This window comes from Talpa occidentalis, unplaced genomic scaffold, assembly GCF_014898055.3.
Source record: "Talpa occidentalis isolate TD23 unplaced genomic scaffold, MPIMG_talOcc4v2.1 talOcc4.12, whole genome shotgun sequence".
Classification (NCBI taxonomy): Eukaryota; Metazoa; Chordata; class Mammalia; order Eulipotyphla; family Talpidae; genus Talpa; species Talpa occidentalis.
This window is the reverse complement of record NW_023601212.1, coordinates 66348577-66420665: the sequence shown is the minus strand read 5'-3', so window position 1 is coordinate 66420665 and position 72089 is coordinate 66348577. Positions and strand designations below refer to the sequence as shown.

Genomic DNA, 72089 nt, shown 5'->3' with positions numbered 1-72089 from the left:
CCACTTTATTTCAACACCGCAAAGATTGCACTTAATCCATGACATTATCAAAATGTTAATGTTTTTTCCTAATATATTTAAATAATATGTCATGTTTGAGCCATTATTTGTCTGCATTGAGCCCTAAGATGTTTAGGTTAAAACTTTTTTTATTTTTAAGATTTATTTATTTATTTATACAAGAATGGAGGCACAGGCCAGATGCACGGAGAGTGAGAGGACTCACCAGAGACAGAGCGGGGAACAGAACAGGCAGACTGACAAAATACACTGCTGAGAGGAGCAGCCGGTGCGACAGGAGAGGTCTGCCACGCCATGTGGGACCCTCCCTGGCTGGCCGGGATGGAATCCGCACTGCAGAGGCCACAGACAGCTTCACAGCGCTGTGCTCAACAGCCTGCGCCACCAGGGGAGGCCCTAAGTTAAAACTTTTAAGGAACTCATCTATCAAGCAGGAAGCAGACATTTTATGGACAAATTAATTATTTTTAAGAATGACCTTTCTATATAATGAAGAGGTTCAATTCAATGAGCCACTTCCTTGATCCATAGATAGCTATGAAATGTGAAGTAGCCTGAGATGCTTGAGATTAATAGTCTGGATATTCATCTAACTTAATCTTGAGGAAAAAAAAATTACTTAGGATAAATACTACATTTATATTCCTAATGATCATTAGTCAGATTCTCATGATGTCAATCATAGTTCTCTATCAGTTACAGCAACTAGCCAACTCTCTATGTATAGTGGGTCATTTTTTATCTCAAATATTTTTTCCTTATTTTTACATACGCACATCTGTTTTCTGTTTTTAAACATGTGTCAGCATTTTCTGCCTTAAGCTAAATATACAAGAATTGGGAGGTTGTGACAAAGGCTGGTCAGCTTGATCATTTCAGTTGAATTGGGGCAGCCATGCCATGATCTGATTCATTACACAGCTGAATAGGAAATTTAGGTAATGAAAGAAAACATGGGCCAAAGACTTGAGTAGCCTGTGCCACCCCTACCTGCCTGAGGAGGATACTGTAAACCAGCAAGACTACAGTCTGAAACATAAGTTGAAGGAACAACTTTATCACAGGAAAAAAAATACAATCCTGGCTATTGCAGGCAGCAAGGTAGATGCTTGCAGAGAGAAACATGATGTAGCCATACAGGAAAAGATTGTAGGGCAATGGTAGAGAGGTTCCTGGCAATGTCCAGGCCAAGTTGTCATAGAGGTGTTCATTCATTCAACATGCATTTACTGAGGACCTATTGTGGGCTAGACATTGTTTTTAGTACCTAAGTACAGGGTATGAACTACAACAACAAAAATCCCTACCATCATTAAACAGACATTTAGTGCCTATTCTACTCTGAGAAGAAAATAAACAGATTAACACAATACAATATCAGGCACGCACCTGTTAGGTTATAACAGCAACTATAGTTGTGAAGATACTCTACTTCTGTATATAGCAAGAGCAAGGAAAGGAAGACCTGCTATTTCCAAGTGTTTTAAGGCAGCAATTTTAACCCTAAAGGGAAGAAAATTTCCCATTTAGTGTTTATTTAATTTTACTATTTATTTATTGTCAGCACACAATATTACAGAATCCTAATAAGTATAAATGATCTTAAAGAGGCAAGGGCAAAGACTTGGATAAAAGGTAACAGAACCAAATAAGCTTATTCATCATACAAAACACATTCCTTCGGACTTACTGTAGCCTTATGCATACCATTGGACTAAAAATAGGCCCAATGTTTATTCCTGGAACATTGTTTGCTTTACTATTGTTAAGTTCTCCAAGCAAAATAGTTCTTCCCAGGAGATTGCCTTTGGGGATCACAAAAGCTGAGGTTCCCCAGGAGTTATTCCTATGTAGCAACCTTCCTTCCCAGTTCCTCCTGGGATATGATACAGGCCCTGTCTTTCCTTAAGATATGAAATTCAGAAGGCCAACTCTCATCCCCATGCCTCTGTCCTCTTGCCTTTATCAAACAGAAAAATAATAATTACCACTCGTATTCTGGTTTGTGCAGTTCTAATTACCTAGACATATGTTAAAACACTGAACACATTTTAAAGCACTATGCATATGCATGGGATTATTATCATTGTCAGGGCCCCCTCAGAGGCAAATCTCTTCAGTACTACCTGTTATGATTTAATATTAAGAGAGAGAGAAGATGCTGGAAAGATCTCTCTAGATCATTGGCCTCTTTCTCTGGTCATTTGCCACTCTGGATGACACCTCTCACCCATCCACCCTGCTGTCTGAGCCAGAAAATGTTTCTGGACTTGATCTTGCCTTTTTGAAACAAATGTCAATAACTTGTAAAAGTCTGTGTAAAGTACAGAGCTGCCATCTTATAACCAATAATGAGAAAAATGGTTGTAAATTCTATGGAATTTCTTGTGATGTATGAGTCTCTATTGCTTTATTCCATAGGACTTCTGATGACCAGATACTGTTATAACTGTTAAGTGACATAAGAAAACCTGTCTATAAATAATTGAATAACCAGACAACTGTTTTAGAAGTATCTATTCCAACTAGTCCATGTATTTTGGACTGCTTTTTATATAGATGCAATATGTCATTGCTGAAAGTCATGAGTTTTATAGGCCTTTTGTTCCTTGCAGAGAAAATTAATGGCAAAAGTAATTCAGTGCCAAGATAAATGTCCCTGAACCAATTGTCAACCTGAAACTGAGACTGCTTTTAAAGTCATATAAGAAAGCTATGGGTTTGTGCCACCTGAATTGATAGCCATGGATAGCCAGGCTTGTGTAGATCTGTAGTCACAAAACCAGGTTACACTAAAGTTCCCATGTGATGTCTTAGAGTTAAGTCAACCACTCAGAAACAAACTGATATTAGCTCCTACTGATGTTATTAGCATTAGCATTATAACTCTTTTACTTTATCTGAATGACAAAGTTCACAACGATCCTATGAGGTAAGCAGGGAAATCATGGTTATATTAACATGAAGTACAAAGTGGGTCTCCAGATGGCTCATCCCCACCTTTGGGAGTCTTCTGACTCCCAAACCAAAGCTATCTTCAGTTTTACCGCTAATATGCACATCTGAGAGCTCAATGCTTTTTTAATTCAGAAATGCAAAGGCCTTTGTATACATGAATTCACTCTCAATGGTGAATGAGCAGAATTAGGTGGGACTATCATGTCCTTTATTTTACAAAGGAATGAATTCAGGATGAGGCAATAATTAGATGTCAAGTCCAGGCTTATACTGTATCATTCATCCACCTATTTATTAACTTAATAGTTGTTAATGACTTCTGATGAGCTAGGTATCTGAAGATACTGGGAATTCAGCAATGAAGAAAAGAAAAGAAAATCCCTTCCTTAATGGAGCTCAGATGTTAATGGTAGGAAACTGATAACAAGGCAAGAAGAGGGTAAAGACAGGATGGCTGTGCATGTGTTGAAATTTTAGTTATAATCCTGAAAACAGCCTCCCTGAAAGATAATATTTGAAAAATCTGAAGGAGGTTGGAGGCACAGGTGGGTTGGGAAGCCATGTGGATATCTACAAGAGCACTGCAGGAGAAGGAAGTGCAATCCAATGCTGGTAGGTAAAAGCATGCCTGACTTTATGAAGGACATCAAAGAAGATAGCATAGCTAGGGCAGAATGAACATGGCGTGGCAGAGAATGAGGTCAGAGGATAGCAGTCACTGGGGAGGGAAGGTAATAAATAAGTCTTGGGAGATTTGAAGGGTAGTATCCATCTTTGCCTTTATTCAGTAAGAGGGGAAGTCACTAGGATATTTTCAACCAAGAAGTGACCGTTCCCTGACCTAGCTTTCAACATGACATGATCATGCTGGTGGTTGTGTTAACAGATTTCAAAAGTGATACTTAAACATATGTCGAAATGGAAACCATTTAAGAGGCTAAATCAGTCCTTCAAGGTGGCTGGGAGCCATGGAGGGAATGGGAAATACCAGTTAAAGCTCGGTACAATCACTCCTTCTATCTCATCACACTCACATCACTTACCTAAATGTCCAGTCTTTATAATGATGTTTTTTTAAACCTGAAGTAGATGAGAAAAGCAAAACAACTTCTGGCCTTGCACGGCAGCTACGCAGTTAGCCAGCAGTTTATTCAGTTGTGTCACTCGGCAGAATTAAACCCAGATGACGATAAAACCCTATTGCTTGAAACCCTATAATCTACTGGATGTGACAGCAATCATCTCAAAAGACTCACAGCTCACACAACTCAGCTCCGTTTGTAACCGTATTTCTATTGTTGATTAAAAGAGGGGAATTATGCAATTTTGCTGTTCTTTGTACATATGATTGATCAAGTCACAGAACATTCTGTGGTCAGCAGATCAAGCATATTGAGTAGGGTGAAGGTACTTCTCCGAAACTGCAACAGAGTGGTGAGAGAGTCTTGCTGCTCAGAGATCTCGGTTCCTGTCATAAAATCCCTCTATGGAGCTTAGAAATACTGGGACGAGTTGGGTACTTTCCCCCCCTCAAAGGGGGGACCAAAACAAACCTGGATGACCAAAACAAACCCCAGCTGTCTCTCAAATGCATCTTCACAAATGCATCTTAATAATGAGCAAATTCTTTCTGATGTTTAAAGATAAGCAGTACTTAGTGATGGTGAGACTATAGAAATGAAATTCTTATGAATTAGAGGGGAGAATGTAAATTGGTATATTCTGGAAAGCTGGCATTATCTACTAGAAATTATATACTGTATGTTCTAGCAATAAGAATGAGTCCATATATGCAACAAAGGACATGTTCATGAAACAGGATACTAATAGTCCCTAACTGAAAACAACCCAAATGCTCATTAACAAGGTCACGTAAAAATAAGTTGTGGTAGAGTCATACAACTGCACGATTGCAGTAACAGGTGTCAAGATTTTTTGGTGTCAGGAACTCTTTTTCCTTATGTTGACAGATATGTTTTATAAAATAAATGTGAAATGAATGGAATGAATTTTGATGTTTTTGAGTAATAGCAGCAGGTTCTGTCAATTTGTACATTTCCCATTTCTGAATTTCCTGGATTGATGTTAAACTTCATACTTGCTGCTCCCTGATGTGCCTTCTGTTTAGGTCAATCATAACTGGTAATTGAACAGTGCTGAAGATGTAGTTGTTTGGATAAACATGTAACAAATAATCAGATAATGAAAGACACTGTTACATAATGGGTAAAGTGTTTTGTGTATTAATGGAAAAAAGTGACAGAAGCCATGGAGATTGGTGGTAAATTTTCTGGGGAAGCTGTGTCGTGATTTTGAATCATAAAGAAGCAGGTGTCTTTCTGTGTGTGTGTTTACTATGGATCTGCTGTTAGAAATACAAAGTAAAGGAAGAATTATTCAACTCTCTAGCCTGGAGCAGTGTTTCTGAGATGGGGGCCTGTGGACCACCTGCATCAGAATCACCTAGATACTTGTTAAAGTGGGAATTCAGGATCCCTTTACATTCTGAAAAAATATTGCAGAACCCAAGGAGTTTGTGTTTATGTGGGTTTCTCTATTAATATGTACCATATAGGAAATTAAGGCTGAGAAATGTTTAAAAACAAGAATACATGAGTACACTCACATATCAAGTTGCTTCTAGAAAACCCCAATGTACACTCATCAGAGAATGATCTTGAAAGCAAATGACATCTTAGACCTTGCAGCTTCCTGAAAGGTCCCAGGCACACCAGAAGTCCCAAATTCATACTTTGAAAACCTCTGCTTTCACAGCAATGCAACTGAGCAAGCTACAACATGCAAAATAGGGATCAATTCCCCAGATGTAGTGAAGAAGTCTGACACAAAAGAGTACGAAGCTCTTGATAGTTTAAAAAATGGGCAAAACTATGGGGGGCCTCCCAGGTAGTCGAAGGGTTAAGACTCAGCACTATCACTGCTATGGCCTGAGTTCGGTCCCCGAATCGGTACCCCTGATCGGCACAGCAGACCTCTTTTGTCTTCCTATTTGCTCTCCTTAGCAGTGTATTTCAATAGATCCACCTGTTCTGCTCCCCCCTCTGTCTCTGGTGAATCCTCTTATCCCTGCACCTCTGCCTATACCCCAGTTCTTCTATACATAAATAAATAAATAAATCTCTAAAATTGTAAGAAAATAAATGGGCAAAACTAAACTATGCTGTTACAAACAAGAAAAGGAGACTGTGACTGGAAGGCACTCAAGGGGGGGCTTCTAGGTGCCCTTAAAGCTGTTTCTTGTTCTGAAAGATGGGCCTAAGAGGAGTTCAATTTGGGAAAAATTATAGATCTCTATACCTACAATGCTTATATATATATATTTGTTTTGCAAAACAAATAAAAATTTTACAAAACAAATAAAACAAATAAAAATTTTACCAAAATTTGTGAGCTGCTGATCTATTTACCTTAACTTGGAGCCATAAATTCATCCAGATAAAGTCTTTGAGTTTGAGAGTTCTAGGCTCCCAGCCACAAATAAGTTCAGCTTTAGACTCTGGCCTTCAGTTAATGACCTGAGTTTAGGGGATTATAAACAATAGTTATGGGTGTGGATGCATCTCCATAATCTACTGGGTCCCCAGCTGTTTCTCAGATGCATCTTCACAATGAACACATTTATCCCTTCCATAGGGCAGAGATAATTATTAGGATGTTCTAGAGAATGCCTGGGGCATGTTTTACCATAATCCCATTTCTAAATCTCTGGTTTCTCCATCTCCTCTCTCACTAATTTTACCTTTGGTAGATAAATGTTCTTAACATTTTTCAATGCCACAATTCCCTTGGGAACTTTGGTGAGCCTATCAACACAGTGTAATTTTTTTAAGTGCGCAAAATAAAAATGTGTAAGGTTATAGGAGGTTTTCCATTGAAACAGAATTAATTTTAGATATCTTAAATATGAATTTTCATGAATTTTTATACACCCATACTATCACAAATATGGATTTCAATTTATCTGTAATGATTTATTTCCTATTAATACATTTGTTTTTGTTCTGGCCTAGAAACGTTAGTAGCACTCTCTCTTTCCCGGCCCCTGGATTTCTGTACTATCCCTGTGGACCCTTCTACCCTGACTACACAGTTTTAATTAGTCTTTTTATAAGTACGCCCTCTTCCAATTATCCTAATTTGAGTGCCATCTGTTTTCCTACTGACACATCAGTACTGAGTGCTAATTGCAGGCCTAAGTGCTTTATATAGGTTAACTCATTTAATCCTCATTTAATCCAAAAACGGAGCTTCATTTATTAACTATATTTTATAGGTGAAGTGTCTGATGTCAGAGTGTTTAAATAATTTGCTTAAAGTCGCACAGCTAGAAAGCAACAGGGGTTTGGAATAATCCCCACTTGCCTTGCCCCAGAGACTTGTTCCTATTTGCTACACAATGTATCCTTTCAAATAAATGACTGTAAACACAACTGATGGAATACAATACAGCATGTAGAATGAAGGATGGAGATAAATCTGAATCAACATGGACATAGTCAAAAGGCTAAAATAGAGGCAAAAATAAATTTTGAGAAGTCATTCTATTTTATGTATATTTTAAAATAAATACATAAAACTACATTTGGGTGATGTGAGACTATAGGTACAGACATAGATGTATATTTATATGTAGTAAAGTAAATAAAATTTAAATTTTAATTTTAAATTAAAATTAAAGTAAAAATAAAATTAAAAAGATATATGTATAGGTGGCGAGATATAAAAAATAATTTGGAAGTAAAGGAAATGCATCATAAGGATATACATGGAAATGGAGAGGAATGTGTCTAAAGGAAGGAACAAGGGGGATTTCAGCTTTTCCTGTGCTAAGTTATTTGTTTAAAACAAAACACTGAAGAATCTAAACAAAATAAGATGAAATGTAACAACTTTTGATTGTAGGTCATAAGTTTATGACTGTCATATTACCATTACCACTAAAACATTTTTCAAAGCCCATTTAAGAAGAAACAATAAAATAGTAAAGGAATACAAATGTAAATAGAATCTAGGAGATGAAGGCATGGAGACTGGATGTGGGGGAAATTTTTTTAAAGAACTTTGCCCATAAAAGGGAGGAAAGAGAGGGCCTCCCCTATTGGCACAGTGGTTGAGCGCTGGGCTGCGAGGCTGCCCGCAGCCTCTGCAGCACCGGTTCATTCCCCTACCGCCAGCGAGGGTCCCACCAAAAAAAAAAAAAAAAAAAAAAGGGAGGAAAGAGATGGAAGCAGCAATGGGCAGGGTGGAGACCAAAGACCAGAGGAGGTCAGAGAGGGTGAGAGACCAGAGTCTGGTGTTTGATAAAGGAGAGAGAGTCAGTAGAAGGGAAAGCTTGATAGTGAAGAAGACAGAGCAATAATGATATGAAGAAGACCTTGATATTCCAAGGAGCAAGACCTGACAGCAGTAAGGAGAAAAGTATTTGGTGATGAAAATATGAAGTCAGTTTCTGAAGGCTGAAAAATCTTCCTTCCCATGAAATATGGTGCAGACCTTAAAGGAAGCCTTGAAATGTTACTCGGTTATTTCAGTGAGAAAGAAGATGGATGACTAGGGCGACCTCCAAGAACACGGAGGAGAACTGGGAGAGACCAGCTGAAGCTGCTGATGGCAAAGTTAAACTGAAACTTGTAGCCTTGCGTGAAACCTATGGATTCTCTTCAAGAATGGCTGGGTGCTGGGCCTCCCCAGGTGTCGTAGGCGGTTGAGCGCAGCGTTGCGAAGCTGTCTGCAGCCTCTGCAGCACGGGTTCGATGCCGGCCGGCGAGGGTCCCAACATGGCGCAGCAGACCTCTCCTGTCTTGCCCGCTGCTCCCCTCAGCAGTGTATTTCGTCAGTCTGCCTGTTCTGTTCCCCTCTGTCTCTGGTGAATCTTCTCACCCTCCCCTGAATTTGGCCTGTACCCAGGTTCTTGTATAAATAAATAAATAATTCTTTAAAAAAAAAAGAATGTCTGGGTTCTCAGTGAGGCTAGAGGTTTAGGGTTTGACCCCTGGCCACACTGAAGGGAGCAGAGGTCAAGCATGTGGAGAGTGGAGAGTGTTTGCAGAATGCTCATACGTTAGTTTCCTGGAGTCTGAGTAAGAAAGTAAACTGGGGTGGGATTTGAAGGCTAGAGATCAGATGGGTTGAAAAGATTACTTCCATGAGGTTAATGGATCAATTAATCTTGAGGACCAGAGATCATATGGGGCAACCCCCGATATAAAACAGGTTGCCTGGCCGTGGGTCCTCACCCACACGCTTAAAAGGGACTTATGAATACTCCACTACAGGCACACACAAAAGGTTAATAAAAGGTTTATTTACAAGGGAAAGGGAATTAAGGAAATGTACAACTCAGGGAGAAAATAGGGAAATGAAGTCTTTAATGTGTCCTACCTGATCCGCGGACTTGGAAACCCAAAGGCACTCTCAGAGCTAGCCTAACGCTGCGAGCTGGCGGAGAGCCAAAATGGGGGACCCGTCCAAAGCCCCCGTGTCTGGTTTTATACCAAACCTGGCTGCTTAACCCCACCCTCAGGTCCCAGCCACCTTCCCTGTGGTAGTGATGGGATTTGGAGTTCCCAGTGTCTTTTGGCTTTGGTCTGGAGTTGGGGGTGGAGTCCACAAAGCCTGTATGGGATTAGCTTTAGGACATCCTTTTCCCCCTAACAGTATCAGAATATGGAAGATTTGGAGTTGAGATTTTAGAGGTGGTAATTTCTTATTGTGACAAAATCCTGAGTGAAGTGTTGGTGGAGGGAAACAAAAATAATCAGAAACGAGATTTTTGAACAGGTTGGTTCTCCTCTGCCATATTGACTCATAATGAATGACATCAAGAATGAAGAGACAGTGAATGTGTGAGATACTGCAATCAAAGTCCTTGGAGAAAAAGGAGAAACCAAGAGGAAGAAGTTGGATGTTTTATATAGATAAGAGCTTTAATTATTTCTTTGTTTTTTGCATCAAATGAAGTTTGGATGTAGGATCTCCAGGCTGAAGGCAACAGCCTCCTTTTTCGTTTCCCCCATGCCACCTTAGCGTGTAGCTTTGCCCTCCTAGCTGCTGCCTGGTGGTTGCAAGATGTAATGCTCACCTGGTGCTACATATACCTTCAAACTGACAGCACAGTTAGGGGTTGGTGGGGGAGAGCTACAAAAGGAGCTGATACCCACTCCTTTTCAAGTGCATTCCTGCAAATTCTATGCAACAATTTCTTCTACTACTACATTCATTAAAGCCATGTGATCTGGTCAACCGTAACTGCAAGGGAAATTTGATTTTAATTTTACTTTTTAAAAGTGGGGCATATTCCTGCTCTGTACAATATCAGTTTTCTGTATTGGAAAGAAAGAATGAACTATGCAGAGGCAATGAGTAGTAGCTGCCATGTGTTATATCCAGGGGATTTAGTCTGAAAGGACGTTGTTTTGAAGAAGGCAAAAAGGCTTCTTACTCTTAAAGGGACTTGAGGGAAACTCAGTTCCCTCCTGATCCTGGAAGTCATAGGATAGGATGAAAAAAACCAGCAAAACAAAAATCACAATAATCTTCTAAACTGAGAAGCAGTTCAATTTCAGTATAATCCAGGAAAGAGTGGGAATAAGAATCTCAAGACAAAGAAAGTGAGTTAATTAATAAAGGCAGCTACACAGAAGGTCATGGCCACTGTGGATGTGAGAGAAAAGGGGTTGGGTCCTAACAGTATGAGATCAAGTATGAACTGATGAACCTGGAGATTTCTTCTAGGAATGCCTTAGGTGCAAAGGGCTGCGTGGCCTGATGTTGATTCCTAACAGCATCTCAGAGGAGGGTGTGCTTTGGGGGGAGTGGGAACTGCAGTCTAAATGCTCACTTAGTGGCATGGTAGTTCCCAGAACAACTTTCTCCCCCAGTTATCTGCACAGTTACCTGGGAATCATGTGGGAGCCATCTCCTCCAGCTTTACAATGGAGGTGGTTTCACATGAGGACACAAGACTGAGATGGGAGGTGAACACCAGCAATGCAAAGAGGAGTTTTTTATTTCAATTCTCATTAACATGACATCCCTGGGCAATGCATTTTTGGAGGTATTTCTATTTATTTAATTAACTCATTAATATTTTCAGTAACAGAGATTTGCTGATATAAGCACTGCATCTTCTATGTATGGAGATACAAAGACAAAGCATGTTGCTTATTAGCCAGAAACTTAGAGTACATACTATGGACAATGGACACAAGTCATTGTAATCCACCAAATTACAGGACCCCTACATGTTAGAAATGGAGTTTTTGGGGTATAGCCCTCCTTCGGATGGGGGAAGCCAAACTTAAATAAAGAAAACACTTGTGAAGAAGGAGATAAAGGATAGAGAGACTAATCCTCCATCCAAAGATCCTGCTTATTTCATGATTAAGTGAATTAAATCCAAGACATTTTGGCTCAGAAACATCACTTAGAAAGGCATTGTTTTTAAAATGTCCTCCAGTGTTATGTTGGATTATATTTGTAGTGAGAACATGGACTTACAGAATGTTCTTCCAGCAGAAATTATTTGTCAGGGGAGGATGCTGTTCTCCAGGGAAAGGGACAGCCTTTTAAACAGCCACTACTGACCTTGAGGGTAAATACAACATTAGGGTAATTATACCAGAAAGCAGCTCATACTGAACTCTGCTGGCTGGCTGTTCTCAATCCAGAGAAAGTAGGACTCCTTGTTGTCAGTATCTTCTAGAAGCAAAAACAAAACAAAACATGGAGTTTAAACTATCTCCATCCTATTTTGGATTTAACATGTCATGAGAGGCCCCTGGTATTTCCGTGCCAATCATCTTGTTCTGCAGCTGAGTAGTGTTTAGGTTAGTGAGGTCACCCCAAAAAGAGAACTCCATCTATCAAAACATTTAATAATTTAACAAAATATGTGTTTCCAGTTGCAATTATTTTGTAATTCACGTAGAGAGATGAGAATCTTTCTAAAACTACATTGCCTTCACATCCTCTTCAACTGAGAAGATTAGGGCTTCAAGAATCTGCCTGTTCTTCTGCCCATTTCACCATGAATTTTATTAGAACTATCATTCATGGACACCTAAGATTCCACCCCAGTGACCATAAGCCCCCAATAGAAGGCTGCTTTATGGGCTAGTGAATGGGGGAGTCCCTGTGGCTGGAATTTCAGAGCCATCAAAGCTTCAGGGCAGAGGCCCAGATTGCTGCTTGCCAAATGGAAAAGCCTAGCAGAAAAGCAGGACCCACCTCTACAGGCACTTTCCGGACCCAGGGGCCCCAGCGAGAAGAGGAAATCCAGCAAGCTAATCATGGAACTTGCTGGAGGTGGCCAGGAGCACATAGCTCTAAAGCAGGGCAAGAAGGTAATTGCCCCAAGAGATGTGATGTTGGGGAGCTCTCGCTACTCACTAACCAGGGGCTCAAGGTGTTCAAACTGTGGCAGATGTAGTGAATAGTGAATCTTTAGTGAGCACTTACCTAAGGCACTATTTTAAAAACCTTTTAGGCATTGTCCTCTAAAGTTTTGCTCTATACAAAACATTTAACTGCCAAAATTTGAAATAACTTATCCAGTGTCACAATTAGTAAGAGGTAAAGTTATAGTTTGAACAGAGACACATTCTCTTCCAGCTGGTGCTCTTAGTCATTATGTTGTACTGCCGCCAAGGAAGCCATGAATCCTTTAAAGTAAAACCTCTTAAAAACACTTCAGACAAGAAAACAAGACATTTATCCATAAACTAAAACCATAATATCTATTCAACTGGACCAAATAGAAATCTCAGAAATTAAATGTATAGCCATTAATATTTTAAGAAAGAAAACATCTTAAGAATAGTGGAATTGTCACAACTGAATTCAGAATTAGTAAACTAGAAGATAACACTGAAAAAATTCTTCAGGATGCTATTCAGAAACTTAAAGAGGTGAAAGATTTAAAAATGAAGTTAAGAAATGGAGGTTAGAACATGATGTTAACATTTCTACTGGAAGTTCAAGAAAGAATGGAGATAATTGAGAAATGAGACAACGTACAAAGAACCATGACTGAGAATTTCTAAAATTGAAGAAAGGTGTGAGCTCTCATATCAAAAAGTCTTCCATGTTAAGGAGGAAAATTCCAAAGGCTTCCACAAAGATTGCTCACAAGTCAGCAACCACATTGACAGGGGCATTTCCATCAGCAATGACAATGTCAGGAAATTGTAAAGCATAAATACCTGCAAAATGTTCAGTGAGAAGGATTTGGAACCAAAATGCTACAACCAGCCTAAGTCACTCTACCTCCACAGATCCTTGCAGGAAGATCTCCTAAAACAAGAAGAAAAATGAACTGAGATAGAAAAGGTAGGAGATGCAAAGCAACTGCAGCAAAAAGATCAGTATGACATGAAGATAAATTCTCATAAACAATGACAATAAAAATAGGAAAGAAAATAACTGCAGGGCCTCCCTGGTGGCGTAGGCCATTGAGTGCCGCACCATGAGGCTGTCCTTAGCCTTGCCAGCTGGCTGGAGAGAATCCCATATGGCGTGGCAGACTTCTTCTGTCTTGCCTGCTGCTCTCCTCAGCAGTGTATTTCATCAGTCTGCCTGTTCTGTTTCCCACTCTGTCTCTGGTAAGTCCTCTCACCCTCCCTTGCATCTGGTCTGTGCCCCGGATATTGCATAAATAAAAATATAATAACTGCATTGTGTTTTTTCTTTTTAAGGTGGAAAATAACTTGAGAGAAGGAGGTACTGTATGGAAGGTAAGCCTTTTATTTTCTTTGGGAGAGGGAAAGAGATGCTAAGTAATGGTTAGACTGTCAAAATTAATTTAATATATACATTAGCCATCTATGGCGGCCATTAAAATAATAGAAATTTTAACTAAAATGAGTAAAGCATAACAGAAAGGAGTAAATAAACTCAGTGTCTTAAACAGAGAGTTAAAAAAGAAGGTGTTTACACAAAGTGAGATTATAAAAATGCACCCAAATATAGTATTGATATCAGCAAATGAAAAAAGTTATATTTACTGATTATTAAGGAACATACACTATTGTATTTGAAACAGAGGGGTTTTGTTGTTGTAAAAGGACACAAATGAGGGGCCTCCCTCGTGGTGCAAGGGATTAAGACACAGCATATGAAGCTATTCGCAGCCACTACAGCATGAGTTCGAGCCCTCCCCAGGGAGCTAACCACATGGCACAGCAGACCTCTCCTGACTCACCCGCTGCTCCCCTCAGCAGTGTATTTCAGTCAATCCTCCTGTTCTATTCCGTACACTGTCTCTGGTGAATCCTTTCACCCCCCCATACCTCTGGCCTGTACCCCAGTTTTTGTATGCATAAATAAATCTTTTTTTTTTCATAAATAAATCTTTTTTAAAAAAAGAAAATAAATAAATAAAAAGACACAAATGATAAACAGATAATTGCTAACCAAAACAAAGGTGAAGTAGCAAAGCTAATATCCGACCATATATAATAAAGTTATGAGCAAAATACATTAAAAGAGATAACAGATAATATAGACAGATTTTTAAAAAGCACTCAATTCAAAGTTTTAATAATCATAAAGTAGCAGGCATTGAGCAATATAGCTTCATAATATATAAAGCAAAAACTATCTCAGTTACTGGAAGAAATTGAAAAGACATCAATGTTATCTTGGAGAGTATTAAAATATCCCCATCAGGAACTGATAGATACATAGACATAATAATTAAGTTTGGAGAGGATATGAATAAAATCAATAATTACAGTAGATATAGATGTGTAGATGCAGGCCTCTATCCAACTGAAAGAAAATATGTATTTTTTCAAGCATATAAGAAATACTTACCAAAAATTGACAACTAAAATATTTCAACAAAATTTAAAATCTACAGGCCAGATTATATTGGCCACAATGCAATCAAATTATAAGTCCACCATAAAAAGTTTTACTTTAAAAATTACACTTTTAGAATATAAAAGGCAAAATACCCCCCATTTCTTAAGAATCATGGGTTAAAAGAATAGTATAATAAAATTACAAAATGTTTAGACTAAATAATATATCAACAGATCTGTCATGTAACTAAAATGATACTTAGATGACAATTTATGGCTTCAAATGAAAGAAAAACAATATAAATTAACCACATTTTTAAATTACAAACTAATTTGAAAAATACACAGGGTAGAATAAACTTTAAGAAAATAGAAGGCAGGAAATAAAAAAAAAATAAGTAGCAATATACTGCAACAATTTATAGAGTATTGGGGCTGTCTGGTTTTTAAAGGTTTGATTAACTTCCTCTGTGAAACAATCTGGGCTTTGTGGTTAATAAATATTACCATTTTTTCCTATTGAAGATTTCTAACTTTAGTGAGGTCCATTTTAATAACCTATATTGCAACTGAAAAATATCCAATTTTCCTACACTTTTTAATTTACTTGTACAAATAATATGTAAGTCAGTTAAAAAAAATTCTTTTCTTTCATTGGTCCTTTCTTCCTTATCAATTCTTAATTTATTTGTGTTCTCTCTTTTTCCTTTTCCTTTCTTTTTGAAATTGTTTTTGAAGTTGATACCGGAATTGTCAGGCCTAGTCTCCCAGCCAGGAACGGATTCCAGGCTGCAGGGCAACGCTGAGCGCCCCCAGCCGCTAGACCCCCCACGGGTTGGTGTCTCACGAAGCCCGCAGCAGGAACTTCGCAGCAGCCGCTCAGGCAAGCAAGCGAGAAGCGCAGGTTTGTTTAGAAGAAAAAAAGTTTATTGAAGAGAAAAAGAGGAGAAATAAAGTGAGACTCCCAGGCCAGGGAACCAGGCCTGGGAGGGGCAAGGAAGCCAAAGTGGAATTGTGTCTCAGGGAATATATACCTTTTTTTCCCTCATTATTCTAAAGCTCCACTAGTCTCTTTGTGATTGGTTAGTTCTCGGCTGTCTCACTTAATTTGCTACTGAGTAGGGAATCTTCACATTCCTTATCTAACAGCTTTCTCTTTCCCCATTTGTTGCATCTTTAAATTTATGGCCCAGTCCTCTGGATGGGCATCCCTGCATTGAAGTTAAACAGCTGCCCTTCTAATGTGACCATAAATTAAACCACTCTCCATTTCTCCAATCTCCGCCTCCCTTTACCACCTGAAGGAAACCAGGACCAGCGTTAACAATGTTGTCCTTGGTCCTGAGATGTTTGTTTTTCCTAGTGGAATGGGTTACTTTCCCTGGGTTGTCCTTATCTCTGAAGCCTCCCTAAATTCTTCAGAGGTCCCCTCCTGCACTGTCCCTAAAACTGCCTAATAACCCTAGCTTGTCCTGTCTCAAAGTTACATTATTTTACATCCTCACTAGTATTTTTTTTTTTAATTGAGTATCTTTTTTTTTTTTTTAAAGATTTATTTATTTATTTATACAGGTTACAGTCAGAAGCGCGGGAGGGTGAGAGAATTCACCAGAGCAAGAGCAGGGAGCAGAACAGGCAGAAGGACCAAAGTACACTGCTGAGGGGAGCAGCGGGCGCAGGAGAGGTCTGCGCACCATGTGGGACCCTCGCCAGTGACCGGGGATCGAATTGGTGCTGCAGAGGCTGCGGGCAGCTTCACAGCCCAGCACTCAACCGCTGCGCCACCAGGGGAGGCCCCTCACTAGTATTTTGACAATATAGGATTTCCCCCCTCAGGTGTCATCACTGTGGTTGTCCTATCACTAAAGCACTAGTCCACCACAGTCCTCCACTGCTTGTCTACTCCCCCCCTACACACAAATACACCTTGTTTGCACCCCTTGTTCGCACCTCCCCCACCTGAAAGCTGAAATATCATTGGTCTGTTTTGAAGGGTTAGTTTTAAAAGTTTGTCTTTGACCCTTTGTTTGGTTTCTCTACATTCTACATATAAATGACACCATCTAGTATTTATATTTCTCCTTCTGGCTTATTTCATTTAGTATCCCTTCCAGCTCCATCCATGTTGCTGCAAATGAGTTTATTTATTTATTTATTTTTGATTACTGAGTAGTATTAAATTGTGTGCATACATATATACACAACACATTTTCTTGATCCACTCATCTATTTTGGGGCACTTAGTTTATTTCCATATCTTGGCTATTTTAATAGTGCTGCTATAAACAACGGAGTGTAGGGTTTTCTGTTAGGAATGTATAGCATATTGCTATGGCTTTTTGATAATGATATGTAGTAAAAAATACAGCTTACCTCATAATCCTGCCCCCCACACACATATTGATATAAGGTAACAATTTCAGAAAACAATATTTAACTTTCTCCTTGCAAAGCATTTGGATATTTATTCTATTTTATTTACTTATTTTAAAATGTTAGGTCATAATACACTAAATTGACTTTACAAGTCAATAACAAGCTCTCCTCAACAATTTGAAATAAAATTTTTGAACAACAGGGAACTTTATAAGACTCATTTTAATTTCAATTGTAGAGTTTTTCTTATAGATTATGCCATGTTTCCTATTATTAATTTAGACTCCTGCCTAGCATTTAGATATTTACACTTATATATTAATTTATCAGTCTGGACAAAATGAGACTTAACTCATGTAAATTTTAGTGGAATGACCCTTGAGTGATAGGAGGTAGGAAAAGTTTGTTGGAGAAGGAAGACAATTCTAGGCAACGACCAGTGGGGGGAATGGGTTGGGGGAAGGCCTTCAGCCCAGATACTCACGTAGGCACCCCTGGCCTTCTCTAAATCTGCTCCCCCCCTCCACTGTGAAGCCGAATTGGGCTATCTAATCTCCAGAACCCTAGTACTCTTAACAGCCTCTGAAGGTGACAGAGTTGAAGTAGCCCAAGGCTAGAGCTCTTTTATAACAAAGCCCCCATCCTGTGGTTGCCTGGAGATTTCAAGTTAACACATAAATGACCTGGGCACAGCCTAGGGCCTAACCCTGCCCTGTCAGAACAAGCAACCTAGTGTCCTGTTAAGAGCAGTTGAAATCTAACACAGCAGCGCCTGCAGCAGAAAAAGGATTCCAGCCACCACACTACTCCAGAGCTGCTCTCAGTCTGCAATTTCCTCTACAGCTCTGGATTGGTCCCCAGGCCCACAGGGGGTGGGAAAGAGCCTTTATATATCCCACCGAGGGACGGCAGTCCTGAACAATTGTGAAGTTTTCAGACTTTCTCTGTGCTGGCTAAGAAACTGCTCAGAGCTAAGGAGCTAAGTTACTGCCAAAATGTGCAAAGGACTTGCAGCTTTGCCTCACTCATGCCTGGAAAGGTGAGAATCAAGTTATTTTGGTTTAAGATTAGAAATTTGGAGAATCTTTATTGGGGGGGATACCCAGAGGCAATAGAGGGCCAGTGTCTTTTGTGGCTAAACTGGGTGAAACAGGTGCTTGATTGTAAACTGGGGATCTTCTCCTCTCTGTTGACAGCATAGAGGATTTCAAAGTTCTGAGAAGGAAATTGACAATGGGGGTATTTGATATGTCTTTTAATATCCAAAACATTATTTCCTCGGAGGAGATGCCTAGCCCCGAGGTGCTTGCTCAGAGTCAAAAAGTGCAAGACTAAGAGCAAGGATTCCAACATCAACCTGCCTGGGTTTGAATTCTGGCCCCACCACTTACTATCTGCATGGCATTGGGCAAATTACTAATCTCTCTGTGAATCTCACTTTCCTTATCTTTAAAATGGTGATAGAGTATTATGGGTGGAATTTACTACTGTATTTGAAATGCTCTGAACGCAGTCTGGCATGTGTTAGATCCATATAAATGTTAACCATTATAAAGGTCCACGTATTGGGAAAGGAAGGTTGGTTTGCAAAGAGGCAGAAGGAATTTCTCATTGTTCTTTGTATCCTGATCCCATTAGATGGAAGTGAGTAGACTGGGGGGTGGGGCTGAGGAGAAGAAAGCCCTAGGGACACAGAGGTTATTTATTACTTAACCTTTTTTAGATAAAGGGAGTAACACCTTTGATGCTCCCTGGTTGCCCCTGACTGCCTAATATTCTGAGGGAATCCTAAGTATCTAGGCTAAGTAAATAGAAGAACAAATATCTGACTCATTAGAAAATGTAACCCAACAATCCGACCTGATACAGAGAAAAGAGACGTCTCCTCTTCCTATTTCTTAAGAACGGATTTGATTAAATTCGATGTGTTCTTCATTATTTAAAGGAGATAAAGTAACCCTGTCCAACCTTTCTCTACCCTTCAAGGCACTATAAATGTTTGTGTTGTTCAGTGGACCACCTACAACTTCTCCAGTCTCTTAGAAGCACAACACTTTTTGATTGCTTTTACCATAGAAATAAACTTGAGATGAGTTTTAAAGAGGTAACATCACAACAAGGAATGCGTCTCCATATAGTACTCTTTAGTGACTGAAAATAAAACCTGTTCTTACTGCTGTCAACAGCACAGAGTACTTGTAAAAGATGCATGTAATAGCTGTTAGATTGTGACCTGGGAGTGGGGGCAATATTGACCATGGGACCAAATTCAAGGAAGACACTATTTACTGCTAATGCCTATTCCATTCTTTATAGAAGTCCCAAGAAAAGAGGTGAACACAGGAAGATGAAAGGCAACCAATGTTTCTTGAATATGAGATGATGCACAATTATCTCCTTTTCTATTTTCACATCTCTGAGAATTGCAATTTGACTTTCATGACTTTAATGGATACTGTTAGCCCACTTACTGTTTGAAATTATATAATGTTAATGTAGTGGATAAATCTTATTTATTGGTGAACAGTTGAATCCAGAAGGTTTGAAACATCAGCCAGTCAGGCAGGTTGTAGTCTGAGGACCCTGCCTGTCACAGTAGTGTGAATAAGCAATAAATGTTTATTGACGGTTTGGCCTGGTACTCATTTTGCCCTTTATGTTCACGTAAATATGCATATTATTTACTGAAAAGCATGGATGGAACATTTCTTTTTTTGATTCCTATTGCTGTTATGTGGATTCATCTTAGCATTAACATTGAATCATGTCTTACAGTTTTTAATGAACTATAAACTCCAGGATATTATTATTGTTCTTGTAAAATATTGTAGAGTGACCAAATAGCAAACCTGTTTGCATTCCTTGCCTAAACCTTCTCATTTACTGACAGAGGTAGAATCTTGCAATTACTGTGGCCCATTCTTGTGTGAGTGTGTGCCCTATTCTTTCATTTTTCATGCAAATAGAGTCACTTCCAATTATAATGTTACCTGGGAGGAATGTTATAGAGAAATGGGGCTGTGGCCCTGTTAGCACAGGCTGTTGGAAAAGATCTATGATTATCTATTTGAAGTGGGGAAAATGGTACCTGAATAAATGCCTCCATACTTGACACCCCTGCCTCCACTCTCTGACTCTCTCTCACCTGCTTCATCCCCACTTCTTCATTTTTCTACCCAAGTTATAAAAGGATCATGGGTATGCCTCAATACTTAAGATACTAACCTTAAAGATACTAACCTTCATATAAAATAAATTAGGAAATCATATGCATTACAAAACAAATCTATTTTTTTTAAGTAGGTTTATTTTTATAGAGCAGCGTTAGGTTCATCTCAGCAAAAATGAACAGAAAGTAGAGTATAAGCATCCCAGTGCAATCAGCCACCCCCACTGCCAATATCTCCCACCAGAGTGGTACAAAAACAAATCTGTTCTCAGTGGTAAGCTCTGCTGCAGAGTTCATCCACAACTTCTCTATTGCATTGGAAATAGAATTCACTTACAAAAATCTAATTAACTATTTGTCATTTATCATAGTGGAAAAAGAACTGGTTAAAGAGCAAGGAGAAGGCTTAGATTTATCATTATCTAATTTGTGTCTCTGAGCGAGTTATTTCACTTTCCTGGAATTTTCTTAGTAAATGAATGACTAGTGAGAATTGCAATTAAAGGGAATTTTATCCTAATTTACTTCTCTCTAAAACTTTGAGAGCAGAAAGAGTTGGTTAATACAAAATCACCAAGAACCCATCCCTTCTCTGAAAGCATGACCAAGGCAGGAACAACCTACTCAGTGATTTTAATGCCGATTTACGGGCAAAATTTACTTCACGTAAGAGTAGCTCTAACCCTAGAAAATAGACCTTTCGCAATGTTTAGGGAAGCATTAAGCCAGAGTCAACTTTGAGGTATTTGTTATTCTTCATGTGTTTAGATTTTTAAGACTATTGCTCTTTAAAATTAAAAATTGGCCTTGCATATTTTTATATGTTTAAAGAGACCAATAATCCAAACATCTGAGTCACAAATGCCCAGCATCTCAAATTTCTACCCTTTGACTGGGCTATGTGAGTGAGCTCAGAAACTCAATAGAAAGAGAGTTGAGTCAATTGATGGTCTTATTTTTATCCATTTGCAACTTTGAATTTTAGAATTCTTTTGAAAATTCATTTTATTTTTAGAGTCTCCTAAATTTCTCTGAATAAGTTTAATTCTTAAAGTAAACACTGCTCCCTGGAAAAAAATATTCTGAAATGAGAAGTGTTGATTAAAAAAAAAAAAAAAAAAACCTGCTACCAAAATATAAAGCAACTAGTATGATTATTATAGTATTTATAGCCCATCAGTTTTGACTAGTTCTGATATCAACTTCACAGTTTCTACTAAACTTAAAAGGGAAGCAAAGGGGTACTGATGACTTAGTGTAAGGGCAGGAATGACACAGTGCAGGTTTTCTAGGCTCCCAGGCAAAACGGGTAAAGGAGTCAGAATCCTCAGTGGTTTTGCAGGTTTTTATTGGGATAACCAGGTACACAGCAGGCAGAAGTACTCTGGGGGTTTGGGGAGCTCGGAGGCTGGCAGGCCTCTCAGCCCCCAGCAGGTCTTCACTCTATGGGCTCTCCAGCCTTCTCTCGGCTTTTGCTTCTTTTGCTTCTCTCTTGGCTTCTGCTTCTCTTGCTTCTCTCTTGGCTTCTGCTTCTTCTTTCTTGGCTTCTCTTTCGGCTTTTACTGGCATCCCCGTGATGCTGCCTTTAAAAGCACCATCTCAGCCCAGGTGAATCCCATCTACCTCTGCCCACACCCTATTCCAGGTGCCCACCATCAGGCATGCATTCAGGACCGCAAGGATCCATCATCTATCCTGATGGCGGGAGGGCAGAAAAGCCTGACATTTTTACTTACCCTACACTTAGCTTCAGACAAATAATTTTCTGAGATACTAATAAAGTGTTACCAACTCCTTACCTCTGTAGGGGTAAGTCTGATTTCTGTTTAAGATCGGAAGGGTTGCTAATATTTAATCTACAGTTCACAGAGGAGCTTCAGGACATCTTAAATGTGTGTTGGGAATTTTAGGAACTATAGAAAGCAAATGGGAAAGATGAGTTTTTGGTTGTTTATTATTATTTTACCAAGTGTGCCATCTTACCCCATCTTCTCTGATTTATGTGAGTGTAAGTTTGGACAGTGGAGAAGAAAGGTACCAAATAAGCAGACTCATCAGTCAACTAATCTTCTCTTAAGGTTAAGTCACCGGGAAGAACCAAACATGGTGGGTGAAGGCTTCTGGGTTTGAAGGATTAAGTAAATGCAGCTTTTACCAAAGACCTGAGCACATCCTTCACAATTACAGAAAAAAGATAAGCACTGAGTGTGTTTAAGAGTGTGGCAATTACCTTGAACAAATGGTAGACAAATGCCAGAATGAATATGAGAGCATCAAAGAAACCCAGATAGTCCAAAGCCTCTAGGAGGATGTATGCTCATGCTCTGTGGAAAGAAGTGGAATTTGAAACTTGCTACAGCTGTTAGAGTTTTAAGATATAATCTAAAATATTTTAGTGATATTCTGTAATGTTAAGAACATGAATGAACTGTCTAACAAAATCTGAATGAGAGTTACTAAAAAAACTTTGTTTAAATTCTTATTGATGAAACAACTTTGATTATTTCTCTGGACATCTTTCAAACCTGTATGTTTGTCTTAGGCATAAGGATGAAATACCAGGAAATTCAAGTCAGTTAGGGAGGTAATTGCTGAATCCACTAGGAAGGAATAAATTCATGGAGAACTAAGATGCACAAAAGTTGGGGGAGTGAGTGGGATTCACTCACTTTGGTAGTCAGCGAAAACTGCAAGAAGTGATGGGGGTGGGGGGCAATGTCTAAACGTTTAAGAACTAAGCCCAAAAGAACAGAGGAGTTAGCCAGGCCTAGAAAGGAAGAGCGAAGGAAGATATTCCAGGCCCAGGGGACAGGCTTACCTGTACAAAGACACAGAGGGGAGAAGGCCCTGTCAGAGAGGTGAATTGGTAGCATCTCTGTGCAAGCTGAGTCAGCTGCTGACACAAGATGTGTCCCTGAAGGGGATGCTGGCTCCAACCACAGATAAACTGGGCAGCACCACCTGCCAATCATTTGGAACTTGCCAAATGCCCATCCACTCAGGGCTCTAAAGATCCAAGAGATTCGCCCAGGAGAAACAGATTTTTCCCCTTTTGCTTATAGTATTAAATTATTTAAAAGACAGTGAGTATTTGCATATAGTAGTCACTTAAAAACTGTTGTCAGAACAATGTGCAGATAAATTTACAGCAAGTGGAGACAGGCCTGGTCCTTTCACTGCTTGCAAAATGATTGGGAAGGATAGTAGTGGTATTTTAGGCAATAAAGTGAGAAAGTGGATATTGCTGAATAAAGAGGGAGAGAGCAGGAGTGGGATTAGAGAGGAAAAAAGGTAGAGGAGCACCCACGGCATTTCTTTCATTCTCATCAGGAAAACCCTGTTAAAGAGTTGGTCTTTTATTGTTGTTGTTTATAATGATGATGGGCCTTTAGCTATTGTCGAACTTCAAGAAATTGTATCACTTGGACAATATCTCATATAGTTACTGTCACAACTTCTTTAAAGAATTACATTTTGTATTCTAACTAGTTACCTCTTTCTATTTTTTCTTGCATTTCATCTAGGCTACATTAAATCACCAGCTATTAATCAAAACACTGTTAGATTCCATAATCTTAAATTTGGAAGGATCCCTGAAAGGTTATCTGTTTCTCTTCAGCAAGGACTACACGCCATTATGAGACAGATGCTATCTAGGGAGGGAGTTTATGTCTCTGGGGCCAGTGTTAATGGTTGTGTATATCTTGCTGGCCTTAAAGCAAAGGAACTAAACTTTAATTAGTTCAGTCAGGATTGATCATTAGTAACAGGAACCAGAATATGGCTGGAGGCCAGGAGATAACAGGTTCCTATCTCTTTCTTCCTTTAAGTTCCAATCAGTTCGGAGATAGCACTGGGCCTGAACTGTTTTTCAAAGGCTGAGTCACCGCAGGATAAAAACATTGACAGCCTGATTCTTTTTGATTGCCTGAAAAAGTAACTCCTAAGATTACATTTTTTTTAGAAATATTAAAGAAAACCCAGAGTAACGAAAAATGTGGTATCAGAATCTGCCTTTCCCACTCCCTACACCTCAGTATCAGCCAGCAAGAGTTAATGGGGTCAGTGGAGGGATCCTGGAGGTCAGAAACTCACATCTATTACCTCAAGGCTGTTTGAACCTGGGGAATCAGGAAACCTCCCCAAACTTCATTTCCTCATCTGTAAATGAGGATATGCATCTTGTTGGGAGAAGTGCTTTAAGAAATAGTGAACTAGGGCCTCCTTCCATCCCGGCCAGGGAGCTAACCCATTTATGGCACAGCAGACCTCTCCTGTCTCACTGCAGCTCCCCTCAGCAGTGTATTTCAGTTAATCTTCCTGCTCTGCTCCCCACTCTGTCTCCCGCACCTCTGGCCTACACCCCAGTTCTTCTAATAAAAAATAAAATTTAAAAAAAAAGAAAAAGTGAACTAATGAATATATGGTGACTAATTTTTAGTAGGTGGACCCCTATTAAGTCATTAATTTCCTTGCATCCTTCTTTTCCTCTTTCTTGGTAGTGAGAGGAAATATCATTAAGTTTGTCAATTATGTAGCAAGAAAATAAAACATTCCTTCTCATCCTTCATTACACCTTCTCTTCTTTTAAAATAAAGATGAATCTGTAAAACAGTACAGTGTTTTTACCATTTCATCCATAATTCTTTCAGCAGGGATCTCTATTTTTAAAACTACAAACATTAAGAGACATTAAGACCATGGTCATACTTACATGTTAACTATTCTTTAATGTCAGTGAATATACAAATACCCTTAATAGTCTTTCTGTATTTGGATTGTTTAAATTAGGATCCAAATTCCAGCCTCATATTTTTTTAAATATCATTAAATTGTGTTTTTATTATTAGAGTGATACACTCCAGCTGTTGATCTAGTGTTCTTCCTACAATTAATTGGTCCTTAATTAGGGAAGCCACTTCTTGAAAATGTACATGAGGGCCCCTAGAGACTGAGAGACCAATGCTTCATCTGGTGGGGGAACACCAGCCATCTTGGAGCTGTTTGATCAAGGGGTGTGGTGAGGGCTTATGATTTAGGGCACCTGAGGGATCTGTCTCCCATTGCACTATTACCCACTTTCCAATCAATCAAAGCCTCTCACCCAACCTTCCACTGGCTTCTCTACACCACATCCTGTTTGCTAAGCCCTTACTGTGTACAGGAGCCAGAAGAGGCTGGAACACAGAAAACTTTGAGATCCTTCTTCTGCTCTTTAATTCACAGTAATAAAGACCCTACATTCTTCTCCCCAAGGAACCACTGAGCTAGTTTGCATGGATAACCCTACCTTCATGATTGAAAGGGTATGCCCAAACAACCCCAGGATGCATTTACCACACAGCATGCCCCCTACCCCCAGGTACATACTGGGATGTGTTGAGAGTTTCTTCAATCTTTCCTCATCCATAGGCACCTGACTTTTATTTTGCTTTTTCTTGCAATTTGTAGAACGCAGAATTTCTGCAAGTAAAAAAAGGCTAGTTAACATGGTGAAAAAGGAATTGAACAGAGAATCCATGGGTCCTGCATTGTAACCTTGGCTTCTACTAACAAGCAGAGACAAGTCATGAGTCTGTTGCCCATTTTTGTAAAAATGTTGCCTCATATTTGTAAAAGGTGACCAGTCAATCATAGGATGCTCTGCTCTCCTTGTTCCTCCATCACTGTATTATTCTTATTTTGAACTCTACATCTTTTAGGGAAAGATTTGATTTTTATTCTAATTTTGCATGTAGTCTCAAGTCCCACAAGAAGACCAGGGAATTAATTTCTGTAAGTCATTAATTTCTGTCAGTAAGTCAAAAGAAGCAATCGATTAAAAATGTGTGATTTTATTCCAGCCACTTTTGATCATCACAGTGAACTAAATTAAGAATCCCACATTGTCTTAACAAATGTATGACAAATTCAGAATATACTCCCAATTTATGAAATATATATATATTTAAGGTATTATACACAAATAAATACACACACACACATAATGGAAAGTGACTCTTTATTTTAATGAATTATTCCATGAAGAGAAAAGATGATCTCAGTTTCTTGCAAAATGTGAAGGTGAATTAAGTTAAAAGATCTGAATTTTAGGTCTATGATTCTTACACCTTGCTTATGGTTAATTTTATTCTCTTGTCTCAAAAGTGTGGTTCCTAGAGGGCAGGAGGGAAAAGCAAAGCTAGGACACTGACATGCCTGATGGCTTTGGGGGGCAGGGGCCATGAGTAACTCACTCAGTGTGTCACATTTTCCTGCAGGGGTGGAGTGGTGACCCATCATGTCCTTCCATGGGCTGCTTGGAGGGACACTCACCTTTGCCTTAACAGTGACAGCTTTTCGTCCTGGAAGCTGGAATAAGGGTGAAGCAGGGATTCTAGGGCTTTTCATAATCACCCAGTTTTGACTCACAGCTGAGTAGAGACTGCAGCACTCGCAGTTCTTAAAGAGACAGAACCACGACTTCTGGCTCCATGAACCCATGTCAGGGATAAATATCTACCATGACTAGAATGAGGGTGTGGGCCTGCTCTAGACCAGCCATTAGAAAATGGGTCTTTGCTGGAAAATTTGCAGATAGTTCAGCCTAACCCTAGGATGCATGTGTCCTGTGCACAGCTAATGCCCAGGTGCCCTAAGGCTCATTCCCCCGACCATGGTGTCCCCAGAAAACTGAGACAGGTGCTTATTTGCAGGCCATTCTATCCATTTGTCATATCCATTTATCATGAGGTAAAATAATTTGGTCTGACATATTATGCAAAAAGGAAACATTTCAGTGTCAAGAGGATTCAGTCTAATAGTTTGTATGCTTTGATCTGCAGATACTTATAATCACATTGGCTTGTTAATAGCAAAAGAGGCGAAGGCCATTATTCTGTCTTCTATATGCTCTACTTTCTCCTTCTCAAGCACTTCCTCAACACTTCTCAAAAACAACACCTAACCCATCTGGACGGAATCTCAGCCAGATCCTTACAACTCTACATTGTAGAAAGATGAGAGACCTGTCATATTAGAATCAGAGAAAGAGATGGAGTTTGAAGTAAAATACTTGAAAAATGGAAAGTGCTTTCTTCCCTAAGTGTCTATTATTAGTGGTGAAGTGTCTGGAGCTGTTTTGGTCAAGATACAACTTTTTGACATTTTTTTCCTGTGCAGAACATTTGTTTTCGTGATGAAGCATTTGTCTATGGGGACTCTGGAAGTTTAGAAAGAATCAAGATGTTCCATTAAAGAAGTAGTTTGCTGTATTTTGGCAACTTATTTCAAGTGACAGTTTATAAGCAGAAGCTTATAAACAGGGATCAAATGACCTGTGTACTTTGGGACAAGGTTAACGATGAAGGTCACACTGAAGGCTTTCTCAGAAGAGCCCTTTATCTGTGGTCTGGAGCTAATGCTTTCAGGATGACAAGCTTCCAGAGTCTTTGACTTTGTTTCTGAATCCCCTAAGTCCAACACATAGATGTCACTTCAACACATACATGTGTGCATTTTTAATTGTCCTCTAACTTTTATCATCCAGAGCCACTAAGAATAACCTAAACTTTATCTCCCTTCCTGGTCCAGACAGGCTGCTGATGTTTACTTATTCTGAAAGGTAGTGGATTGTAGCAGAGGGAAAGGCATCTGTAACTTTCACTTGCCATGAATGCCATTTATTAAATGGATGTTGGCTGACAAGAATAGCAAAGATAACTTGCAACAGCAACACTAGAGTTGAGGTCTAGTCCAATTTTGATCACACACAGGCACATAATAAAAAAATCTTACGACTTGAATGGATAGGTACTCCTTCCTCCAGTGGGACTTGAATGGATAGGTATTGCTCCTTGAGATGGAATGTGATGATTTTTCTTTTCTTTAACTTGACCAGCTGTAGGGTCAGGAATGGCCACGGAGCAGGTTTTCTATGATCCCATGCAGACAGGGTAAAGGAGACGAGAGTCCTGGAGACCTCGGCGGGTTTTCAGGGTTTTATTGGGATCTACCGGGTACGTGGCAGGTAGGGGTGCAGGGGGCCGGGAGGCTGGCAGGCCCCCCAGCAAGTCTTCACTCTTTCTGGGCTCTCCGGCGTTCTCTCTGCTTCTCTGCTCTCGGCTTCTCTGTTTCTGCTGGCATCCCCACTTAAAAGCTCAGTCTTAGCCCAGGTGAATCCCATCTACATAGGCCCACACCCTACTCCAGGTGCCCGCCATCAGGCATGCATTCAGGACCGCAGGGTTCCGTCATCTATCCTAATGGTGGGAGGGCAGAAAAAGCCTGATACTTTTTACCTTACCCGACACCAGCTTAAAATGCCAGACTGAGAGTAGGACCAGAGTCACAGACCTTCTCTCATGGATGAGAAAACAGATTCAGACAGTATGGTCACTTCTTCAAAATCACATAGATACTTAGTGTTGGTGCCAGTTCAAGGTCTCTTCATTTTATTTTACATATCACCTTCATTTTATTTTCCCTGCTGAACTTTATGAATTTTGTAAGCCTTCACTTGAAAAATATATATTCATCCATAACACCATCTTTCAAAAGGTTTTGATTACCAAACAGTTGACTTTATGAAGAAATTTCTTTTTTCCTGTTTCTGTTTACCAGAATTAGAAAATCTAAACAGGATGAGAGATGAGATATTGCATAGTAATTAAGAACTCAAGAGGGGAAAGCGGAGATCTGGTGTGACTGCTGTCATCATTTACTAGCTGATTTTGAGCAAATTACCTTTTATCTCTGTGACTCAGTTTTCTCACCTGCAAGATGGGATAGCATTTATACTTTCCTCACAGGATTTTTATGTGGGCTAAGTAAGCTTATGCCTTGTCTGTGTTGTGAGCAATATTTAGCTAGCTTGGAAATGTGTGCTTCATCTTAGTCTGTGATTTTTCTTAGTTATCTTTATTTTGAGAGACCCTTGCAGCCAATTCTCAGAGGGGGACTAGAAGAAGGAACTGGAAATTGTCCCAAACTACTTCATCTCCCCATAAAGCTGAACAGGGCTTGCAGTAGTGGGACTCAGACAGAAACACCCATGGCAAGGAATGTTAGTGAGTAAATGAGACACTGAGGGTAGGAGAGAAGTGGGGGTTCAAAAAGCCCTGCTGCACCTGGGTGCCGCCAGAAAACTAGTACTATTATGAGAACTTGGTTGATTAGAGAGAGAATTCATTTTAGGAGTAGGTTCTAACTTTATCATCTGAACTCTGACTTTCTCTCTAGAAATTCTTAGGTGATATCAAGTCACAATTCTTATCCTGAATTTCTGGAAAGTTTTAGAGTTAATAAATTAATTTTATTTAAAAAAGATACTGTGAATCCAATATGCAAGAACCCAGAGTGTAGTTAGTTGATAGCTTAAGCCATAAAAATGAAATCAATATAAATGTAAAAACAAAGCCCGTAGGACACTGTATCTAGTTTGAACTTTGGGGGTTAGAAGAAAAGGAGCAAGTTTAGAAAAAAACAGAAGGAGCAAGGGAGAAAAATTAGATAACTAAATGTTGAAAAACAGATAATTCAATAAAGGATTAAGATCTGTGAAATCAAAATAAAATGGGAAGAACAAGGATAGGAGACCACTCTGACTGCTTCAGATCTATTTTCTAGAGTTAATCTAGTCTGAAAAATAAAAGCAAGAGAGGGTATATTCATTTCCAGTTGCTGCTATAAAAATCACCATAAGCTTAATGGCTTAAAACAACCCAAGTTTGAGCTCACGAAGTTCTGGAAGTATATACATATTCTACATGGCTGAGTTCTAGTGTGCTGATTTCAACTCCAGGGCTTATTCTACACCTTGTAGCAGTATCTCAATAAAATTCTGTAAGCAGAACTTCTTTATAAAAATGGAAGCTATTGTTGTTGGGCACCAACTCTGCACTGCCTAGTACAGTGCCTGACAAGCAGTGGTTGGCTCTAATAGAATCTGATCTGTAAGTGAATATAGAAATGAATGTATGAATCAATAAACAGTTCTTTGAAAATAAAAATCTTGAAAGTAATAAGGTGTGTTGCAATATTGTGGGGGAGGCAAGGAGAAAGATCTAATTAAAATCTAATTCTGTGCTTCAGATAAGAGCCAGTCCTCTCATTCTTCACAGTTATGTCGTTATTTTTGCTCAACTAACACTTAATAATTTGGCAACGATAGACTTCTTTTTTACAAGTTTTTTTTGGGGCGGGGTTAAAATTTTGTTCTTTCATATGTGCACATGTTCCACCCACCCTCCTGGCAAGGATAAATGTTGACCAAGTGTTCTGATTATCTGTGATAACACATTTGTGTCTGTTCCATCAATTCATGTAAGAAGGCACATTAAGTTCTGCAAATCATAGGTCTAGTAAGCAATGTAATACCATGTTGATGTTGATGAAAGGTCTCAGTAAATTTAATGTTACACCTCTTCCCTTCCCTTTATAGCACCTTGATTGACCTCTTTTGTAATATGTAAAACAAATTAAATAAAGCAGGTCCATGCATAACTGGAAGCTTTCTGACCACAAGGTCGCTCTCAGTCAGTGGAAGCAGGATGACATGGAGATGCTCCTAGGCATGTGTCCAGAGCTGCTCCCATGGGAATGCCTGCTGACCCCTCCACCTTTGGGACTCAAAATAAACCATGAATTTCTGTCTTCCTCAACTTGAGAACCATTTTCCCACTCTTCATTATTTGGCTTCCAAAAAATGAATTACCAGAAGTCCAGAAAGCCTGCCAACAATATCTTAAGCAAGACAGAGAATTGAAGGTCAAAGGGAAATAAACCGCATCTATCCTGTCTTGTCCCTCTGCTGTCTCCCTCATTACTCCCAACAATCTACTCTGAGTGATGATTATCTCAGAAAGGCCATAAAAGCATGGGAAATATCCAATTTCCATGGGAATCCTTGGGCAAGGAGTAGCCAGTGCCTGGGAAAAACAATACCCTTTTTTTTTTTTTAAGTTTCATTTTAATTTTATTTTTTTAAATAGATTTTTTTTTTTAGATTCTTTTTTATTTATACAGTAGCTGGGGTACAGGCCAGAGGTGCGGGAGGGTGAGAGAATTCACCAGAGACAGAGCGGGGAACAGAACAGGCAGATGGACCAAAGGCACTGCTGAGGGAAGCAGCGGGCACGACAGGAGAGGTCTGCTGCGCCATGTGGGAATCTCCCAGGGCGGCCAGGAATTGAACCCTGCGCTGCAGAGGCTGCAGACAGCTTCACAGTGCTGTGTTCAACCCACTGCGGCACCAGCGAGGCCCTTAAGTTTCATTTTTAAATAGCAGCACAAAGTGGTGATACTCCAGTGTTCTCTGGGCTGGACTAGCCAGTTGCAGAAGCCCCCCTGTTCCCTATCTTTGTCATTATCCGAGAGTAGTTCAGCAGTGTGTTTTCTCTAAGCTCTCAGAGTTAGCTGCTCTATTCCTAAGTGGAGACCACTGAAAGGAGTGGATCTTGCAGTTTTTGACAAGAATATTCCAGCACATACTCCATGTTCTGTAACAGCAAAACTCAACGTACTAAGCATCACCCAGTAAATGAGTGACTGAGCTGAAGAGAAGGTTTGGTCAAGGACAAATATTACCCTGCTGCACCTTTTCTTCCCTAAGTTCCCCCTGGTTGATACATACTCTGTTGAGAGGCATCTTTTTTCTTTTGCTGTGAATCAGCTAGATTTTCTTTCATTGCCACAGAATTTTCTACAATAATGATTAACCCTGCCATTCATGGAGTACATGGTAAATGCACTAGATTTTTAGTGCTTCTTATATAGTAACTCATGGTATCATTATAAGAACTCGATGAGGTAGGTTTTATTATTATCTCCATTTTACAGATGAGAAAACTGAGGCGAGCTAACGTTTAGAAGCTTGCCCAGAGTCCTATGTGACTTTAAGGCAACTCTGGGCAATCTGTCTTTGACATCCGTGCCCTTAACTGCTATACTATTCTCTCTGGCCTTTTAGGAAAAAGAACTTAATTTTGGCATTGATTAGATTTTTCTGGGTAAGAGCTCCATGTTCCACTTTACTTCACTCCAGGAATGACCTTTTTCACTTGTCTCTTAGTTGTTTCACAAACTCCTCAGGCTCAATAACCTCAAGGCAGGATTTTCGCCACAGCTGGACATTTTCTCTGCTAAGTGCAGGGAAGAGATTTAGCACAATTCGACATGGAACTTGTGATGGTAATAATGGAATCAAGATCTGGAAAGTGTCTTATTAGATCTTTGACAGAGCCAGGAACCACGTGACTTAGTCATCTGAAAACAGCTGTGTGTTCGTCTTTTCTTGATGACTCTTAAGCAATGGAAACCTCCACATTTATAGTTCACTATTGCCATGGTTTCCTCTCCATATGGTTAGTAAGTTGTCTGGAATGTTTCCTGCTTTAATTTAAGCAAATTTTTTTTGGTGAGTATGTAGGTGCTTTTTCCATACTGATAGGGGACTGTTTTTTGAATAATTTCTAAATTGTGCATATTATTGAATGTATATTATGAATGTAGTATGAAGTTTATAGTGTACGTGCATTTTATTATATCCTATACCATTATGTATATGGTTCTTGTCTGAAGCTTCACAATGCCTGGGCTGGGCCTATCCAGGACCCTAGCTTGGGCCTGGGTATCATGTCGGGTGAGGTTGGCAGCACTGATGCCAAGGATCAAGTCTCATTTGGAACCAGATATCTGTTCCCCTCTGTGGAACTTGCCACCTCCCTGGAGTCCTATAAAAGATGAGTGGTGTGGGAGGGGACATTTGATTAAGAAACTTGAATCATGGTCCTTTCATCTCCTGTCAACAATGGTCTCTATTTTCCTATTTCTTCCTTTACCACTTACCAAAAGCAGTCCTTCTCTTTGGGGACAAACCAGCGTATCCCCCAGTGAGTTGAGGTCTTTAAAACAAAGACCAGAAATAGGACACTACCCTCAACCGACATCTACTTTGGGGTTTATGACCTTCCCACACCAGTTTACTCTCTCGGCTGTGATCCTACTAAATACAGTCAGCTATTTAATACAGTCAGAAATAAGTACCTTCTAGCTCCCTAGTCTTTTACTGTGAGAGAATCTGGTGGTAAGTTATTCTGGGGGCAGCTGAGTTAAGCGCTTAACCACAGAATGGAAATACTTGTTGATAAAAGAACTTACTGGATTGAGCAGTTAGGAGATGTTAGGAGTTGGAAGGCTATATTAATTGAATGTTCCTTCCATGGGCACATTTCACACAACTGACAATGTCAATTCCATTTTTTCATCTTAAAGTTTGACATGGTTTGTTATATAATAAATCGCACATAGGCGTGAAAGCCTAAAGCACTATCAAGGAATGAGTCAACAGTGTTTGAAAGCAGAGCTGTCATTTCTGGAGTGACAGCAGAATATATTAATAATTATGATACCTTATATTCTTTGGCATTGTCTTCATCTTTCTAGCATTTGGACCACTGAGAAATATTTCATATGAGCTAACCATAGAATCATTTCCCCCAATATATAATATATTAACATATAAATCCAAAAAGGAATAAATATACATTAAGATGAGATCACACTGAATAGAGACTACTACTTCATTTTCTGCAGAACATAAGCCATGAGTGTGGATTTTCTTTAAATTCAAATTGAAGTAGATTGGTTCAGGAAAAGGGTAGATGACAAACATACACGTTTCTCTACCAAAATGACCTGAGAGTCCATCCTGACTTGTAAAGGCTCTGGAGAGTTGAGAATTCCAGTTCCAGAATCGACTATGTTTTCCATTCACACTGCACTGTGCTCTACTAATGGTTTTCCAGACCACTTATCTACCCTGTCTCGCAGAGCCACCTGTGAGTAGCCAACCCCATTGTCTCAAGTTGTAAATGAGCAGTCAACAGGAAGGCTTTTCAATCTTGAGGAATGGGTGACCCCAGGGCGCCCAGCACAGTGGTCTCAGACCAGACCCCCTTCTCTCGCTCTCAGCCTCAGCCTCTGCTTGGGTCCTGTCCAGATCTGGGTGCAGGAACTCACAGGACCTCCTTTCTGCCTTAGAGTGTCAGATCCAGCTGACTCAGTACTTTTCAATCCTGGAGGACAGGGTACTAACAAGGGTTTTGGAAGCTTTTATTTATTTTCCCTGGGTGTGTATAACACCTTAAATCGCATGCCCTTTTACCCGCGGAAACAGGCTCGCTGGTGTTGCTTCAGCAGCAGTGGCTCGTGGGCGGGTGGTTACTTTTTCATTGACAACCACGTCTTCCCACGGCCAGCAGGGGGCACCTGCAACACAGGTTTAAGTCAGATTGTATTTAAAATGGATTGTCTGTGACATGGGACATGTTGGAATACCTCTTCTGAAAGTGTGCACTCTCCTGCCCAACCCAACTTTCCTCCATCTTCTCATTTTCTTGACTGTTCACGACCGATGTCTGGAATCTAAAATGAAACCAGTCTGTGGTTGCCAAAATCATCCAGCTGCAGGGTGGTCAGAGCCTTAGGGCTACTTGATTCTGACCCGTCCTGTCAATTATGGTCTTCTGATGGCCTCTGGCCAGTCTGCTAGTGACTGCAGTTACCGGCTCTGTCTCCTCTTGTCAGAGTGTGTCCTATCTGCAGTGAGCAGCTGAGTGAGACCCACTGGACTATTTTCAATCTCTGTGCCAGACAGAAATTGAATACTGTTACCTTAGAGTCCTTGTCATTTGATGGCTATATCTCTCTCCAGTTAATAAAGTTAGACACCGTAGTTCTTGATATTTGTTCTGTGCCACCCCCTAATATTTCGTTCATCTCACCCCAAAATCAGTTTTCCTGTAACCTACCAATTCATTCATTCATACAGAAAATATTTATTGAGTGTTCATTAAGTGCCAGGCCTGGGGGTAAGTGCCAAGACTGCAACTGAGAACAAAATCAATATTGACCCTACTATTGGCTGGGGATCTGCTATTCTAATGAGAGAGATTACTGAAATATATGAGGATATAAATGCAGATTGATAAGGGTTGTGAAAGAAAAGAGCGATCTGAGAGTACAGCAGAAGCAGCCACTGGAGCATGTGTCCCCTGCAACTCTTTTTACAAGACAGTGAAAGTTTTAAAAGCTGGAGAGGTGACAGATGCTGAAGTTGAAATCACTTTATACATTTTACTCTTTTTAGAGGTATTACAAGTATTGCAAGTATTACTTCACTTCTTTTTCTTAAGAGTTCCAGGAATACTATTTTCAAGCTGTGACATTAGTACCTGGTGGGGCTCATGAGTAGGGCTACAGTCTTGTAGTGGAATGTCCCTCCCACTTATCAATGACTAGGAAAATATCCAGCATACAGTTGTCCCCAGTGAGTCTGAGGGAAGGGACATCTGAATAACACAGAACACCTAGCATGGGACTTTATAGAGTAGGTTATTGATGAATTTTATTGGGTTGTAATTGTATTTTAAAAAATTTAAATTTTATGCTTAAGGAATAAAGAAGTAAAAAGATTTAAAAAAAAATAAAAAAAAATTTAAATTTGCTTGTTTTTAATAATTAGTTGTATTGGTTCCTACACTTGAGCACCTTAAGTCAGAAGCTTTCACTCAATTCACCCATCAGCAGGAAGGACCTAGGGGACCGAGGGCCTTTGAAAATTTGACTGCCCATTCAGCATGCCCACGCAGGCACCGAGAGAAAATGGCACAATTCTGCAATTATTCAAACCCTTTCAACTTGAAATCATTAGTGTGAGTCATCTAGAGAAAGCATTCTCTCCTCTGAGCCTTTAATTAGAATCTCACCCAGGCATTTCCAATTGATTTTATTTCAAAACAAGTTTTTCTTTGTAAGACAAAAGGATAACAAGGAATGAGAAGAGCTAAAAATTGTTTCTTGTTAACAAGAATTAATGCAACGTAGCCAGGAAAATAACTTGTGTTCGGTCAAATAGAACCTGAGACTGAGTTGAAATTCTAAGCTTTCTTCTCTGGAGAGGGTTGTTTTTGACATTAAATTAATGTCAGACACATTGAAATTTATTTATAAAGGGGAAAATAAAATGATAGGTTGAGCTTTTGTTTTGTTTGATTTTCCATTTGGTTTGTTTCATTCCCATGTTTGTACGGCTGTGGTGGGGAAGGAGAGCAAAGGGAGACAAAATAGAATTCCTGGAACTCTTGAGGAGAAAAGCAAGTGAAGTAACACTTGTAATACTTGCAATACTTCTAAAAAGAGTAAAATGTATAAAGTGATTTGAACTTCAGCATCTGTCACCTTTCCAGCTTTTAAACTTTTACTGTCTTATAAGAAGAGATGCAGTAATATTCATTCTCCATATTGTCTCAAATTCCTTATTAAAATAAATGGACTTCCCAACTTATGTACTCTTGACTTTTTAAACGCCCAGTATTGGAATTTATATTAAACCAGGAGTTGAAGCCATTGAAAGAAGCATTTTTGAAAACCTGCCTTTCTTTTCTCCCTTATATCCCCAGGGCAAAGATGAAGAATAGAGTAAACTATATCCTGGTATATTTGCCTACTCAAAGTTAAACGAAACCTGATTTTTCTATAGACAGAGTTATAAATGGCAGCTGATTTCTAGATCACCCCATATAAAAAAATAATCATTTAAACAGTGATGTAGATAAAATGGTCTACAGTTCTGATTCATTCTGGTTTTATAAAACTTTTGTGGGATATCTTGAGAATGTATAGACTGTATGTTAATGGGAAAACATCCTGAAAGAGCTAGCAAAAGGCCATTTTGAAGCATATTGAGTCTGTAAAATAAGAGATCACCACTTTCATAGAGATCGTCTTTGAAGGCACCATCCATTAATGTTACCCTTTCCTGTTTTCATGCCAAGTTTGCTGTAGGCTGGGTGTGAGTGGAGCTTTCTCCCTCTTCTGCTCATCAGGAGGGGAAGTGGGGTAAGCTGGCTTCATTTAACATAGCTTCCCATCCTCCCTAATCACTCACTTCAGCAATACAGATCCACTTTTGCATCCTTTATACAACACACACATCCCCCTCTTTCTGCCTAGCAAACTGGCCTTTCCTTATCCACCTGGCTAACTGCGCCCCACCTTTGTCTCCTCTGTGAGATCTCCTGACTGATGGACTTGGTGCCACTCACCGCCAGGCGTTCTGAGAACAGCCTCCCTTGCTCCTTGAACAACAGCTTACAGTTGTTTCACAAGTTCGAGATGTCACTAGGCTAAAGTCACCTTGATGGCAAGGACCAAACCCTGTGTGTGTTCCCTGTGCACTGCTGACATGATCAAGGAGTGTATCAGGATGAAGAAATGAAGTTGAAAAACATTCAACTCTCTCATACCAATCACCCCTTCCTGCCCAGCTTGTTCTTTCACTGGGCAATGAAATGCAAATTTCAATCTTCCTTTTACAAAAGCAATAGCTCAATTAAAGCAAAAGAGAGAAAGAAAAAAGAAACAGAAGTTGATAGGGGATTAAAGAAAGGCCAAACAAAAACCTAAAGAATCAGTCAAACAACAACAACAAAACAAGCATATGAGAAACAGTTATTAGTTAATCTTCGTCTAAATATTGGTTAGAGAATGACTGGGTCAAGGTGGAAACTGAAAACAGTTGCTGCATGCATTGCCTCTGTGGGCAGGAAGTGAGGGTGATGTGAATTCAGGAGGAGAGGCATTAGGCAGAAAGTTCTTCCCCAGTAGTGAGGTGCCCAGGACTAGAGAAAGGCATCTGGTGCTTCTGGATGTAGTACTACACACTTGCCAGCAGAGGGCAATCACAGATATAGCTGATCTCACCCTCCCACGGAGAATGTTTTCTTCCTATTTCAGATAAATATGAAATTGGCATTTCTTGTCTCCGGAGGTAGGATATGGGAGGTAGTGGGTGTAGCCATTCTTAGTAACTTGTGGGAAATTTTTTGGATGTTGTAATTTGGTTCTGGAAGCTAGGGAACATGGGTTGAGTTTGGAAAGGAAAGATGATTTTGCAGTAAGAAGTAACATTGAAGAACCAGTATCATCTGCCAAGCACTGTTAAGTGATTCACATGCATTAACATATTTAATCATCACAAAAAAAATCTAAAGGGATGTACTGTTTTATCAGTCCCAGTTTCTATGCAAAAAAGGTAAACATTAGCTAATCCAAATAATTTGCAGAACCTGGAATGAAAGCGACACTTACTCTTACTCTGTGTCTTATATAAGCTCCCCCAGCAGAACACTCCTGGTTCCCGTCATAATGCTGTGTTGGGCTGAGCTCCATCTGCTGTGGTATGGGGCCTGACTAGCTTCAACCAGAGAGAAGGTCCCCGGGGAAAGAATGGAAGCAGAAAGAAATGCAAATGAAAAGACACTGTAGAGGAGACAATTATTAAATCATAGTTTTAAAATCATATGTACTGTACTAAAGGGAACTATGATATGATATGGTGCTTATGGGTTTTCCTGTAAGTTATACAATAGACTAACTCCACCCCATCCATAACTGCCAAGCCTATGCATTTTGTTTACTTACATTGTCTCACTGTTGTCTCCATGTGACTGGAGGAGAAAAGTGTGTTTATAGCAGCAAAGTCTTATCGGGCCACAGCATGAACCCCATCACAGCTTTCTGAGACTTTACTTATGATCACCATGGCCTAGGAGGTGAGTGAGAGCAGATTTGTGAGAAACAAAATCAAAATATTTTTAGTTCACTTTAGAAAATATTTTTGAATGTTGACTATGTTGCCAAGATTGTGCTAAGCAGAGTGAAAAAACACAATTCCTACCTTCAAAGAGTTCTCTTAGACAGCTTAGAAAACAGGCAAATCAATGAGCATATGATATATATCTGCGATAGGATAAACCCTATCTTAAAAGCCTTGTAAGTGTCAAGAAGATGGGAAAGAATAGTGTAGGGGCAGGAAGACACAGAGCAGGTTTTCTATGACCTGAGCAGATGGGGTAAAGGAGGAGAGCGTCCTAGAGAGTCCTCAGTGGATTTTGCAGGCTTTTATTGGGATTTACCAAGTACACGGCAGGCAGGGGTACTGGGGGGCAGGAGGCTGGCAGGCCTCCCCGCCCCCAGCAAGTCTTCACTCTTTCTGGGCTCTCGTGTTCTCTCTTCTTCTCTGCTTTTCTCTTCTTCTCTGCTTTCTCTCTTCTTCTCTGCTTCTCTTGCTTCTCTCTTATTTCTGCTTTTCTGATTCTCTGCTCTACTCGTTCTTCTGGAGTCCCTGACACACCACCCTTATAAACCCCGTCTCTCAGCCCAGGTGTACCCACTTGCGCATGCCCACCATCAGGCATGCATTCAGGACCGCAAGGATCCATCATCAATCCTAATGGCACGAGGGCAGAAAAGCCTGATACTTTACTTACCCTACAAATATCTTTTAGGATTTCTCAAAAATACAGTGGCTCATCTTATGAATTAATGTTTAAGGCTCACTAAATTCAGACTTATGAGAAGATAATGGGTAACCTAGAAGGTTTGTTTTGAAACTGGGCATGAAAACAGTTGCACCCTCTGATGTCTGAGAAGGACCAGCATTCTGACCACACCTACTTTGATGGAGACCTGAGTCATCAATCAGAATGATTTTTTTTTTTTTTTTTTTTTTTTTTTTTTTTTTTTTTAGTAGAGGCATGTTTTTCTTTATTTGTTTGCTTGTTTGTTTGTTTTTGTTTATACATGCACTGGGTACAGTCAGAAGCGCGGGAGGGCGAGAGAATTCACCAGAGCCAGAGCGGGGAGCAGAGCAGGCAGAAGGACCGAAGTACACTGCTGAGGGGAGCAGCGGGCGGCAGGAGAGGTCTGCGCACCATGTGGGACCCTCCTCCGGTGGCCGGGGAGCAGCCGGGGATCGAACCGGCGCTGCAGAGGCCGCGGGCAGCTTCGCAACCCAGCGCTCTACCACTGCGCCACCGGGGAGGCCCAATCAGAATGATTTAAATTTACAACTGCATCTAAGTTTAAGCTGTCATTTTACAGATAAGGACACTGAGGTCTGGCAGTAAAAAAGGATTGTTTTTTTTTAGTGTTAGACACCTTGTTCATGGCAGAGCTGGGGCAGAGCTTCAGAAGAGTGACAGACAAGGCAGAGAATGGCTTGTCCAGTGAGTCTAGAGTCAGCTCCCACTCAAGTCCATCTCCACAACATACCGGCTCACTTATCTTGAGTAACTTATTTAAACTCTGTCATTCTGTTTCCTCATCTGTGAAATTAGAATAATACTCTCACATCTGCCATATGCAAAATGAGAGAACGCATACAAAACATTAATTAAGAACCAAATGAGATAATGCATATTAGCCTGGGACATAAGAAGAACTTGATAAACGTTAATTATTAAAGCTCATGTGTCTCCAGTTTCTACAGTAGTATCCTTTCTGCCACAACAGTAAAATGTGGTTTTATTTTTTGTTTCTCTGACACAAATAGCCTCTTTTTTTTTTTTAGATCTGTGCACTCATGTGGTATTTTGTACCCCTTTATGTCTCTGTTTTCAGGGCCAAGGAGATAAAAATCAAGTTGGGAATCCTCCTCCAGAAGCCAGACGCGGCCACTGACCTTGTCATTCCATATAATGAGAAGCCGGAGAAGCCAGCCAAGACCCAGAAGTGAGTCATGAATATGGATTCCACTCATTTTCCTTCAGAGGATGCTATTTTTCAAGTGAATAGCACTATACCTCATCTGTAGAACCCCCCCCTTCAATTACTTATTGAGAATCACAAGAAACTTCAGAGAGTTGGTTTGTAAATAAGCATTTTTTAAAAACACCCCTCTGCTAGAAGATTATATTATATCCTGGCAGGATAGCAAAAAAATAAAGATAAGTCCTTGTCTTAGGACCTTGCTGGACCATACCTTATAAAATAGCACCAGGCACCTCCTGAGTTACATACCACACAGACCTGGAGTAGAAAATAATACCTATTCACTTGCTGCCTTTGGATCAGGTAACCATTCCTGATCTGCTGAAGAATGATCACTGGGTCCTCACCTGTTAAGGAATAGTTGAAGGCTGCTTACTCAGCAGGGAGAGGCAAATGGGAGCACTCTCCTCAAGAAAATGGTAAGATGGCGGAGACAATTTAAACCTAATTATTTCTTCTCCAGGAAATTGTCCCTTTGAGGTCCAACAGAGGAACAGAGGTTGTTCCTTGATGGAGGACTGAATACTTGAGCAGTGGTTTCTTCTTAGTGCATATAAAGCATCCTTTCACCTCCACCAATCCAAAAATGAATATTCTTGACTGAACTACAGTCCTCCAGCTCCCTCCCCACCTCACGCTCCACTACCCCACCCCAGGCCACTGAGGCTTTGTGGGAAACCATTGTCCTAAAGATTCAAGGTATAAGGCAATGAGCCCAGCTCTAACTTTGCATGGCACTGTGAGTGGCATTCTCACTGAGTACCCTTGTTCCACTGCTTCGAGGCCATCACAGAAAGTACGTACACAGGTGTTGAACAGACACTTCTTCCTCTTAGGCAGAGATGCCCCTGAAAATCAAGAAAGGAACATGAGGAGCAGAAAAGCCAAATGTTCAAACTCCTCCACTCTCTTCCCTAAATGCTTGGAAGAGAGTACAGAAGGGTAATAAAAATAGAGAATCCCTTTTAACCTCCATTTCTTTTTAAGTCTAACATTTGCATAAGTTGACTGATCTCCTCTTGGTCCATATGATCTTCAATTTAATATAGCTGGACAGGTTGAGAGATAAATGCAGATTATTATTTTTTACAAAAATATTTTTTCCATTAACCTAAGTGGATATTTTCATTCTCCTGCTGTTACTGCTTCAAAGGGACCTTAAACCGGAAGCAAGGCATAATTGCGGTTTCTGCATTCAGAGAGGGAAGCTATTTCAGGGTGGAGCTGTGGCATCAACTCTGGGGGAGAATAAGAACCATATTTCATAGCAACAACAGATCAAAATGTCTGTTTTGAAGTCAGCAATGTGGTGCTTATTGATCTGTTGAAGTTAATTTTTAAAAATAAATACAGGATTGCCTTTTGGCTTTGAGTCTCTGTTTTCATACCCCACACAGACACTTGAACTATTTGGTTTAACAGGACTTCAGAGACTAGTTTAGGAATAAAACCTGGGACTGACATTTACTGGGTTATTTTCTCTCTTGTCTTCCATCCCCTTTCTTCTTCCGGAAGTTTGAATTGTTTTGGAAAAAAAATTTGCCTTGTCCCTAGAGAATATCTTTGTCTCTACTACATTTTAAACCGTGACCACTACAGAGCTTTCCCACCCTCTTCCAAACCCCTAAACCTCAGGCCACCCGCCTCAGGTTTGGCAAATTCCCATGCCTTTTAACAAACAGGAAAAGATTGTATTCTTTATGAGCTCCAGTGTCCTCTCTTCTCCCCACTTAAAATGTCTCTGTATTTTTTATCCCATTTTCTTCACTTAGTCTTCTCCAGACTAAAGGTATTTTTAAACACTTTCATCTTTAAAAAACAATCCCCTTTAAAAATGCATTTTCTATTTTTAAAATAAATTGTTATTTTTCTCATTAGGGAAAAAAAAAAAAAGAAACATTGGGGGGAAAAAAAAGGAAAAGAAAAATATTTCTGACCTAAAGTCAGCTCCTGATACCATTCTAAAATGCTTTTTAAGATTTATTTATTTATGCATACAAGAACTGGGGTACAGGCTAGAGATGTGGGGGTGAGAGGATTCACCAGAGACGGAGTGGGGAACAGAACAGGCAGATGTACCGAATACACTGCTGAGGGGAGCAGCAGGCAAGATAGGAGAGTTCTGCTGCTCCAAGTGGGCAGCTCCCTGGCAGGCCCGGGATCAAACTCAAAGTGCTGCAGAGAGCTTCACAGAGCTGTGTTTAACCGCTTGTGCCACCAGGGAGGCCCGGTACCATTCTAATATTCTTTAAAAAAAATGATATCAGTTTCAAGTATATGACATAATGATTTGATTTTTGTATACATTTGGAGATGGTCACCACAGTAAGATTAGATATCATTTGTCATCACTAAGTCACAAGATTTTTTTTCTTGTGTGTGAGAACATTTAAAAGAGACTGCCGTTGACTTCCAAATCTGCACTGGGGTGTTATTGACCCTGTACATGATATCCCTGGACTTACTTTTCTCATAACTGGAAGTTTGTACCTTTTGAGCCGATTTACCCATTTATCCCCCTCCCCTCTGGCAACCACCACTGTTTTTGTATTTATGAGGCCTTGAGGGCATTATGCTGAGTGAAAGAAGTCAGACTAAGAAGACAAACAGGGAGGATATCTCTCATATGTGGAGTCTAAACAAAACAAGAAAGCAAAGCCAACCCCAGTTAATACTCTTAGCGGCTCTTTTACACTTCAGGACCCCCTTCCACTAGGAATAAACAAGTACTCAGTGCCCAGTCCTTTACTCCTTCATTCTCTAGCATTGGAAAGTCATGCTTCCAGAATCTTCTTTAACTCCTTGTCAGAATGAAACCTCACTACCCCACAGAAGCTGTCACCACAGGTTTCACCTTGACTGGTCAGCATCATTTGCCCAGTAGCTGGCCTCCTTTAAACTCTCCTCCTTAACTTCTAAGTACACCTTCTCCTCTCGCCCCCACCTACCTCAAATGCTCCAACTGTGCTCACCCACAAGCCTACCCAAGGGCTCTGCTCTGGGTCCTCCTAATAAAACACACACAGATTAGTAAATTACAAAAAATTAAGGCTGTGTGATAACCTGCTGTCATGGCTTATAATAAGTTGCCAAATGCTTAGGCATTGGTCTGGATGTTCTAAGTTTATTTTCTAGATGTTCCTTTTCTCTCTGCCTATGTCAACCACATTAACTACGCTTTGTCGTTGTTTTTACCACTTTATCATTCTAGAGTGACCTCCATATGGTACCTAGCCTGAGCACAGGAGAGGACAGTCCCCAAGTCTTAACATACACTCTTACCTGGTGAACTGAGAGTGAGCAGTGTTGCCAGGATTGAAATGTGTGCACAATGTTTGAAAACAGATAGATATTAAAGCCTGTCACATAGTTTTATCTGCATGCCCATCATGGTGCCCAGATTTCTTGGCCATGGGGTAAGGACTCTGTAGATGACCATGGAGACTGCTCGTGGGCAGGTAGGCAGCACTTTGGGGAAGGAAGGAGGAATAAAGCAGGCACTTAAAGATGGCAATAAATAACCTTTCCTAGTCGAAAGCAGCAGTATGAAAGAGCATTAGCTGGAGTGTTTAAATGTGTGGGTATTATGCAGATTAAAAAAGAAAGGAAAAGGAAAACACTGGCATTTAGAGGTTAAAATACTTTTCCATAGTAATAGTTCATGGGGCTGAAATCATTGAAATTAAGTTTTATTTGTGGTTTTCATCAAACCTACTAATTCTGGGCAAATGGAACCATCAATTGCACATTGACTTGACATAAATATTGCAGGGTGGGCTAATGATGAAGGGGATGTGCCACAGGACAGGTTGCGATGGGAAATGTCCTCCAGGATCCATAAACTGCACCTTTATGCAGTGAGTGTATCACTGCAGGAAAGAGACTTGATGAGCAAATGGGAGAGACAACTGCCAAGTGAGATGGTCACTTCCGGAACCATCTACACTGGCATTATAAAACACACAGTCATCCCTATAAATGTGTTTTGCCTTTCATCTGAACTAGCTTTCTCCACCTCACCCCACACCCACACAGAGACCCCAAGCCTACCTCCCGCCCTCCATAGTCAGCTCTGACCCACCTGGCAAAAAAGGATATGCATTGGTCATCTGGAGCTACGTGGCTCTTGTTTCCAAAAAACTCAGACTTAATGAGGACTGGCCAATTCCGAGAATCAGGACAGGATGAACCTAGGCTCCCTTTTAAGCTGGTAATCAGAGCACTGGGCTTCATGCTGAGGGGGATGAGTCCTGTTTGACTGTGACCTTGAATCAATTGGGACTAATTTAACCCTGAGCAGGCTCTGCACATGTCCTTTTCAGGAATTTAATTGTGGCTGAGAGGAGCTCTGATGTTGACCATTAGCTGGGTTTTAACGGGGTCATTCCAGGGAAGTTGTGTCTGCTCACTTAACTAAGTTGGGAGCACCTGCTTTTGGCTTTTCCTTTTCCTGGGCCCCTCTCTGTTAACCAGAAGCAAAAGGGGAGGGAAGGTGGATGTGCTTTAGGAGAATATTAACAAAATCAGAAAGATATTCTGTGAGTGAATCAGGCCTTCTCTTGCTCTGAGCCTGTTTTACTTGTCCAATAATTTAATGTCCTGTTGTTTCTGTCAACAACCAATATGGACTTGGAGAGTACCTATTATATGCAAAATAATGAATCCACACAGTGAAGGAATTAAGAAGTGTAAATATAGGTACAAAATAATACACATAGGAGAATCAGGACAGGATGAACCCAAGCTCCCTTTTAAGCTGGTAATCAATATGAAGTAATATAGAAGAAACAAAAGGAGTAATTGATTTCTAGAAAAACATCCTTTTCCAGTTAGATTATGATATAAATACAGGGACATACTTGTAATCCATTCTTCATGTCATCTCCTTCCTGTGCATCTTTCTACTAAGCAGAAGATGGGGAAGGACAGGAATACACTCATTAAAAATAAATTTTCATGGAATCAGTGTTGAGTTTTTCATCTTTGACAGCTATGTTTCTAGCCAAGAAAAAAGAAATCCCCTAAAATGACTTCATCAGTTTCAGTACTTTCATTTTTTGCTCTTTAAAGAATAAAAACACAGAATTTAGTGAGAAATCATTGGGACTTAAACTCTACACATGTTCCAAAATGAAGAATAGAGAATTGAGGGAATTATTCATAGTACTTAAGCCAAAAATGTGGCTACCATCTTGGACTCCTTACATCCAAACGGTGAGGCTGAATCTGAACCCAGGACAGCAAAGTGAAAAAGTATAATTAACAGTTATCTTAACAACTTCTGCTGATAATCTATTTATACAAGTGGAATCTCAAGATGTTATTTTTTAAAAATCAGAAGCAAAAGTTTCCCTGGATTGTCTGAACGGTAAACAAGTTAAGAGGGAAGGAAATTCTAATTCAGGAAATACACCTCAGTTGAGCTTATTATTAAAATAAATGCCTTGTTAGTCTGTCTTGACTAGACAGTGAATTGCTCACATCATTAGCGCGAGTCAAGGCAGACTCTCCCACCCCCGGCCCTCCTCCATTTTCCTGACAGAGCCCACTGACCTGATGGGATCCTGCTGTGAGAGAAAAATTGACGGTTGAAAGGAAATGAGTGCAGGATTCCTGTACATAAAAAACATTAAGATAAAAACAGCCTAAGGGGAAGTTATAAGTTGGCTGTTGCCTCCTCCCTTTGAATGGGCATCTAGAGAATTTGCTTATGACATCTCATTCATGATAGATGAACCACTTTTCTTCTCAGAAAGTTAATCTTTTTAAAAAACATTATCTTATCCTAATTGGGTCAGAAAAATTTACTCAGATCTTCTTAAATGTAGACTTACTATGATCTCATTCCCAGCATGAGTGACATAACACATCCTTCTTCCACCAGCCTTAATGAGATGACAGTGGCAGGTGTATGTGGCATCAAATGCCCCTTTGCTGCTGGTTAAAGTGTAGTTCTGATGAGGCAGAGAACATGAGTTCAGTACCTAAAACTGGACAATCAGATTTCATTCAGTTACATTTGGAAAAAAAGATCACAATGGAGACACTATCATGAGGTGCACAAAAATATCCAGATGTAACTTCATAACAGAAGTTACTGCTTCCAAGAAGCAGTGGGTCTAAGCAAGTTGTTCACTAAGAGATGACAGCGCGTAGCATAGAGATGCAAGAAACCAAATCCCCTTGTCCTGAGCATGTGTCATGTCATCGGTTGTATCATTTCTAAGTACACCAAGTTCAGGTCATTGTTGGTGTGTGTGGCTGACTCCATCTTATGGCTGTCCCCTTTCCCGTTCTTCATTCTTGGTTTAGACCCTCGCCGGAGGAGGCTCTGCAGTGGCGCGATTCTCTGGACAAACTCCTGCAAAACAACTGTAAGTTTGCCCTATCTTTTATAAAGGTCAGGGGTGACACAGGGACAAAAAACACATTTGTGTTGCCCTTCTTCCCCAATGTTGACATTTCTTCACTTTTTCAGAGGGTTCTCAGCAAGGGAAGGGGCTGAGAATATGGTTTTCTGACTAGCTGTGGAGGATGTGAATACAGTGAAGGCGCTGGGGACTCACAGAGCAGGCTATAGTGCCATCTGTCCTGCTCACCCGTGTCACTCAGCCAGGGGTCACCTGTGTGCTCCAGATACCTTCCCCAGTAAAACAGAGGTCCTTACTGTCTTTTCCATTTTGGCCTCATAATGTCTTACAAGGTTTGGATAGAACAGGATAAAAATCATGTATTTGTGTGCCCATAAACAGACCTATCAATCACACTAATCTTTGAAGACTGTGTGTTCCTATTGTTTTAAGCTTTAAGGGGACAGAAAGCCATTGGGATAAGAAAAGATGAGGATAGAAGTTAAGCCAGAGGCAGTTAATGTCAACACCTTAGTTTATGTTGAGGGAGGAACTAAAGCCTTTCAGCTTACAAACAGATGAGCACCATGGCCTGAGATTCTACTTTTTTTAATTTTCAGATGGGAAAATATGTGTACATGTATGTGTGATTGTATAAATGTAGATGTGCTATTCATATTTAATTTAGTATATATATTTTAATTATATATGCATATGTAGTATGTATTTCTATATATTTGTGTGTGTATGTGAGTGTGTGTGAGTGTGTATGTGTGTTTAATCTTAAAGTGCCACATAATTAATCTCTTAAAGAATTAATATTTTAAACACCTGGGCAATGCATTTTCCAAGCAATAAGTGGAAAAATATTTGATAAGAATTTTAGTCAGAATTCCTTCCTTGAAAGGGATTTCTACCCATTCTAACTAACTCAATGGATAAAGAGGATTTCTGGTACAGACACAGAGATGGCACAAAGAGAAAGGAGAACTGTGTCCCATGGGAGTAACACCATTCTAATAAGACCATCTCGAATAGCACTTTGGGAGGGGCGGAGCAACATGGCGGTGAGGAGACGCTGCGAGTAAGATCTCCCATTAAAAAAGTTAATAGGGAGGAAAAGCGGCAGGTCCCAGTGAGAACTGAGACAGGGAAGATAAACAGACGACTCCAGCAAACTGCCCGAAGAAGAAAGTTGCCATAAAAGAGGACGAGAAGGGAGGGAAGCGCAGAACCCTGCTCCCCTCCCCCGCCCACAGAGGCGGCACTCTCCGACCGGCAGAGACGAGGGAAACAACAAACCAAAACACCCAACAAGAAAAACGGATGCAGCAAGTGGGACTGTGAGTGGAAAGGAACTATTTCAGCCACCACACCCCGTGAACGGGAGCTGAGGCGAACCCTGCAGGATCCGCCACGGAGGTGAGCTCCAGGCGCCAGTAAAGAGAGCCCCGCCCACCAGGAGGAGCCCAGCACCAGCACACAGCCCCGGCCGCCCGGTAAGCTTGCGCGAAAGCGGCGCTCGGATTGCAGCTGCCCAGGGCCCTGCGCCTGCGACCTAGGCTTGCGGGGAGACGGCGGAGGCCCTCCCTGAGTGAGCAGGAACAAGGTGCCCAGGCAGGGGAGCGGGATTCAAAAGGCGCCATTCCCGCGCCACTGATCTGGGCTATAGCCCGCGTCCTGGAACTGAGGGCTTTGGAACTGAGACCCGGGCGGAGGCCCTCCCTGAGTGAGCAGGAACAAGGCGCCCAGGCAGGGGAACGGGATTCAAAAGGCGCCATTCCCGCGCCACTGATCTGGGCTACAGCCCGCGTCCTGGAACTGAGGGCTTTGGAACTGAGACCCGGCGGAGGCCCTCCCTGAGTGAGCAGGAACAAGGCGCCCAGGCAGGGGAGCGGGATTCAAAAGGCGCCATTCCCGCGCCACTGATCTGGGCTACAGCCCGCGTCCTGGAACTGAGGGCTTTGGAACTGAGACCCGGGGCACGAAATTAGGGGCGTGGGTTCCCCACGACGGTGGGGCACAAGGCAGACACAGCACCCCAAAGCCGTTGAGGTGTACCCTACCATCCCCGCTCTGCTCCCTGTCCCAGGGGGTGGAAAATCAGCTCCCCAAGGGCTCTAGGAGAGATCTCTGGTGCCACCTAGCGACTTGACCCCAGCACAGGCTACTGAAGGAGCTAGTGGCCAGCTGGGGAGTTAGCCCACACCGGGCCCCTTCTGAACAAGTAGTCTGAGCCCACAGGGAGAGCGAGCACCCACAGCCGGGGCAGACCAGGCGCGCAGAATAGTGTGCCTGAGACCAGAAGCGCAGGGAGTGTGTCCCACATCACCATTTTAGAACAGGGACATTTCTTCAGTAAAGACTACCTGCAGAAGGCTTCCTCAGGAGCCAGAGGTGAGCGGGGGAAGTTCGCCCACGCCAGACCCCCTCTGGCCTGCAGTCCAAGCCCAGAGGGGAGCAGGAACCCACCGCCGGGCAGACCAGGCGCACAGGGGAGTGTGTCCCCACATCGGCATTTTAGAACAGGGACCTTTCTCCAGTAAAGGCTGCTTGAAACTGACAGATGACTCCTGGAAGAACCAGAGGGGAACAGAGAAGCCCACCCAAGATGCCGGCAAGTCCCAACAACATAGTGTCCCAACGCATACGGCAAATTAGAAAACAGACAGTAGGGAGGAGAAGAACCACACGCAACCTAGCACCTCTCCAGAGAAAAAGCACACCACAAAAAGAAAGCCAGCCCCCAGATTGCAACGACAATAACTTGGAAGAATTTCTGAGCCTTCCAGAAAGAGAATTTAAAATTGCCGTGATTAAAAAACTGACAGAAGTCATAAAGGAAAACAATGATAAGGGAAAAATAATCAACGATCAGAAGAATGCAATTGAGTCCCTAGAGAGGGAAAACAATGGTCAGAAGAAAGAAATTGAGTCCCTAAAGAGGGAAGTAAAAGAAATGCAGGAGATCAAAGAATTAATGGAAGAACTAAAGAATTCTGGGAAAAGCAATGAAAGCAGAATAGATGAAATGGAAGAACGAATAAGTAATCTTGAAGACACAGAAATAAAAAGAACCAAAACAGAGAAGGAAAGAGAAGTACGAAGGAAAAAGAACGAAGAAAGACTTCGGGAACTATCGGACTCCATGAGGAAAGGAAATATAAGAGTTATAGGAATACCAGAAGGAGAGGAGAGAGATGTAGGAACAGAGAAAATATTCAAAGAGATAATTGAAGAGAACTTCCCAAATGTGAAGAAGGAGCTGAAAATTGATATACAAGAAGCAAGAAGAACACCAAACTTCCACGACGAAAGGAAAAATACAGCAAGACACATAATAGTAAAGCTCCCAAGAATCCAGGACAAGGAAAAAATAATGAAGCTGGCAAGAGGGAAGAAACAGATAACATTCAAAGGAAAACCAATCAGGCTGACATCAGACTTCTCCGAAGAAACACTACGGGCAAGGAGAGAGTGGAGGGACATAGTCAACAGACTCCAAGAAAACAGATGCCAACCAAGAATACTCTATCCCGCAAAGCTCTCCTTCCTCTTTGAAGAAAGAATATGGACCTTCCCAGACAAACAGAAACTCCGGAATTTCATTGCAACTAAACCCCCACTCCAAAAAATACTACAAGGAGTTCTAAAGCCAGAACCTCAGAGCGACGAATAACAATGAAAGAAGGCCAAAAAAAAAAAAAAAAAAAAAGTTATTAAAAGAATAAATAAATAAAATCAAAGGAAAGACAAAACAATGGCAAATACAGATGTTAACATATCAATATTAACTCTAAATGTAAATGGACTAAACTCTTCAATAAAAAGACACAGAGTTGCAGCCTGGATTAAGAAACAAAACCCAACCTTTTGCTGTCTCCAGGAAACACATTTAGCTACAAAAGATAAAAATAGGCTCAAAGTTAAAGGATGGAAAACAATCCTACAAGCAAATGGACCAAAAAAGAAAGCAGGAACAGCTATACTTATATCAGATAAAACAGATTTCAAACTCAAAAAGATAAAAGAGACCCCAATGGTCACTACATTATGATCAAGGGGACAATACTTCAAGAAGAAATAACACTCATTAACATATACTCACCAAACGAAGGAGCACCAAAATATATCAGACAACTGTTGTCCTCTCTGAAAACAGACATCAGAGAAAACACATACGTAGTGGGAGACTTCAACACACCACTATCAACAATGGATAGATCAACAAGACAAAAAATAAGTAAAGAAACCAAAGCTCTAAATAAAGACCTAGAGCAATTGGGCTTAACAGACATCTATAGAACACTAAACCCCAAAAAAACGGAGTACACATTTTTCTCAAGCGCACACGGATCATTCTCCAGGATCGATCACATACTGGGGCACAAGACAAACATCAACAGATACACCAAGATTGAAATCATATCAACCATCTTTTCTGACCATGAAGGCATCAAACTAGAAATAAACCATAAAAAGAAGGCAAGGAACTTTCCTACCTCATGGAGATTAAAAACCACACTACTGGAAGACCATTGGACTAATGAGGAGATCAAAGAAGAAATTAAAAAATTTTTTGAATTGAACGACAAGGAGGACACCAAAATCCTAAATGTATGGGATGCAGCAAAAGCAGTAATAAGAGGAAAATATATAGCAATAGAAGCTCACATCAAGAAACAAGAAAGAACGCAAAGAAACAACCTAATCTCGAAGCTCAAAGATCTAGAAAAAGAACAACAAGAAAACCCCAAAACCAGTAGAAGAAAAGAAATAATAAAAACCAAAGCAGAAATAAATGAAATTGAAACTAAAAAAACAATCCAAAAGATCAATGAAACCAAGAGCTGGTTCTTTGAAAAAATCAATAAAATAGACAAACCCCTAGCCAGGCTCACAAAGGAAAAAGGGAGAAAGCACAAATAAACAGGATCATCAATGAAAGAGGAGAAATCACAACGGACACAGCAGAAATCAAAAGAATAATCAGTAACTACTATGAACAGTTATATGGAAACAAGTTTAACAATCTAGAGGAGATGGACAAATTCCTACAACTCTACAATCACCCAAAGCTAGATAAAGAAGAAATAGAACACCTAAACAGACCAATTACAATTAGCGAAATTGAAATGGTAATCAAAAACCTCCCCAAAAACAAAAGCCCAGGACCTGATGGATTTACAAATGAATTCTACCAAACATTCAGAGACGAATTAGTGCCTATCCTTCACAAACTCTTCCAAAAAATTGAGAAGGAAGGGACAATACCAAACACGTTCTATGAAGCCAACATTACACTAATACCAAAACCGAACAAGGACAACACAAAAAAGGAAAACTACAGGCCAATCTCCCTAATGAACACTGATGCAAAAATCCTCAATAAAATTTTAGCTATCAGAATCCAACAATGTATCCATAAGATAATTCACCACGACCAAGTTGGATTCATTCCAGGGGCACAAGGATGGTTTAACATCCGAAAATCAATCAACGTTATCCAACACATCAACAAAAAGAAATATAAAAACCATATGATAATATCAATAGATGCTGAGAAAGCTTTCGACAAAGTGCAACACCCATTCATGATAAAAGCCCTTGAAGTTCTTGGGATACAAGGAACATACCTCAACATCATAAAGGCCATCTATGACAAGCCAACAGCCAGTATCATTCTCAATGGTGAAAAGCTGAAAGCAATTCCATTAAGATCTGGAACAAGACAAGGATGTCCACTCTCACCATTGCTTTTCAATATAATACTGGAAGTCCTAGCCAGGGCAATAAGACAAGAGAAAGACATCCAAGGAATCCAAATAGGAAAAGAAGAAGTCAAACTATCACTATTTGCAGACGATATGATATTATACATAGAGAACCCCAAAAACTCCACAGAAAAGCTAATTCAACTCATCAATCAGTTCAGTAAAGTGGCAGGATACAAAATCAACACGCAAAAGTCAGTAGCCTTCCTATACACAAACAATAAATCTGAAGAAGAAGAAATCGAAAAGACCATCCCTTTTGTTATTGAAACAAAAAAAATCAAATATTTGGGAATAAATCTAACAAAAGAGGTAAAGGACCTATACAAAGAAAACTATAAAACACTGTTAAAAGAAATAGAAGAAGACACAAAGAAATGGAGAGACATCCCCTGCTCATGGATTGGAAGAATAAACATTATTAAAATGGCCATCCTTCCAAAAGCAATATACAGATTCAATGCTATTCCAATCAAAATTTCAATGTCATTCTTCAAAGAAATAGAAAAATTATTGATGAAATTCATATGGAATCACACAAAAACCCCGAATAGCCAAAGCTCTCCTGAAAAAAAAAGAAGGGAATGGAGGCATCAGACTCCCAGACTTCAAACTATACTACAAAGCCATAATCATCAAAACTGCATGGTATTGGAACAAGAACAGACATACAGACCAATGGAATCGAATAGAAAATCCAGAAATAAACCCACAGATTTATGGTCAACTAATCTTTGACAAAGGAGCAAAGACTATGCATTGGAGCAAAGAAAGTTTGTTCAATAAATGGTGCTGGGAAAACTGGGTCGCTACATGCAAAAGAATGAAGCTTGACCACCACCTCACACCATACACAAAAATCAACTCAAAATGGATTAAAGAACTAGACATAAGACCTGAAACCATAAAATATATAGAAGGAAATATAGGCGAAACACTACGTGATTTGCACATCAAAGACATCTTTACAGACACATCACCCAAAGCAGTGATAGTGAAGGCAAAGATAAACAGCTGGGACTATATCAAATTAAAGAGCTTTTGCACAGCAAAAGAGACAATAACAAAAACAAAGAGAAACCCCACCAACTGGGAGAACATTTTTGCACCCAACACTAATGATAAAGGACTGATCACAAAAATCTGCAAAGAGCTGATGAGACTCAACAACAACAAAGAAAATAATCCAGTCAAAAAATGGGCAGAAGAGCTTAAAAGAAACTTCTCTGAAGAGGAAATGCAAATGGCCAACAGGCATATGAAAAAATGTTCAACATCACTTGTCATCAGGGAAATGCAAATCAAAACTACCATGAGATACCATCTTACACCAGTGAGAATGGCACATATTAAAAAAACTAGCAACAACAAATGTTGGCGAGGGTGTGGAGAAAAAGGAACTCTTCTGCACTGTTGGTGGGAGTGCAAACTGGTCCAACCACTGTGGTAAGCTGTGTGGAGATTTCTGGACCTACTAAACATAGAGCTTCCATATGACCCAGCAATTCCACTCCTAGGTATTTACCCAAAGGACACAGAAACATCAATTCCAAAGAACACCTGCACCCCTATGTTTATAGCAGCACTGTTTACAATAGCTAAGCTTTGGAAACAACCCAAATGCCCAAAAATAGATGACTGGATCAAGAAGATGTGGTACATATATACCATGGAATATTACTCAGCATTCAAAAAAGATAAACACATGCAATTTGCTGCAACATGGATGGCGCTGGAAGGGATCATGCTCAGCGAAATAAGCCAAAAAGAAAAAGAAAAATACCGGATGGTCTCACTCATAGCAGGAATCTAGAAAACTTAAATAATGGACCAGGAAAATGAAAAACTATAAGAAAGTGAAAATCAAAATCAACAAAAAACTATGAACCAGAGACACTTTTAGGGGGGCGGGGCGGGAGGGGAGGGATTGGGGTCAGAATGGGGGCGGCAATTGTATGGGGAATATAACAATAAAATTTATAAAAAAAAAAAAAAAAAAAAAAATAATAATAAGACCATCTCTCCTCTCTCTGCCTCTCTTCCTGTTCTTGTCTCCTCCCCTCATCACCTCTCAGACTTTGTCTCTGCTTCTCTCTATGCTGCTTCTCCTTGCCCTGTGTCTCTCTCCTGCCACCTTGCCTCTGCTATCTGTCTGGCTACTTCTAGAGAACGACTAGGAGAGTGACAGCATGCCCTAATAATTGTAGCCCAACATTACCAGCCTGAAGAAATAATATTTGACCTTGTCCCTCAAACATCTGCTGTTGTGCATCTTGAGTAACTAACTATAAGCCAAATTTTGGCCCCTCAGCCTTGTGAGGTATTTCTATTTCAATCTGTTAAAATAATTAGTTTCTGATCAGAAATATGAAACATTAGCTGTGACAGATGAAAAATAGGTAATGAAGATACTTTGAGAAATACAAGCATTTAACTTTTCACATTCCCTTTTTGCTTGATTGATTCGATCAATTAAATTATTTAACCTTGAGGAGAGGCATCTGTGTCAATTTATAAGGAATATCTGACATCCTTTTGTGCTAATGGAGGATATTAACTCTCATAATTGATATAGCTCCCCAACATTCCTGAAATCCACATTATTCTTGAGTGAAAATGAAATCAATTGGTATCAAACCTCTAAAATAATAAGACAATTAAGCTTTTATTCAATCTCTCCCTCCACCCCTCAGCTAACAGGATTCCTCTTACCTCCCTCATTTTAAAAACCATTTCAATCATGCAGTGTACCTGACTTAATTCTGAAAGTGCATCAGTATCTTCCATGTTTAGCTCCAAGTTCCTTTAGTAGGTCTGCGGGCACATAACTCCCAGACTGCAATGGGCATTGAAATAAGGTAGCAACATTAAATTCTTCTATGTGTCATTAAGAGCACAGGAAGAATGAACTACAACAGAGCAGCAGCAACATTTTTATGTAGATTCCTTTTCTCCAGGAGTCCTGTAAGATCAAAACATGTCCTGGAGATTTGGGTATCTCTTCCATGGAGCAGGGAACCCCTGGGATCAGACTCCTCTTCTTGTTGCTATCTTTTGCCTCTTCCTTCTGCTTTTCTCTCTCTGGTTCCCAATTTTCTCCCTTGTCTTCACTGACTTATCTTTGTCATTATCTTCCTCACTGACAGCTGCAATTTCCTTTAAACTGAAAAATTAGAATAATAAAAGCAATCACCAAAATAAATTTTTCACCATGGACCAGGCACTGCCCTAAGCACTTTTGTAGTGCCAGGATGGGAACAGAGCAGGATAGCTATGATCCGAGCAGACCTGAGTAAAGGAGAGCCCTGGAGCCTTCGGTAGCTTTCTCAGGCTTTTATGGAGCTTTTACATGTAGTGCAGCAATCAGGTACATGGCAGGCAGAGGTGGGGGGGTGGCCTCCAACCCCCATCAAGTCTTCTCTCTGGGGTTCTCTGGCCTACTTCTTCCCCTTCTCTCTCCTGTCTCTTCTGCCTTTTCTTTCCTTCAAGAATGTCTCCGTACTGAGCCATGGCCCACAGAAGTAAATAACACAACTTATAACAAAGTAACAAAATGCAGGTGCCCCATCAGGCAGGGCCATCCTAATGTGAGGAGGGCAGAAAAGCCTGAAAACCATTTACGCTACAACTTTACATATATTTTCACAACAATTGCTGTAATTTTAAGATTTAGTACAATAGTAATCTTCTCAGAATTCCTTTCTAGAAAAGGAAACTGAGACATAAAAGTGAGGTAAGTTGCTTATGAAATAAAATGCTATAGCATCAGCAAAGAAAGTACATTTAAACCTTTCTTTAAAGTTTGTGATCTTTTGATCTGTGACTTGGGAGGGAAGTCTTTTCTCTCAAGACATGATGGGTCTATTTTAATTAACTGTGAACCTCTAGATGGATGCACAGGTTTAAACTAAGAGGTTGGGTGTAAAAGAGTGGTAAAGATAAGTGAACCCCAAACCCTGAACTCAAAGAATTAACAGCCTTTTGGAAAAGGTAGTCATATAAGCAAATGATTCTAGCAGAAGAATACAAACTGACCTTATCTCTCATAATGATAAAAGGTGGAAGGTTATTGGTAAAGACTACCTCACAGAAGAGGCATTGAAGTTGGGTTTTCAATGATGATAAAAATGACTTTTGAACTGGGTGTGACTATTAATGATAAAAGCCAACATTTTAGAGTTACTATATTCAACACCATGTCAGAGCTTTTCTAAATTATTTAATCCTATCAGGTAGAGTCAATTATTTATCTCCATTTATCAGATGAGACAGCTGAGGACCCGGAGGCATTAGATACGTAGCCCAAGTTATACAGTAACGTAGCATGTGACAGTCCAACCCCAATCTCATTTCTAGAGCCTGTTCTATTTTGACCCATGCAGCTGTGTAATGGTACTTATTACCAATAACTACCAATAATATGTCACAATTTCTCCCCTGAGGATGATTTGCATTAATCACTCTCGCTTTCCACATTTGTCCTTTATGTAAATCTGACTTGAATGTGTCTAACATGCCTTGGATTTTCAAAATGGTTTGCTAGGTGTTTCATTCTGTTCTTTGGTAGGGCTGTATAAGGGCAGGACAGGCCACTGAGCAGGTTCTCTGATCCAGCAGACCGGGTAAAGGAGGAGTCAGAGTCCTCAGTGGCTTTTGCAGGTCTTTCATTTAGATTTACCAGGCATATGGCAGGCAGGGGTGCTGGGGGGCCAGGAGGCTGGCAGTCCTCCCAGCCCCCAGCAAATCCTCACTCTATCTGGGCTCTCTCTGGTGTTCTGCTTCTCTTCTTCTCTCGGCTTCTGTTTGTTCTTGGCTTCTGCTGGCATCCCCATGATGCTGCCCTTATAAACTCAGTCTCTCAGCAGCCCAGGTGTACCCACTTCAGGTGCCCGCCATCAGGCATGCATTCAGGACCACAGGGTTCCCTCATCTATCCTAATGGCAGGAGGGCAGAAAAGCCTGATACTTTTTCCTTACTCTACAGGCTGCTATTCTATTTTACATGGATGTCAAAAGTGACACCACATGTTAGGCCCAGGGATTACAATGTGGGTCACAACCCAGAGTGTTTACTCCAGACTGGAGGATCAGGTGGGCTTCATCTGCTTCCTAGGTAGTGGACGCTCAAGGCGTGCTGAACGGTATTCTGAGACTCTTTGCAGATTCTACCAGGAAGAACGTGGTGATTCATCAGAGATGTATGCTTGGGGTTTTAGCTGGATGTGTAGTGGGCAGGACAATGCTGTAGGTAAAGAAGACATATGTGTGTTCTTTGCAGAATAGAGGCATTTGGTCTGGACTTCAACATGGGAAGCTTTCCTCAAGGTGATGGGAATTCAATAGATGGGAATTCTGAAGAATGGACCAATTGAAAATCAGAGGTTAAGGAGGAGTCAGTATCTGGAGAGAAATTTTAGAGGGTCCTAGAAGGGACCCTGCTAAGAGTCCCCACAAGCAGGATGAAAGAAAGAATAACTTTGAGTGGGTCCCAACCAACAAGATACAAAGTTATTGTATGAGGCACTTTAAGTATGTACACTGATAAAAAGTTTTAAAATAATATTGTGGAATTTGATGAGAGTGATGAAATCAATCCCTAGGAAATGAACTCAGGGCACTGGAAAGTTCTTTATCTAGCTCATTCCCTGGATAGGTGGTATATGTTAACATTGTTGAGGAATCCTGGCCTGCATCCTCTGGTCATTAATAACTATGTTTGAGAGGCCTGGGATTTATCTCTGCCTTTCACAGAATGGGTGATTCAGAGAGCTTGATGGGCTGGGTGGACATTGACTTAATGAGAATAAATTAGCTACAGACATCTGTGAAGTTGTTTCCTCTATAGTCTTAGACTTGATTGCGAGCAAGCTCACAGGACTTCATTCCTGCTGTCATTTCCTGGCAGCTAGAAAGTACTGAGAATTGTCCAGAGACTACCTGACACCTGTGCTTTAAGAAACAATGAAAACTTGGGCCTCCCCTGGTGGAGCAGTGGTTGAGAGCTGGGCGGGTCCGCAGCCTCTGCAGCACCGGTTTGTTCTCCGGCCACCAGCAAGGGTCCCACAAAAAAAAAAAAAAAAAAAAAAGAAACAATGAAAACTTTAACACTGACAGAGAAAGAACTAGGCCTTATTTCTTCTTTCAGTGTAGATATTGAGTCCCATGTTACTAAATTATAACAAATAGCATTGGAAATATAGTAGGAAAGTATGGGTAGGGAGAGAGAGAAAATCTACCTGATTTTATGTAGGTACATATTATCAAATAGTTTTAATGTAATTTTTCTAGGTAGGTTTCTAGAAAAAAAATTTTATCATTCCTCCCAAAAACTCCTCTCCCAGATCAACCAGAAAAGAAAAAAAAAAAGTGTTTTTCAGTTAAGCACAGGGAAGAACAAATTAAAATGCAAAGGATTTTATTCGGATCCAGAGATCACCAGTGACCCAAACCCAAATTAATTATCACTTAGCCATTCTGTTTCTTTAGAATTCAGTGTGGTTGCAGGGACTGTGAAAAGCATGGAGACTGTGAAAATGTATAGATGGCAAATTGAATAAAAGACAACCAAATATCTCTGGTTTATCATCACACACATTTTGTACATGTTACATGAAATCAATGTATTAGGCAATGATTAATGAATAAAATGCAGGCACTATAATGAGGAGTAAGGAGAAGTATTTATGGGAAGAGGAAATAGATTGAAATTAGGTCAAAGGAAATGAATTCAATACATGAATATGTTCCCCACATAGCACTAATGGAGTGTAGAATTATCTCCTCATGGGGGACAAGTTCAAGGAAAATGGGGCCCTGATGTACTAGTCACTGCCGTCTCTGTCCTAAGAGGCAAAGCAGTACGCCAGACACATTGCCGAGGCTGGCCTGCAATTATGATCCGGTCTGCGGGGAGCCAGAGGTCTCTCTCTTCCCTCTAGAAATCTACTTTCCTTAGGTAACAGTGGACATGGATTCTTTCCTTAGATACACTTGCTAGAATTTCAGTTTCAAAATTTTACATATGTGCATTTTCAATTTCAAAGAAGAAATCCTCATCTTCCTTTGCACTCATCTACCACTCTGGCAAAGTGGGAAAGAAAGAGAGAGGCAAACGCCCCAAATCCTCAGATAGATAAATAGATCATTTATATATAGGTAGATATTTAAAGATAAAGATCTATAGAGAGAGGGATAGACAATTTCTTAAAATGTTAAGTTGAAGTCTATTCTACCTGAACAACGGTACACTGAAAACAGAACCTCAGTAGTTTCAATTATATTATTATTTTTTAACTCACATATCACTGATGGGCAAAATGATTCATAAGTTACCATGAGGCAGCTTCCTCAGACCCTTCGCACTTACCCTTCAGGCCTCAAGTCAAACATCACTTCTTCATGGCGGCCTGCCCTAAACTAGAATAAGGTTAGGACTCTTCCTTCCATTCCTATTTTTGTGTCAATTTTCTTTTGTTTGTTTCTTCATTTTCTTTCTGCTTCCCACAGAACTTGAAATCTCCTTTAGGGTGAGAACAACATCAATGTTACTCCCCATAATGTTCAGATCATATTGCCTGGAACATAACATTTACTCAAAAATCATTTGTAGAACAGAAAAAAAAAAAAAGGGATTGTGATATCAACATCAATATTACTTATACTGCAAAACTAAGTTTTAAATGCATTTTTTTTTCCTTTTTGGTGATTGCTAAGTATTCACAATGGCATTATTGTCCCTAGTGCTTCTTGATGCCATGTGCAGGTTAACCTTCATGATGTAAATTTATCTTGCCTGACTTTGAATCCCGAACCTGCCACTTGAGAGCTGACTCTCTCAGGGCAAGTTACTTGACCTCTCTGACTTCATTTGTGAAATAGTTATATGACCAGCACCTGTGTATTATGTTGCAATGAGAAATAAATGAGGTAACATTTGTAAGGCTGCACAACAGGGTATAGTGTTAGATAAACAAATTTCCCCAACTGGCGTTTTTCCTCGTTAGATGGACTTGCCAGCTTCAAAAGCTTCCTGAAGTCTGAATTCAGTGAGGAGAATCTTGAGTTCTGGATTGCCTGTGAGGACTACAAGAAGATCAAATCCCCTGCCAAGATGGCTGAGAAGGCAAAGAAAATTTATGAAGAATTCATCCAAACAGAGGCACCTAAAGAGGTAGGTCCTGAGGGTGGGCGCGCGAGCATGGTAAGAGAGGGTCAGTCCAGGAGGACTCTCCAGCGAATGCAGGCGTGTGAGACCTTAGGCTTCTCTTGCCTGGGAGCAGCTCAGAGTGCCCTACAATCAGAGCAATATAACTTGAGTCAAGTCTCAACCACTTTCTAGAAGTGTGGTCTTGCTTTGGTAGCTGGTTGTGTCAAGTGGGAACGGTACTAGTTGTGTGATTTATGATGAATTATTGGGTCTCTCTAAGCTTAGATTCTTTGTGAAAATGGGCATAATGATGACTATTTCGCAGGTTTGTTGTGAGGACGAAATTAAACAGTGGATTTGAAAACATACATCTCGGTGTCTGAGCTAATTAATGCCTATCATCTTTTCTCTCTTCCTCTTCCCTACCCATTCTTTTTTTCTTGAAAATTCTCCTTTTTTTTCTACTCACCTTTGTTATTTTGTTTTCCCCTAGGCCTTTGCCATTTACACTGTAGTTGGGACAAAGTATCTGCTCATGAAAATCAAATTATCACAAATTAATGGTGCTAGAGATGTTGGAAGACAATATACCATTATTTGATTGTGTGTTGATTTCAAAGAAGCCTGTATTGCTGGGCTTTGACTCTTCTGTCACTTAGATATCTTGGGCAAATCACTTAACATTTCTATTCCTCAGCTGTAAAACTTCGATGCCACTGTCTGTCTTGTAGAGTTGTAGGACTAAGTGAGCTCATCAGGACAGTACCTGAAACAGGTGAAACACCAAAAAATATTCAGTGCTGTTTTTGTTATTATTATGGTTTGTTTCAGAAAAGACCATGTTTCCTTGCTTTTCTGGAACCATGCAAAAGGTCCTGGATTTCTGGTCAGATCTTTCTCCTTCTTCACTCTCTCCACTAGGCATGAAAACAAGTGCTGGGGTAGGGAGGTTGTGGGATTAGGCATCAGGACCCTTATTAGCTATGTGATCTTGAGGAAGCCACTTCACCTTTATACAAACATGAAGGTGAAAGTATATAAAGGTATTTTTCCCTACAAAAGGCTCCTTAGCATTGCTGTAAAGATTTTTGGAGGCCTGCTCACTAGCTGATTGGAGAACTTCGGACATTGGTTGGCTCTTAATCTGAGTCATTTATTGGAGCATCAATTATTGTACCCCAATATTCATAAAATGGAAGTGACATCTTTCACTCTTTTTAACCTCGTAGTAAAGTTTTTTTTTTTTTATATGTTTCTTACATCATTTTTCAATTTTTGCACAATGTATGCATTTTCATCTTGGTTATATTCCCCATACAATTGCACCCCCTTATTTTGACAGCAATCCCTCCTTTCCCCCCCTCACCCTGTAGTGTGTCTCTGGTGTGTATCTGCTTGTTGATTTTGATTTTTTCTTTATTATAGTTATTCTTTTTCCTGTTCTCTTATTTAGGTTGTCTAAACTCCTGTTATGAGTGAGCCCATCTGGTATTTTTTTTTTCTTTCTGGCTTATTTTGCTGAGCATGATCCCTTCCAGCTCCATCCATGTTGCTGCAAATGGCATGAGTTTATCTTTTTGATTGCTGAGTGATATTGTGTTTTTATGACTATCTTCCCCTTGTGTGTTTCATTGGTGAGAAATTCCACTTCTCAAATCCTGGGTCCTGGCGTAACCTGTTTGACCACAGGTGTTTGACCTGTATGGCCCTGTTTCCCACAGGTGAATATTGATCACTTCACGAAGGATATCACAATGAAGAACCTGGTGGAACCTTCTCTGAGCAGCTTTGATGTGGCACAGAAAAGAATCCACGCCCTGATGGAAAAGGATTCGCTGCCTCGCTTCGTGCGCTCTGAGTTCTATCAGGAGTTAATCAAGTAGTAACTTACTTGGGCTATGAGGATCATCCTGTGAGTTCTTCTTCCACAGTAACACCTGCATTTCCAGCAACCTGCACATCTGCCTATAGCAGCTTTGCTCAAAACTACCCAAACAGGGAAAATCCCAGGGACCGCTGCTTGCACTTTATGCCCATTTTGTTTTGGATGTTTATCTATTGTCTGAGTTCCTTCCTTCCCCAGTTTTTTTTCTACCCCATTCTTCATAAGCCCTACTCAATCTGTTTTTGTCAAACCTAATCAGATCACAAAAAAAATTGCCTAGAGCAAGAAAAATTACCATGAGAATATACTATCACTGAAAATGTGTTCATATTTGGTTTGGGTATTGGATCTCTACTTAAATTGGTCTGTGAAGAATAGATATATGTGGAAAGTCTAATTTCTAGTGAGATTACTTGATGTCACTCATTTTAATTCTAATCCAGGGTCAGTTCTCTATTTCTGAACTTGGTTAGTAAAAGGTAAAATGTGTAAGATTTTTAAGGGGCAGCCACGATTTCCCTTTTTTTTCAATTTTTTACATCTTTGTTCATTTTAAAAAATATTTTATTTTATATAATTCTTACATCATTTTTCATTTTCGCACAATGTATGCATTACTCAGCAATCAAAAAAGATAAACATGCAGTTTGCAGCAACATGGATGGAGCTAGAAGGGATCATGCTCAGCAAAGTAAGTCAGAAAGAAAAAGAAAAATACTCATAGCAAGAATTTAGAAAACCTAAATAAGAGACCAGGAAAAAGACTAATTAATACAAAGTAAAAATCAAATTCAACAAGCAACTATAAACCAGAGACACACTACAGGGGCGGGGTGGGAGGAAGGGGCGGGGAGAGGAAGGATTAGGGTCAAAATAAGGTAGGGTGTAATTGTATGGGGAATATAATGATTTCCCTTTTTAAGCAAACACATTGCTGTCCATTTCAGTGGTCTCCTACCTGTTATCAGAGGGCTGGTACACTAAGGTGTTTAATTATCTTATGATGCCTTCTGGCTTTTAGTAAATGATGAGTATCTTCAAAATATCAGATGATTGTTGGAAACATTAGTTTGACTACATGTTGAGGCCTTTGAAGTGAGATGGGGTTTTAAAGTGCTCTGCATTTTGCAAAATAATTTAGTCTTTTTGCAGTCCATCTTTTCTTCCTATTTTCCTCCCTGCATTAATGAGTTTAATTATGCCCATTTATGCCCATGCACAGCTGATTGCTAGACCAAGGTATTTTTTTAGTAGATTTAAGCTTTTAATTATATATCTCCTTATTATAAGCCTTGCTAGAATTTAAAAAAATATTTAGTCTTTAGTAGATTTGATTAAGTAATGATTTATGTAATTTAGTGATAAAGAGAATGAAAGTAAACTATGCATGATGGTAAACAAGATGAGGCTAATGAGTTCATTTAAAAAAAGTATTTTCTAAAGAATTAATAAATTCTGCAATCTTTAAGTAGAAGATCACATTGTTCAGTCTTGTATTTTCCTCCTTTTTTCTCCCCTTTTCATTCACACACAACTAGTGTCACATGTTTGTTGCCCACTTACACAGTTATTTCATAAGAATATTGAAAGTGAAGCAGCTGTATTACTCTATTCTTCCTGTAAACACTGTGTTTGTTGAGTATTTCTTTTTTTGGTAATTCCAAGGAATAATAGGCCCTTCCTGAACAATTGTCATTTCATTTTCTGAAAATGGGTTGGAGTAACTGGTCTACAGTCAACAATTGCTAGTGTGGTATGAGCTCATTCATATTTGTCGATATCACTCCCTTCAAAGAAAGACCATCATCAAGCAGTTGACAGCTGGGCCAGATCAACAAATGAAGAAGTTGTGTACAAGTGACTGCCATTCAGTAAGACATTTCTGGCACCACCTTTCCCGGCAACTAGCTACACTGCTAGTTGCAAATCAGCATAAAGTTACAGTCCTTCACTTTCTAAAGCAGCTAGAAAATTTAAGGACCCAAGAATCTAGGTGAATTGTTTTTTTCATGAATGCCTAAACATTTTTTAATTTAATTAAAAATACAAGTATTTTATTCACATCACTTGCAATAGCCAAGTGTTTTGTGAACATGCCCAGAGAATTAAGTAGGACTCACCCAGATGGTTGATGTTACAAAGATTCAGATTAACTGTATTACAAATTGACTGCACACCTGTAAAAGTGGGTAGACTTGTCAGTGGAAGGTAAGAAAGGCCTTCATCATTTTATAAGCTGCCCAGGAGGCCAGAGGCAGGAAAAGCACCACAAGAACAATGCTATAAAGGCTATTAAAAATGAAAACATTCCAATCAAAAAGTAATACTTTATATATATATATAAATTTATAGCATTACACACAGAGACATGCACACACATTAGAAACTCTTCTAACACAGGAATAAGATATAAAAGAGTACAAATATTGCAGGTGACAATGAGATAACAAACATTAAAATTACCCTGGAAAATTTCTTTGAAAGATTTTGCAAGTGTTTTTAAACTTAGACAAAGGGAAAAAATCCTGGTTTCTATGGTAACACAAAGAAAATACATGCTTTTAATTCTGGGAAATTAGCAAAAGTATGATGATCTTTCCAGGAAAAAAAGATGTTTAAAAGCTATTTATCACTCCCTTTCCCTCCTCCTCTTCCTCCCCACTTTTTCTTGAGTAAATTGCCTGGGAGAGTGCTTAATGCAAGAACCTGTGGTGTTTGCATTTTCCTTCCCTGTGAAAATGTAACTACAGCTGTATGTGCAACTGGGATGTGTAGAGGTGGTGGAACCAAACTGTGGTTAATGGGAATAGGAGTTTATGCTTCTCACTCTTGAGAGAAACCTAAGATATGGTCAGGCAGTGAATGGGCCATAACCTATGTTTTTCTGCCTGGGTTTGCTATAGTTTGGGGGTCCCATTAGATTAGAATCTAAATTAGACCCCAACAGAGATGACTAGCAACTCTACAGTAAATTAGGGGCTGTGTTACATGTATGTGTATGAAAGCAGCACTTATTCATGTGAATTACCCCCCCTCCACACACACACACATTCTCTCACTGATAAACATATTCTGAAATGCAGAACTGACTGAGGAATTTCAGTAACTTTGCTTTCAAACATTTAAATTGCAAAAACCCATAGAATCAAATGTATTGAAATCTTTTTACCCCACTTCCCAGACCCTGAGTACTGCCATTACCTGCTATATAATATTTGCTTTAAGTAGACCTGAGTTTTTAATGTATAAAGAGAACTTGTTTTCATTTTTATCTATTGCAAAGCCCTGGATTTTGCTTGGCCCATGTATTCTCTATAAACACTCCATTTCAAAAGTGTGAAGTTACTAGCCCTCTCCCCAAAAATAATAGATGGCCAGAAGTTCAACAAAAACTTGATTACTAGCAAATCAACCGGTAAACTAATAACCATTCCCTGCCAGGGCTTTGCTATCTATGCCTTACAAATTTGATGATAAGATTAATTTAAGAGCTTACTTATATTTCAGGAAATGATTTTTACCCTGAATAAATCCCATCAAGCAGACTCTTTCCTGTGTTTCTTGGGAACTCAGAAGGTTTGGGACAGAAAGGGCCACGAGCGTAAAGGCGAGAAAGCGGAGAATGGTAAAGCAGCGAGCACCTGGCCTTGTGAAGTGAACACAGTAGGAAGCATTGAAGGGCAACTTTGCTGCTTGTAGTCGGCAAGATTTGCAGGAAGGTATTTGTTTACTCACAGACCAGCATCCTAGGGAGTCTCAACTAGAGGAATGAACAAATGTGGAGGGAGGACCCACTTTCCCCATTTGGCTTGCATGTGCAGAAAGTAGAGTGGGGAGAACTCAGTTCCTAACAACCTAGTGTCCAAACCCAAGGGCCAGGCAACTCTGTAGGTTCTGGACATGAGGTTTTGATGCAAATCGGTCTGATCTGACTGAATTGCTGTTAGACCTTCTGGTTTTCTAGTCTCTCCATTCAGTTAAGTAAGAAAGTATTTGACACTGTTTAGACAAGGCTCTTTAATTAACAGTATAACAACTGCTACTTAGATTCAATATACTTTCACTCAAGTAGGTCGAGACCAGAGCAATAGATATTGAAAGGAACGCTTTCCTTCGTAACAGTTAACCATCCCGGAACTGAAAAGATCAGCTCTTTCAACTGAGGAGCCATTTGTGGGTTTGAGTGGAAACACATAGCAGAGAGTGAAAGGAAAAAAAAATTAAGGAGAGAACGTTAGCCTTACTTCACAGTTTAATAATAATTAGTTATTCTTATAACAGAGAAGCTATGAATTCACAACTTAGCATTCACATACAGCTTAAAGTTACTTGTCTCACCAGGATATCCCCTCTAACTTCCCTTCTTTACTCCCAGTCTCTTCTCTCCCTTCCAGAAGGAAACACTTAAAAAATATGGGTCTAGCCACAGTTATGTAATAATGAGTACATTTAAAGCATTTAACTATCTAGGAAATGTATGGCTTAAGTGATACTAAGACAACGGGAAACGCTGATCAATTTTCCAAACGAGAGAAACAATCTGGATAATTTTTGGCAAAAGTTCTTGTTATATTACACAGTATCAGATTTAAAGGGAACTAATTTTTTTAATGCTACAACTTATAACTCATCTTCAGGAAACATCTCCCAGAGAAAGATGTTGGAAAGAAAAGTTTGGAAATAAATTCATCAGCACTTACCCAGTACATTTTTCACTTAGAAACAATTGTGTTTATCTTCTAATTTTGTATCTGCTACATTGTATACCCTGTGACTCAGTCATTGATAAATAAAGCACCAAATATGTATCTGTAACCAAGATCACATATATATTATATTAAATATATGTCTATGTTACAGTCTCATACTAGTCCTTCTTTACTCCTGGACATTCTCTATTTGAAATTCTTCCTTAAGATAGGCTTGTTTGTTCCCTATGCTTGTTATACCAGGTGAACCTTTGATCCATTGGGCCATCCCTTATCTTAATACATGTTTGCTGTACTACAGCCTGACATGCAAACTCAGTAAGGGAGATACGAAGTGCCCCCTTACTCTGGAAACTGTCCCTTGGATTCAAATGGCAACAAACTATTAACCCAGCTGTTTGCTGTTGGAATTGACTATGCACATTATATCATTTGAATATTACACAATTCAGTCAATAGAGCCATTCCTTGCCCTTCCCACAGTGGGGAAAGATCTGAAATCCAGGTCCCACTGCAAGCAGCTCAACTCTGATAATTAGAACTGATGCTCACATAATGGGCTGAGATCCTACAACTAACGGAGTGGAAGAAAAAGACAGTTTATATACAGAAAGAAACATAGGCAGGAGCTGATTTACAGAAACAATGAAAATCTAAGGTAGGAGAGAGAGGAAAAGAAGATAGGAATGAGAATGAGAGATTAGGGAATGTCTGTCTTGATTTCTGACAGTTCTGAGTTTTCATTCCCAGTGCCCATGAAGCCTAGCTACACTTCTGATAGATGCAATGTCCCTGGATTATTTCATTGCCACCTATTCTCTTCTTTATTTTCATTATCTTAGAAGAGTTTTTAAGAATTTCCACGAAGAAGTATTACTAGTGTAAAGATTACTGACTCTTCTGCCTCCCCCACAGAGAAATGTCGGTCTCAAGGCAGATCAATAGCAAAACAGACCTTAGAGATTACTTACCTCTTAGACTCCTGTTTGGTCTACAAGACCAGAGGAACCAGATGTGGTTCCTCAAAATGTGGGCATTATTGGCTCTATCTTGAGTTCAACAAGCTAAACAAACCACTGTGGCAGTCCATGCTATCACGTGTTAATGATGTAAACCAAGCTCTACCAGTTATACCTCCAAAGCACATTTTGCTACTTTTGCATTTTCTAAATTAACAGTATCTTGATAATTGTTATGCCCACCCCCAGCCCCCAAATCCAAATACTTTTGTTTCTCAAGAATGCAATGCCTGCTTTTGAATTAATTTCCTTTGGCAAATTCCCAGTCCCCATGCTAGTTTCTTAATGATTTAACTTGTTAAAACAACAAAAAACACTTAGGAGAAGGCAGTCTTTGTTCAATCTTTGGCAGTCAGGTCCATGGTCAGGTTGCTGGCTGTCTTCGTTAATGAGGTCACATTTCCAAATCATCGCCAACGTGGGAGAGGCCAAGTTTGAGAGGGGCAGACAGGACCAGCTGCTTTGGAGGTATTATGTCTTGAAGAAGCACTGCGTTGTGACTGCTGCTGTAACTGTCTGGATATGTAGGAAATAAATATCTACCTCAGATTGTGCTGCTAAATGCCCGAAGCCTCTGCATCTAAGGAGAATTTGTGGAAAACATAAAAGACACTGAAAAAGAAATTGGATCCCAGAGGTTTTAATCAGTAAGGATAAATAGATTGATGCTCCTTTATTTCTTTACTCTGAACATTTATTTTGACTGCCTTTGAACTCAGTAACTAAAGTCATTACTTCTATATACACTTGAATTTCTCTAAACATTCTACTAAGCATGAGCTAGATAAAGGGAAAATCCAGATGCAGAAAATGCCGGAGATGGAATAGACATTACAAATGCTCCCATATGTCTAGGATAAAAGTCCCATTCTCCCTTCTCTGCACAGTTCCTCTTCAGCTGAGATGCTAGCAACTGAGAGACATACACAAACACTTGAACCCTGAAAGCAAAGGGGTCATTCACATGCCTGGCTATTGGATCAGCAGAGTTGTCCTGGGCCACAGTTGTCATGGACAAGAAGCCATCCTGACAATCTAAGGGATTATGCTTCCCAATCTTCACTTTAGAGATGAGGAAACTGAGGTCCATGGAAGTGACATGACTTCCATCATTAACATCTGGATGCTATCATTCTTACAGAAGACCTGGTTTCTAGTCAAGAGTATTTTTTTCTTTGGAGCAAAATTTGTGTTATGCCTCATACCTATTGCAATATAACAAAATATACTCTTAAAGTTTATATCAAAGAACTTTAAGATAATAGAGAAATGATAGGGTAGGGTTGACCCATAAAAGCTGAACTTCTTGGGACCTCCCTGGTGGCACAGGAGTTAAAGACAGTGCTATCAAGCTATCCCCAGCCACAGCAGCACAAGTTTGATCCCCAGCCGGACAGGGCGCAACCCACATTGCACAGCAGACCTCTCTTGCCTCACCCGCTGCTCCCCTCAGCTGCGTATTTCAAGATCTCTCCTGCCTCACCCACTGCTCCCCTCAGCAGTATATTTCAGTAGATCCACCTGTTCTGCTCCCCACTCTCTCTGGTGAATCCTTTCACCCCCCATACCTCTGGGCTATACCCCAGTTCTTATATGCATAAATCTTTTACAAAAGCAGAAATTCTCAAAAATAGACACTTCTCTTTTTTATAATAATTTTCTCAATTAGGTATTCTTTCTGGTTGGCAAATTTTTAAATAATAAAACTTTTTAAAAAAATATTTAGATAATATCTCCTGTTAGAAAGCTACCAACAGGATATATTATTGTGAATTCCAATAGAATGAAACATGTTGATTATTTCTTAAAACCTTGAATATAGCCAGTGGGGAAGGGTATTTTGATTGGGGGAGAGAAGTCAACCGCGTGGAATCATATTTTTGAAAATTAGCCATCAATCTATGCTGTTCGTCACCCCATTACCTACCTACACTAGGTAACAGTCAAGATTCATGGGGGCAGAAAAGTCTCTTATCCTGTGTATATTCAAGCCACTTTTATGTTGTGTTTGACACTTTTCTGGGATTTAAAGAACTGGCAATTTCTCATGTTAAATTTTTCAATGACCAATTGCAGTTCCTATTCCATTTTTAAGGCTTTGTTCAACACTCAAAATTTCTCCCTTAAACTCAAGTTCTCCTAAGAAGAGTGGCACACAAAATTTGTAACATTCCCATGATAAGAAAAAAATGGGTTAGGGCATTTATCTAATCATGTTATTATTCTTGTGAGAAGTAAAATCAGATAAAATAAATAGTCAATAATAAAATAAAATAAACGATCACGTTATTCCTTTGTTTAAACCCTTCCAATAACTTCCTATGCTCTCCAGCCTTGTAGGGAAGAGAGGAGAGCTCGTAGAATCCATAGACATTTTGTGTGCCCTTCCTTATTCATGGATTGAATTACACTTCACACACCCACGTATTGCTTTAAACTCCCTCAAGTTTTAAAAGTCAAGTATAAATTCACTTAAAAACATTGCTAAATTTCTCCTAGATTGGCATTTCAAATATTTTCAATTAATGAATACTGATAATACAGCTACTCTCATGCAGATACTAAAAAAAATTCTTACTCTTAAAAGTATAACTCTAAAATGTTGATGGTCACTGCTTTAGGTCTAAAATAGCATTCTGGATCCTCAGCCTGATACATAACGTTCTTGAAATCACTCACTTTTACATGATGTCTTGCAGAGCTCCAAATCCACCCTGCTTTCTCTTGCTTTAGAAACCGTGGGGTTTGTAACCACCAAAGGAAGGATCACTGGCTCCTCCCTTCAAGCACAGCCCTTAGTAGGTAATCAGTAACACTTGAACCCCATAAAAGCCATGTAGGGCAGCTAAGGCCCAGTTAAAGGACAAGGAAGCATGTAGAGCAAAATATCGACAGGGGTTAGTTAACTAGACCAGCTGATGCCTCCCTGGGTCTACATAAGCCCCTTATAAATCTTCTCCTTTATATACCTTTCATAATGGTGTCTTGAGGAGAGGCTTAAGAATGCTTGGCTTTGCCATGATCCCAGTGGTAGTGTTAGCCAGAATAAAACTTCCTTTGAAGAAATTCCTGTGGATTTCTGAGCCAAGAACGATACCAGTCTGTTTCACTACAGTCCTTCTATTTCACCTAACTGACATTTTTTAGAATTAGCACGCAGATACCATTCACCCAGAGAGACTTCCTTCATACCCACCTATTAAATTGGGTGATATTCCCCTAGTCTGGTATTCTTTCATCATACTAATTGGGTAAGATAATTCTG

The 72089-nt window shown here is 39.9% G+C and overlaps 1 protein-coding gene across 1 annotated transcript; it reads left to right on the top strand.

Moving 5' to 3' along the window:
- The first annotated feature begins 18086 nt into the window (after positions 1-18086).
- On the top strand, positions 18087-67961 carry RGS5 (regulator of G protein signaling 5). The gene is made up of 5 exons (XM_037506600.2): positions 18087-18219; positions 40792-40902; positions 47254-47315; positions 61069-61235; positions 62933-67961. The coding sequence occupies exons 1-5, from the start codon at positions 18176-18178 to the stop codon at positions 63092-63094; spliced, it is 546 nt and encodes a 181-aa protein (XP_037362497.1). The 5' UTR covers positions 18087-18175; the 3' UTR covers positions 63095-67961.
- The last annotated feature ends 4128 nt before the right edge of the window (positions 67962-72089 follow it).

Bases quoted from the DNA above. Each gene is read 5' to 3' on its own strand.
- RGS5 (XM_037506600.2), top strand. From the start codon at position 18,176: ATGTGCAAAGGACTTGCAGCTTTGCCTCACTCATGCCTGGAAAG. The intron at 18,220-40,791 runs GTGAGAATCAAG...CTCTGTTTTCAG, and splicing joins CCTCACTCATGCCTGGAAAG to GGCCAAGGAGATAAAAATCA. The intron at 47,316-61,068 runs GTAAGTTTGCCC...TTTCCTCGTTAG, and splicing joins CAAACTCCTGCAAAACAACT to ATGGACTTGCCAGCTTCAAA.